Below are 71,613 nucleotides of genomic sequence, written 5' to 3' on the forward strand. Positions count from 1 at the left end.
CAAGCTCCTTTAAAGCACTTTAAACTTTAAATCAAAGCGTTTCGTTTTTTCATATAAAATAAATACATTTCTATGCATTTTAGAAGTTTTGGGGATGTCCCTTTTTTTGGCGCCTGCACTGCTGAAATCGGGGTGTCCATTATTTCTATTTCTGAAAGGTGGCACCCCTAACTACAGTGGCAGCGGTGGATGTATGGAATAAGTTGGAGAGGGATTTGAATCAAGTAGAACCTTAACCTTATTTTTTTTTAAAACATTGAAAAGAAGATGATTTCTCTATACCAAAGTAATGAGTGGTGATGCTTACTATGTTTGATTTGAGTATTCATTTAATTGGTGATTTAATTTGATTATTCAAGGATGAAGGAAACATGTAGACTGCACCTTTTTTTTTCTTTCTTATTTTTTGAGGAATCTTTACAATGCACTTCATTACTTTCAATATTTTATTATGAAGTATTCACAAAATATTCATAATACATTCAGATCAAATAGCATATTTTGTAATCGAGTTTATTACATTAGTAATTACAAACGTTCGTCCACGTAATTTGTAACTAGTTCATTGGGGCGGCAGTAGCTCAGGTGGCAGAGCGGGTCGTCCAATGATCGGAAGGTCGGCGGTTCGAATCCCGCTCTGTCCCAGTTTGCTGTCGTAGTGTCCTTGGGCAAGACACCTTACCCACCTTGCCCCGTGTGAATGTGTATGAATGTTGGTGGTGGTCGGAGGGGCCGTTTGGCGCGATATGGCAGCCACGCTTCCGTCAGTCTGCCCCAGGGCAGCTGTGGCTACAAATTGTAGCTTACCACCACCAGTGAGGATGTGTATGAATGAATAATGATTTCTGTGAAGCGCTTTGGGTGCCTTGAAGGGTGCTATATAAATCCAAGTCATTATTATTATTATAACTTAATTCTAATAAAGTAATCTGTGCATTAAATCATGAGCATTTAAAAAGATATGCGGGATAAGAAATACAGGATTGCAATAGAAATAAATAAAGTATTTATCAAGACTGCACATTGTTGACATGGTGTCTTTAGCTCAGCAATAGAAAGTAGAACTTCCAAATGAATAGATGGGCAAATGTTTGGTCTTAATTTTACAGGTATAAGTCTAAATTGTTTAGCTTTTCTTTTTTGTCACTTATCAAAGGTGTGCAAAAATTAGCATAAAATTGTGGAGAATGTACATATTAGTCTCTGAAACTGGCTTCAACACATTTCTTTTGGATTGCTCTCTTTTCTAGCAACCCAGTTAGAGCAGCAGAGACTTCATAAAGAAGCGTGGTGCACCAACCTGAAGTCTGCTGCTCAGACAGCCCAGAGGCACCCAGCTGACAAAAAAGCTGCTCATAAGTCTCTGTTGTCTGAGAGACCAGCAGTAATCTAATCTACTAAAAGGCATTTGTCTTGTCAGCTCTCATCTGTCCTCACCCGAAGCAACAAACCAACAGGTCTGTTCAGCTGAAAAGCAGGCATGAACACCCCTAGTCTCATCTGATATATCATAAATAAAACAGCTGGTAAGGTAATAAAGAGGGAAAAATCATGAATAGAGTTGTATTGTAGGCTTATTGAACTCACCATGAAAGAAAACTAAAGGAGAAGGAAACATATTGCACACATGTTAATTCCAACAACGTAACAAATACCCTCCTCCTGACCAAACTAGGTTATTAATATCTCTAAATATAACACAACCTTTGCTCAGAAGTTGGATCAGCAAAGACTTGATCACATTACCAATAACATATATTTACTTAAGGATATATACTTAAAGATATATGATAGGTAAACATTTTTCATGGAAGGATGACTACAGTGACATTTTAAAGTGCAATTCACAGCTAGTGCTCTGTGATCCTTTGCTCTGGTCTGTCGAGACGCTGGACCTACACTCACAAGCGAGCGCAGAGGGCCAGTGTCTGGCTCCCCCTGCTGGCCGCAAGCACGAATAGCATCTTCAGTGCAAAACGAGCCTTTGTTGTGTTATGCTCCATATTTTGTCGAATTTTTTACTCAACGATAACAAAACACTGCAGAGTTTTACAGCACGGGGAGTTTATTGTTCATGACACAAGTCTTACTGGTAGGAATGACACTGTTAGAAATATCTGTAATTTGATAATGACCAGTGAAGGAGACGCCTACAGGCCAAAAATATACAACTGCTTTGCAGTTCCATATATCACATGAAAGCACACGATTTACATGCATTTCCATTAACATCCATCCATTCATCAATCAATTTTCCATACCTGCATGTACTTATTCAGGGTCGCGAGGATCTGCTGGAGACTATCTCAGCTCTCCTTGGGCACAATAGTGGACATTAGTAGGCTATTTGAAAATATGTGTTAAATTGGGTTAAATGGAAGGGAGAAAAGTGGTAGAGGTTGCATGATTTCTTTCGTAAATTGTAGATCCTCTGTTGCCTACAATGATTATGATGAATATTGTTGTAATCATTTGCCCCTTTTATATATAATCTTGATGTATGGTGAATGTATTTTTTTATGTCAAGCAAGCATGATTTCATTTCTCCATTCGCGTTTTTAGTTTATTTTACTTTCCGTTATTTTAATTTGTTGGTGACTGGTAAAATTGGCTTTCATTTTTGTTACTTTTATCCTTCAGTTGGTATAATTTTCTCACAGTATCATATCGGTCTCTTCTTATATAGGCCTGCTCACAGTAGTAACGGACAATAACAATATGATGTGCAACATCTCCCTTTATACACATCCTACTTGCTTTTGGGCACTGTTTCTCTTTCTTTCCCGTACTGCACTACTTTTATTTTCATTCCAATGTATATACCGTTTATATTTTGTAATCATTTTTTTTCTTTTTTCACCCTTTCGTTGCATGTGTGTGTTGTGTGTACTGTTACTGCACAAAGCGAATTTCCCCATTGAGGGAGGAATAAAGGACAATCTAATCTAATCCAATTTTGAATAGTTTACTTTTCTTTTGTGATTGTCTTATATAATGATACAACTCCAACTACTACTACTAATAATAATTCTAAACAGCACTCTTTATGGCGGCATTAAAGTTTGTGTATTTGGCATGAAATGGTGTCACGACTGGTGTGGTGAGGACCCAGATGAAGGAGAGCGAGAGGCAGGAGTTCAACAAAAAAGGGTTTATTTTACTAAAGCCAAAAAACAAAGCACTGCTTAGCAGGATCAAAAACACACGGAAACAGGGATCAAAAAAACTAGAGCAAAAAACTTGGCAGGACACATGGAGGAAAGCACAGTACGGAACCACAAGGCGCAAGGGAATGACAAGACCAGATATACACAGGGGATAACGAGACACAGGTGCAGACAGTCAGGGCAGATGGGACACAGGCGGGGCAAAACAGAAACAAACTGGGGGAAATGTCAACCACTGACAAATGGGGCCCATTGAGTATATTGTATAGTATAAGATAAGATAAGATAAGATATCCTTTATTTTCTCCCTCAGTGGGGAAACTTATTTTTGTTGTCAGCAGTACACTTAGCACACACATGCAGGGGAGGGGTAAAAATACTGAAAAGTCAGAAATAAAAAATATATAAAAAATACAAAAAATATATACAAAATATGTATAATCACAGAATATGAACAGTATATACAGTTGGTTGAAAGAAGAAACGGTGCAGAAGAAGCAGGTGGAGTGTTGTGAGGTAGACTGGCAGATTGGCAGATATTGCACATGTTATATTATTGCACATCTTATTGTCATATTTGTCCACTGGCTACTGAGAGCAGGCCTGGTTATACAGTCTGATGGCAGCGGGGAGATATATTTATATATATTATATATTTGTATAGTTTACTTTTCTTTTGTGATTGTCTGATATAATGATACAACTCCTCCTCCTCCTGAATATGAATATATGAATAATAAAAATGTTAATGATAATAATAATTATAATAGCCTAATAGTAATAATAATAATAATAATAATGCAACTTATTCTACTACTAAAATTAATAATATCACTTTTGCCTTATACTGTGTATCAAATTTTGTGTCTAAGATAACATCTTAGAAACACCATATATTGGCATGAAATGGGGCCCATTGAGTATATTGTATAGTATATTTGTATAGTTTACTTTTCTTTTGTGATTGTCTGATATGATGATACAACTCCTCCTCCTGAATATGAATATATGAATAATAAAAATGTTAATGATAATAATAATTATAATAATAGTGGTAGTAATAATAATAATAATAATAATAATGCAGCTCCTTCTACTACTAAAAGTAATAACATCACTTTGCCTTATACTGTGTATCAAATTTTGTGTCTAAGATAATATTTTAGAAACACTATATATCATATGGTAAATTTAGGATCAAACTCAATCCCCTAACGACTGACTGCATAGGTTAATTTAGTTTATTTTCACGGTTTTATTGTGAAAGCGCCCCGGCGGCCGGAAGTGTTATTGTTGTTCCCGGGCGGAGCGGAACACCGCGCCATCGCCATTTTCTGCATCGGCGAGGCGAACCGTAGCGTGATTTAGTGCTCGAGGGCAACGCGTTCGCTATTGTTAAGCGATGCCGGTTACATGGTCGTTTTATGAAGATTTGCCATCTCCGCATTAATCGGCCGTTAAAGCAGCGAACAGCGCATTATTCCCGCAGATCGTCGTCCAGCCATGTCGACGGAGGCAGCAGCCGACCAGGTAGCTACAGCACTTATTCAAACAGGACAGCCAGATAGCTGCACGGAGCCCGGTCATTTTAACACACTCGGTCCATCCAAGTGTTTCATGTTTTTGTGATTAGTATAAACTGGCCTTGGCCGTGGTATTTGTACATGCTCGGGGTGTTTGCACGCCTTATTTATGCCAACAAGGCGAAGCTAAGTGTTAACTCCTGAGCTAACTTTAGATCACGTGTCCGCAGCAGACTATTAACCAGCCAGTGGGCGCTAGGAACTGCTTTTTTATCCTTAATCTGCTGGTTTGTACTCAGTTTTACCAGCTTGAATAGGGTCAGTAGCTAGTTAGGAGAAACAGAGTTCTGTTTTGCTTGTTTTTAAATACTTGTGGTCGTTATTGCACTGCAAACACTCAAAATCTTACCAGGAATATTTGTCTTATTTCTAGTTAAAATGTCTAATTTTTAGTCAAAAAACTCTTAAAACAAGTCATTACCAGAAAAATAACTTATTTGACCATTTTCACCTGTTTCAAGTAAATTTTCACTAGAAATAAGTAGAAAAATCTGCCAGTGGGACAAGATTTATCTTCTCATTACAAGCAAAGAAAAATCTTGTTCCACTGGCAGATTTTTCTACTTATTTTAAGTGAAAATCTACTTGAAACGGGTGAAAATTGTTGTTTTTTCCAGTGATGAGTCTTGTTTTAAGTGTAATGATATTTTGTTTGACTAAAAATTAGACATTTTAACTAGAAATAAGGCAAGTTTATTTATATAGCACAATTCAACAGAAGGTAATTCAAAGTGCTTTACATTGACATTAAAAGCGACAAGACATAATTAGACAGTGAATAACAAATAAGATGATAAGAAAAGAAGTAAAATAATAAAAAGCACAAGCTGTTAAAAATAAGGGCAGTAAAGTCCAGCAGGTAAGTATTTAATTTAAGAGTACGCTTCTGTAAACGGTAATGTTTTTAGTCCTGATTTGAAGGAGCTGACAGTTGGAGCAGACCTCAGGTCTACAGGAAATAAGTAGAAAAATCTGCCAGTGGGACAAGATTTATCTTCTCATTACAAGCAAAAAAAAAATCTTGTTCCCCTGGCAGATTTTTCTACTTATTTTAAGTGAAAATCTACTTGAAACAGGTGAAAATAGTTGTTTTTTTCCAGTGATGAGTCTTGTTTTAAGTGTAATGAGATTTTTTTGACTAAAAATGAGACATTTTAACTAGAAATAAGGCAAGGCAAGTTTATTTATAAAGCACAATTCAACACAAGGTAATTCAAGTGCTTTACATTGACATTAAAAGCGGCAAGACATAATTAGACAGTAAATAACAAATAAGATTGAATAAAATTATGAATAAGATGATAAGAAAAGAAGTAAAATAATAAAAAGCACAAGCTGTTAAAAATAAGTGCAGTATTAAAGCAGCAAGACACACTTAAACAGTAAATAACAAATAAAACGATCAGAAAAGAGGTAACAACAAGTTGTTTAAAAGTAAGGACAGTAGAGTTCAGCAGGTAAGTATTTAATTTAAGAGTACGCTTCATAATAAGACAAATATTCTTGTTAAGATTTTGAGTTTTTGCAGTGTGGGTCAGGACTGTTATGGGTTTCTCTTTGAATGCTATCCATAAAAGTGTTGACATGTGGAAAAATAACGCCTTGACATCAATTGAAGCCCTTTCTGTTCCCTAACCATGCTGTCTGCACATTTGTGTTTTGTCTTGTAGGCGGCGGCAGAATATATCCCCGAGAAGGTGAAGAAGGCAGAGAAGAAGTTGGAAGAAAATCCATATGACCTTGACGCTTGGAGCATTCTGATTCGAGAAGCACAGGTTTAGTGACACAGAGTTGTATTCCTGGGGTTAAGGAAACTGGGAATGGGAAGGAGGGTGGGGTCATGGGCTTAACACTGGTTAACATGCCAAACTCTATAAAGAGCTTTTCCATCACCACGTTATTGATAAGTATGCCACTTGATGTGTGAAGTAATGTGAACTGTAAATGCGTTCTCCTCCTTTAGAACCAACCCATAGATAAAGCGAGGAAGACCTATGAGCGACTTGTGTCGCAGTTTCCGAGTTCTGGCAGATTCTGGAAGCTATTCATTGAAGCTGAGGTTAATATTTTTTTTTTTCTTCAGTGTGCATGATTGGGATTTATTCTAACTTGATCAACAATGTGATTTTCACACAACCAAAATGTCTTACTTAAATGAAGTTTAAAGTCACAATTCTTCCGCCCTACTCTGTAAAGCATTCTCTGCCATCATATTGGAAAACAGTTGTCCAACCGTACTGATCTGTGCATAATTTAAATAATGAAAGACCTGGATTAAACATTGATGGGAGAATGATATAAATCAGATTCTTTTGAGGTTTTATCAGAGTTTGGAAAGAATTGTGACTTCAAATACTTAGGGGAAATCACTTCTAACCATTTCTTTTTTTTTATTCTTTATTTTTAACATAATTTCTTATGTTCCCAGGATTCAAATATATACATATATATGCGCCATATTTCAATGGGGTAAAATGCATTTGTTGCATGTTTGGTCTGCAACAATATTAAAACTATTTTAATAGTATTGGAGTGCATTAGCCTTTTATTCACTTGTTGTGTCAATTTATTGCCTCCTGTGTCATTTCTTTTGGGTGATATCTATAAAGAAAAATCCTAATTGTGTGGCCCGTTCTTTCCTTGAGACTTGTCTCCCTATTCCTCTTCAATACATGACTGGTGCCCCCCATTTCCTTTGCTGCCATCGACAGACTTTGCTCTCAAGCTATTGACCAGGTGATTCAATTTCCCTGCGAGTTTTTCTCTATGCTATCTGAAGTTAGTTTTCTGAGGCCATATGTGCCAACAGATATCTGCAATTGGTATTACACACATTGTTTGCCAATGTTAATACTGGGATATCAGAGCATTTAAGTTTAGCTCTTATTTAAAAGGGGATAGTGTGTTTGGGTTCTTTCCCTAGATGAGGCTTCCCTGTCCCAACATTTCCCCCCTCATATCTTAAGCGTAGTTCTTCACCCACTGAAATCGCAGAATCCCACATTCTTCATTCAGGCCTTCCAGAAGCAGTCCTAGGTAAACTTCTCTAGTTGCCATAGCAAGATAAAGCTTTATCAAATTCTTCACTAAAATCACATTCAACAGTGTTGACAGTAGCCCACATTATACAATCACTATTAGTGCTATAGCTGTAATTTGAACACCATAAGAAAATGCAGCAGATAGAGCAACATCTGAACAGACGGATTGATAGAAGTATTTAGTACTGTGATTAGTTTGAAGCCAGCCAGCCATGAATTTGAAAATAATGGATTGTTCTACTAACACAGGACAGGTTTTGTTTGCTTTAAATGAACCAAGGACATTTGAAAAGAAAGAAAATAAGTACAATTCCACTGGTTCGTTTAATGTAAACAAAACCGTTATGACACACACACAAAAGTGGGGGCGGGCTATGAGAGTGAGCTGTGTTTTGTGCCAGGCTGTGTGATTAACCACATTGTCCCTCAGTTTACACTGCACATTTTCAAGTTCCCTTGAATTAATCTTGAAGTTAATTTCAGTTTCCCCAAAGTTTTGACATATTTCCACTTTATTTAGCTTTATTTTCAGCGATCCCCCTTCTAGAAGTCCAGTGTTGGATGTTAGTATTATTTTTACTTTTAAAACCTTTTTTTTCCCTTTTTTTTTTTTTTTTTAAACTTTCTAAAATTATAGTTGTTATAAAATAGAAAAAAGTATAAATACTTCAAGCTCTGACAATCCAAAGATAGTACACAGTCCAATTTTTTATTTATTTATTTTTTTGTGGATAAAACAACTCATTCATAGTAAAGACACTCCTCTCTGGTAAGTATGTATGACAGCATGCAGACTCGGCTTTATTTATTTTAGAAGTCTCCAGACTTAAAGAACCCAAACTGATGTGAAACCCCAATAGTTTTTTTCTTTCCCTTGAAGTTTTATTAAATAACTTGAGTGAAACTCCTTTTCTCAGAAAATTTAGCATAAACTTTTGACAGATGTTTTATCAGCAGACAAATCTTTTTTCCTTTTTTTGTTGTATATTTTTGGTTTCCTCTCACACTTTGAGTCCATTTATAGGGTGTTTATCTCAGGGTTACCACACCCGCACGCAGTGCATTTCCTAAAATAGGAAATTGAGGATGACAGCATGCCCCCTACTGAAGATTACCAGCACATGTTGGCAAAAATAGACTGGTGTGAAAGAATTATAATTGGCTTTATAGCATTGGAAAAACAGGTTGGGTTTGTAACAGGGTTAGAAGAAGCATGTTGAAGCAAGGTTATCCCACTTTTTGGGACCTTTTTTCCCGCATGAATAGAGTTGTACTTTTAAAGCAAACAAAAAAAAAAAGTTTTTGTAAGAAATACATTTTAGTACACAAACCACAAGTTCCCTTCCCACCAAAACAGTTTCATATTCCTCTTACATGGCATGTCCCTAAACCAGGAGTCAGGTTGCATCGGCTGTGTGTGTTCACGGCTGAGTTCAGGGGTTACTGCACCTTCATGTTTAATCACAAGGAAGGTGTAGAAGGTGAACCTGGGGGAATTGGAATAATCTGTTGTAAAGAAGTTTGACTTTTTTTTTTATCTTAAAAACTAGCTCGGAAAGGGAAACCTTTACTGTAGTAGTTGTGTATATTTTTCTAATGGATGGTTTGAAAATCTGTTTATTTGCTATTTTGTTGTGGAGGCTTCAAAGTAGCTTGATAAAGTGCTTAACAGATACATACAAGTAGATGGTAGTAGTAGTGCTTTTTTTGAATACCTAGAAATGTGCTTTAGCCTACTGTATAATTGAAAAATATTTCATTAAACCACTCAACATTCAGTCTCAAGTTTGTTTCCTTATTCGATACAAAATGTTTTGAAGATTATCTTTTCAGAATGTATAGTTTTTATTTTAATGAAAACAACCTACCCAAAGATTCTAGATGTGGTAGACACTTCTAAGAAGGGAAAAATGTTAATTTCTGAAATTCTTGTTTTCATGTTTGTGGACATTTTTGGAAAAGTTAGAAGACATAACTTTTGATATTGATTCGATATTCTTATGTAATAAACAGAACCTTTCGTTACCCTTTTGTATTGACTAATTTAAAGAAAGATGGGGTCTTTTTAAGGAGCTAAATCGACTAAAGTGTAGTTGGCTTGAAGGCCGGAGTGTAAACGGGTTCGGAGTGGCTGCATTCACAGCAGTTCTATTGTGTTTCTGTCATCATGCAGCAGGAGGCGGCTTGTGCAGTGCATGTTGATCATTTTGGTCTTTTAAGTGACACTTGGCGGGATAATAGATTTCTCTGTTAACTAGCAAAGGAGAAAAAAACCACTCTGTACTTTACTGACATGGTTGGCACATCGCAGGGATAACATCTTTCTGCTGGAGGAGCTGAGGCTCATCCGCATTAGCTCCTTCACACAGCGCTGCCTCAGTATTTACCCAGAGCTTTGCTCATAGTGGCCTGTAGTATCAAATTCTGTTTCAGTTTTACAATGTCTTTTCACTAGTTTTTGTTGAAATTCTTCACTATGTGGCGCAAATGCAAAGAAAATAAACCCCTTTTCTAAAAGTAATTTGTCATTCTTGTGTGAATTTCACTCTGTTGATCTTGGAGGACCTGTGTGTGTTTGAGTGGTTGAACTTGCATGTTTCCTTGAAGGCGTAATAACATAAGAAGCACTTGAATTAACACTGCATTTACACTCTTATTTGCAGATCAAGGCAAAAAACTATGACAAGGTAGAAAAGGTAAGTGTCCATCATGTTCATGTCTGCTGCTGATGGTTTATTTTGACGTGTCATTTGATTGTAGTTGCTCAGTGTTGTATGATTCCTGTTGATGAAGGGCCAGCAAACTGCTGATTCTCTCATCTACTGACTATTTTATATTTTTTGTGGTTTACACTTCTATTGCTTTAATGTGCCTTTGAAAAATAAATGTATTTTATTACATGACTTGCTGGTACCTCTTTTGTTTTGGATTATGTAATAATTATTTAACCATATGGGGCATATTGAAGTGTTTGTGCTATTTGAATGATGCATCAGATGGTTGTATCACCCTGCCTTTTTTTCCCTCTTGATTTAAAATAAAATCTGAAAAAGTATCTTAAAATGTCTATATATTTTTTTCCTGAATATTACTTAAAAGCATCAGAATAGGTGTCCTTTAACCCTTAAACTTGCCAAGTGAAGTAAATGCTGCTTCAGAAGCCCGTCTAATGAAGCAGAGCTGAAGAGCACTGTACATGTGACACATACACACTGCAATCCAGTCAAATCTGACTACGGAGCTGCAATAAATCCCACATTACTAGCTTTTTTCTTTGTTCGGTTGATAATCCTGCCACATGGGGTAAACCGCCAGCAATATTCTTCCTCTTTAACCGGTTAAAACTTAATAATCCATGCTATCTTGTATGAAGTTTAACAGATGTGTTTCTAAGTTATATTTATAACATTTTCTTGCCCATGTAGTTGTTTCAAAGATGCCTAATGAAAGTGTTGCATATCGACCTGTGGAAATGCTACCTCTCATACGTTCGAGAGACCAAAGGAAAACTTCCCAGCTATAAGTAAGGTGTCCTATATTGTGAGCTCCAGTGTGTTGATCGACTGTCCTGCTGTAAACTTACCTGCATTACCTTCCTTATCCTCAGAGAGAAGATGGCCCAGGCGTATGATTTTGCCCTTGATAAGATTGGGATGGAGATTATGTCTTATCAGGTACGCAGATCTGTACTTTAACTAGTACTCGTGCATATGAATGTATGTTAAATGCTGTCACCTAACTTCATATTCATTCCTCTCTCAGATTTGGGTTGATTATATCAATTTCCTAAAAGGAGTGTAAGTGTTTTTTTTCTGAGGTCATATCAGACTTTCCAATGGGTTTCAGCAGCTCAGATATTGACATGTTTGTTTTGTGTTTTATCAGTGAGGCTGTGGGCTCATATGCTGAGAACCAACGAATCACTGCTGTCCGACGGGTGTATCAGAGAGGCTGCGTGAACCCCATGATCAACATCGAACAGCTGTGGAGAGATTATAGCAAATACGAAGAGGCGAGTGAATGTACATGGTTCAGTTTATACTCACAGCGGTGCTTAAAGGTTCATTGTTTACATCCGAGGACCAATATAGCTTTAAAATATCAAGTTTTACAAAAGCGTTAAAAGTTTGATGAAAGACTCCAGTTGCAAAGAAAGAAGTTGCTGCCTGCATTTCTGTGGTTTCCTGCACATCACATGAAAAGGTCAGACGGCTGTTGGAAAAAACGTTTTGTTTATAGATGGAGAAAAACACTTTTTGCTTTAACCAAAAACCTCCTGCTTGAAAACAATGAAAACAGCGTTCCAGCATAAGAACCTTTGTCATGATAGTGGCAACATGGTTTGCACAATCCCAAATTATACCAGCAAATTATAAATAAAAACGTCAGTGTTTGTACTGATTCTCAACACAAAGCTGACAATGCAAAATATAATGACACACGCACGTCATTTTATCAAAAAGTAGTTGGGAACGATCAAGACTAATGGCATTTTTAAGAAAACGTAGAGCGGACAGTTTATGTTTTGCCTTATTTATTTATTTGATTTCTCTATCTGCTTTTACTGCTTGTGTGAAAATTATACATGGTTTCAGAAAACAATAATGCAAAAGGTTAAGAAAAAGGTTTTTCAAGAAACCAAAGTACCACTGGATGTTTGCACACTTAGTTTTAGCTATTGAAAGGTGACGGTTCAGATGACAGCCAGGACTGACTTGTCTGTTTTATGAACAGGGAATAAATGTGCACCTGGCTAAAAAGATGATTGAGGACCGAAGTCGGGACTACATGAACGCCAGGAGGGTGGCGAAGGTGAGACATAAAAAAATATGCACATAGGTTTTTTTAATTATTTCTATTTTTATACATTTCTGTAAGGGCTGTCTTTGTCAACTAATGAAGGTGTTTGGTTTGCACAACGCAGGAGTATGAGACGGTGATGAAGGGGCTCGACAGAAACGCACCCTCGGTGCCGCCACAGAACTCTCCTCAGGAGGCTCAGCAGGTGGAGATGTGGAAGAAATACATCCAGTGGGAGAAGAGCAACCCGCTGCGGACAGAAGACCAGACTCTCATCACAAAGAGGGGTAACTGAGAAGTTTTATAAGATTATGATCATCAGCCATTTTTGTCCTTTTTATTTTATTAAACATGAATCAACAAATGTAACGTACATCAATATAACTCCCCTGTTAGAAATATAACCACTAGAGGGCGTAAAATGCCTATTTTTTTCCCAAACTTGGTGATGGACTGCATGAAGACAAGATTATGTTGTCATTTGATGTTTGCTTGTGTGTTGCAGTGATGTTTGCCTATGAGCAGTGCCTGCTGGTGCTGGGCCATCATCCCGACATCTGGTACGAGGCAGCACAGTATTTGGAGCAGTCCAGTAAACTGCTGGCAGAGAAAGGGGTAGGAGATCAGAATTTTAGTCTCAAGTTTAAAGTGACATTGGCTAAAAAAGCTGAATATTTGTCAGAAAGGTGTTGCATCAGGTAAAACCGTCCCTTAATTTTACCCCCCCTTTCTCTCAGGACATGAATAACTCAAAGCTGTTCAGTGATGAGGCAGCAAACATCTACGAACGTGCCATCGGGACTCTTCTAAAGAAGAACATGCTTCTCTACTTTGCATTTGCTGACTATGAAGAGGCAAGTCTGAAGAGAAATATTCGTAACAAACAAACCAAGACGGCGGGATACAGTGGGGCTTATCAAAATGTTTCTTCTGCCGCCCTCAGAGTCGCATGAAGTACGAGAAAGTCCACAGCATCTATAATAAACTGGTGGCCATTGAGGACATTGACCCCACGTTGGTCTACATCCAGTACATGAAGTTTGCCAGGAGGGCGGAGGGCATCAAATCAGGTCGCACCATCTTCAAAAAGGCCCGAGAGGATGCTCGCACGCGTCACCATGTGTACGTGTCGGCAGCGCTGATGGAATATTACTGCAGCAAAGTGAGTCACCTGTTTGGTGTGTCTGCTGAAATGGAGCACAACAATCCAACTCACTTCTTAAAATCTTGTTTCGTTTTTTTCCTCCACAGGATAAATCTGTGGCCTTTAAGATTTTTGAGCTTGGTTTGAAGAAATATGGAGACATTCCAGAGTACATACTTGCATACATTGATTACCTCTCACACCTTAACGGTATGTAACCGTGGTATTCACACCTGTTTTTCCCTTTTATCACATCTTTTGCTTTTGAAAAGTGATGTATAACCTATAAGCCTGTTTTTTGTTCTTCCCTTACCGTGTCTCTCCTCAGAGGATAACAACACTAGGGTTTTGTTTGAGCGTGTCCTCACCTCAGGAAGCTTATCAGCTGAAAAATCAGGGTACGGTGTAGCATTGGTTGACTTTTCTCTGTGCATCAGCATGGAAATGTATGATGAGGCTTGTTAACTTCGATGCATCTTTTGTCTCTCAGTGAGATCTGGTCTCGGTTCTTGGCCTTTGAGAGCAACATTGGAGACCTGGCCAGTATCCTGAAGGTAGAGCGCCGGCGCTTCACCGCCTTTAAAGACGAATACGAGGGCAAAGAAACAGCTCTGCTTGTAGATAGATACAAGTTCATGGACCTGTATCCCTGCTCGGGCAGCGAACTCAAGGCTCTTGGATACAAGGTTTTTTCCCCCACCTTTACTTTAATGGACAAAAACGGAAGTTCTTGCTGCCATAGAAAGTTAGACTGATCAACGGTTTTCTGCTGCTGTGAGCTGATGTTTGACCTCTTTCTGCTGCCTGTTTGCAGGATGTATCTCGTGCCAAATTTGCAGCACTTCTACAGGAGACGGTGGTTGCTCCCTCTGTGCCTACACTCAAGGACGAAGTGGACCGTAAGCCTGAGTACCCCAAGCCAGACACCAATCAGATGATCCCCTTTCAGCCACGTCACCTCGCACGTACGTAAAGTTTCTACACCAAAGTCTCTTCTCTAATTCAGTGACATCCCTCATATAAAATACATCTTTGTACGTTGCATCACTTTTGCAAGCATGCTAATTTCCCCTTGTGGGACATATAAAGGCTTTTCTATTCTATTCTATTGAATAATAATAATAATGACTTGGATTTATATAGCGCCCTTCTAGGCACCCAGAGCGCTTTACATAAATCATTATTCATTCATACACATCCTCACCAGTGGTGGTAAGCTACATTTGTAGCCACAGCTGCCCTGGGGCAGACTGACAGAAGCGTGGCTGCCATATCGCACCTAACGGCCCCTCCGACCACCACCAACATTCATAAACATTCACACGCATTCACACGGGGCAAGGTGGGTAAGGTGTCTTGCCCAAGGACACTACGACAGCAAACTGGGACAGAGCGGGATTCGAACCGCCGACCTTCCAATCATTGGACGACCCGCTCTACCACCTGAGCTACTGCCGCCCCGGCAATATTCTATTCTATTCTATTCTATTCTACTACCGGTGCGTCCGAAATGCCATACTAAACATTATATACTAAAAAGTACACTTAAGTTCGGCACACTTTTAGATCAAGGTCTTTTTTATTTTTCAAATATAATAAACAAAGGGGATACAATTGACACAGGAGACAGTCAAAACTAGTTCGTGTACATTCAAACAGAACATCCCCATGCCCCCCACCCACATGTACTGGACCTCAGCAAATTTCAATGCGTTCAGACATCAACACATAAAAAAAAACAAAAAACGGGTACATATATACAAGAAGTTCGGCACACTTTTGAGTAAATATCAGCAGTATGCATTAATTTGGACGTACTACTCAGAGCGCACATGTCACTTCCTGCCGTTGGGAGGAAGTGACATGTCACAGCAGCAATAGCAGCACCGCTCCGCTATTTCCCTTTTATCTTGGCCGAAACAAGATGACATTATATAATATTATTATATACGAATATTATAACATTAATATTATATAATAATATTATTATACTTATGACATATATGTATCACTTAGCAACCAAACGCCGCTGCATTGCATTGTGGGAAGTTTCTGCTCAGCTAGTGTCCATCAATCCACACTAATAAATTCCTCCGGAATGAGTATGGATAGTGCATACTATTGAGTATTTACTAATGTTTCGGACGCACTAAAAAATCTCACATACTGTTTTTGCATACTCATTAGGGTGGAAGTATGCAATTTCTTAATGCATGAAGCGATTTATTGTTGACGTTGCCTCTCTCCTCTCCTCCTGCAGCTCCAGGGCTGCACCCTGTCCCTGGCGGAGTCTTCCCAGTCCCCCCAGCTGCTGTTGTCCTAATGAAGCTGCTCCCTCCGCCTACGTGCTTTACTGTGAGTGGCCGCAGCAGCCTAATGCTATCAAGCTTGTGTACAATATACTGCCATTGAATTAAAGACACGAGCAGCAGGGCTTTTTGGTTTTTTTCTTGCTTGGATTTACAAGGCCTGTGACTGTTTCTCGCTGCAGGGCCCCTTTGTTCAAGTGGATGAGCTCATGGAAAATTTCAGGAGATGCACACTTCCTGAAAGTATGTTCATTTTGAGAGTACTTTAGATGGATCTATACCATTTGTACGCATGTGGCAGCTATGCTTCTGAAACCTCTGTCAGCCTATGCCGTTAAACCGGTCACTAATGCAATATTTGTCTTCTGTGAAGCTGTCGATGCTGCTGTCGAGCTCATCACTGGCAGGCAGCCCGACGCCGGCGGAGAGGGCAACGGAGCTATGGAGAACCACACAGTCGCCAAGTCCCTGAAAAGGCCTAACGCCGATTCGGACGAGGAGGACGACAAGGGGGCCGTGGCCCCGCCCATTCACGACATCTACCGCGCACGGCAACAGAAGAGGATTCGATAAACTAGAACACAGTGAACCTTGAAGAATGTAATCTTAACAGGAGGATATACAGATAAACGCATACATCTGCTGATCTATGTACAGACGTATCTCACACATACAAACACGCATACAGTATGCACATCTGAGTGTTTCTGTGGCTTTTGTTTTGTCAACAGTTTTCCTTTTTTAAAGTTGGCCCTTATACTGTATAAAATTTTTAATTCAGTGTTGATCTTGTCACACAGCTCAGTTTTGGCCTTGTTATGTTCGAGGGACGGCAAAGTGAAAGCAAGCTTCCTTTCTTCCTTTTTTTTTTTTTTTTTTTTTAGATAACTGGAGGAAACAGTTCCTGTCAATAAAAGTGGAAAAGAATTTCAATTATAGTTGCTTTTTTTGTGGTTTTTACTTTCAATCACATTTTTTTTTTAATTCGTCTGAGGCCTCACTGTCGCGTCTAGATCTTAAGGACTGTATTTGATCGCATTTCTGTGATTTAGTTGCAGAGTATAAAATCACCAGCATCGTTTGACGTTGACATTCAGCCGCTGACTCAAAAGTCTGTGGATTTCTCTTGCAATAATCCTTTTTTTATTCTCACTGGGAGACAGTTGAGTTTTACATTTGTTCCCTGTATTTTCATTTTAGCTATTTTGAATTTAACAGTTAACATGACAACAGCAGCATTAGTTGTCGTAATCATTTCTTCTGTTGGGATAAACTCAACAGAATAAATGAACACACACAAAGGTTTAAGTCATATTGTCTTCAATTTCTCATCAGTTTTTAAGTTTGTAAAGAACAGCTTTAATGTTACATCATTATGTCAGTGTTGAATGGGGAAAATGAAGAACCTGAAGTCTTTTTTTTGTGGGTATATTTGATACCTTGTGTGTGATAAATGTTTACACGTATCTCTCATCAGTGCCTGCTGTAGTTTCAAGTAACTGATGATGGCTCGAGCACAATCAAAGCCGAGGAAGAGTTCTGTAGTTTTGTTTTTTTGCTTCAAAAGGATTTAAAACGTCAATCACAAACCAAAAAACAAGCTCTTGAAAAAAACTCCAAACTTCTCTTTTATTTGAGAGAAACACATTCAAAGGGTTTATTGGTACTTCAAAAGCATATAAAAGCACAGTTCACAATTATAAGTCCCTTCAGAAGGAGATAACTTCAAATGTGTTTGGAAATAAGTGAAATGGAAGTCATTAAAAAATAGACAAAAAGTTACTTGACATACCAGATGTCATCCGACTGTCATACATAAAAAAAGAGAGCTTTTGTCTTTGAAACCGTTTTAATTTTATCGCAGATCTGCCAAAACACAAAGAAGATGTTTGTGGTTTTCAACCTGAAAGAGATCTGGAAGTAATTTCCTCAGTTGATTAGAAAGATTATCTGAACCTCATTTGAAAACCAACCTCAAAGATACTACTAAAACGCAGCTAAAGGTTTTTCAGTCGACCCCCCACACCCCCATTCCAAACATCTGCTCTGTTGATCTGCTGCAACCAACACAAAGCCCCAGAGGGCTGAGCTTCATGAAAGTCTCTCACTGTTTACAGCACAAAATCAGACTTTCAAATTCCCTGCTTGATATTTCCGTTTGAGGGTTCCTCACAGAGCCTCGCTCCGCGTCACAGTGTGCCAGACAGGTCACACTGTACGCTTTGACATTAACACTGACGCTACTGCACATGCACAAGGAAAACATGCGTTCACAATCGACATGCCGCCCCGTCCCTGCTGGCTACACATCCTCTCTGGCATCCAGAGAGAGAGCATAAAAAGAGAAGTGTATTTTGAAGACATCATTCATATCCAAAACTGACTTTACATTTCATATTAATGTTTACATTTCATATTAGTGTCCCGCACCAAACAAAATAAGTTCTTAAATATTGTAGCTTACATAAAGACTTAGGCAGTTAAGTCGAGCTCAGTAGTCTAAGCTTTTATCAAATAGTATAATAAAAAAAAAAGTAATTCACTCCACTGTGAATCCTTCTGTTCTTATGTCTTTCTTAATTTACAGAGCTAAATACTACTGAAGCACCATGTTAATACTAGATAATCTATTACCAAAGTACTGAACAAAAATCTCTGGATGGGCTTTATAAAACTGTCCCAGCAGTCGCCTCTTCTCTTTGGTGGACAGCTTATCGTTCTCGTGGACGGTCCGCAGTAAGGACAGGAGTTCCTCTTTAGTGGTTTTTTGTGTGTTTTCTGAATAAGCCTTGGGGCTTAATCTTGTCGTGTATGTCGACCCTGCAGTAAAGAAACGTGAAAAAGGGGGAGAAGAAACTGCTTTAGTGAAGCAAGATAAATCTTAATGCACAAGAGATATCTACAACCGTCTTTTGTTAAACCAGCAATCAAGTGGAGAAAAGACATCATCTCCAAACCTGTTATGCCATCTGGATCCTTCCCATTTACAATATTCTTTAGCTTGTCACAAACCATCTTGTGTAGAGAGACAGGTGTCTGTTGATGGAAAGGAGAAAAGGTGGTTAAAGTCACAATAATGTCCTGATTGCTGAGTTTATGGCTGTTTGAGTCACAGTCTGATCTGTTTTGGACACAAACAAGTTACTGTAGGAGCACTCACTTTGAAGAGATCACAGTGGTTGTCCATCATGAACAGAACCATTAAGTCCACCTTTCCTTTGGAGAGCTTTCTGCTGTAAACAATAGCGCTTGAAAAAGACCGCTTCACCGCCATTCTGTTCTCGATCTGTAAAATACATTTACTGGTCAGTGACGTTCAAACGCAGGCAATCCCGCCTCGCGCAAACAAAACACACAAGAACTGACCTCTTTGTGCAGTTTCACCTCTTGAGGTTTGGCTGCAATGGCCATGAATCTCAGAAGCTTACGTAGCTCCTCTCGGCTGCGAGTGTCCTGCAGCCTCAGACTCAGCTGCAGCGCCTCCAAAGCTTGCTCCAGCTTCCCATTCACTGAGAATAAACCAAATCAGAGAGAAAATCACTCTTGAAATGTTCATTCAGACTAAAATCATTAGAAATGTGTTTAAAGTGGACTTATTATTTGATCATTTCCAGCCATCGTATATCTTATTTTAATATTTGGTACTTTTGGAATAGCACTGCACCCAATACAACTCCAAAAGGCCATCATTATTTCAGACTGACAAAGACAAAGCAATACTTAGGAAAATTAGAGAATTCTGCCACAGATAAAATCACCTGGGTTAAATATCCTCTTACTGATAATACTTTTGTAGGAACTGCTCTGCTTGAAGGCCATGAGCTTATAATGAAATTCTGCTCTATGTTATGTAGGAAAGAGCCAGTGATACTGCATTGTTCTCACAATTTAAGGTGCAAATCTGCAAATCCCGTCTCTTGCATGCTCTGCTATGACATACAGGACTGTGTCAGAAAATTAGAATATTGTGATAAAGTCCTTTATTTTCTGTAATGCAAAAATGTCATACATTCTGGATTCATTACAAATCAACTGAAATATTGCAAGCCTTTTATTATTTTAATATTGCTGATCATGGATTACAGTTTAAGAAAACTCAAATATCCTATCTCAAAAAATTTGAATATTCTGTGAATCTTAATCTTAAACTGTAAACTGTAAGCCAAAGAACTTTATCACCATATTCAAATTTTCTGAGACAGTCCTGTACACCTCATCTTTTGAGCTTGTTACCAAAACACCATAGATAAGTCAGAAAAACACAGAAGAGGGAAATTATAGCCCCTTAAAATAAACAATAGAAGCATCTTAGAATTTGATTTTACTGCAAATTTGACCAAGTATACAAGAAGATTCAGCCGTTTCTCTCCTTACCCAATAGTTCTGAGATCCCCGAATGGATATCAAAAACGTGGTTGGTGAGCAGAGGTGGCTGTTGTGTGCGTCCATAATGTTTGGCCAAGACTTGGTACAGATGCCCTTTACACCGGGGTAGGTCGTCTGCACAGGCAGCCAGGCCCCGACTGACCTCCACAACCAGCTCATCGGGCAAAAACTCCAGACAGTCCACCGCCCCAGACATCCACTCATCAGCCCTGAGGGAGGCGGAAGTGAAACCACTGTTTTAGATATGCAAATGATGAAAGAGGTCCAAATGGCTGGGAATTACAACAATGGATACTTAAGTTCTGAGGAATTCCCCTCAAATCTACTTAACTCAGTGATTTAAATTCAATCGAAAGTCAACATGACGATGGATCAGTTAGAAACCAAGCATTTTATTATGCTTATTAACTTAAGTAGAACCCTGATTGCCATCATCAAGTTAGAGATCATGATTAAAAAATCCAGTCGAGCAAATGAAGGCAAAATAGTAGCAAGTACGCGAAGTCCTGAAACTCCTGGATTATAGTAACTACAGGTTATTATTGGATGCATGCATTGGGTCAAATGAATGGTGAAATAGACACTACGATTGGTAACAGACTTTTTAGTTTAATTTTTGGGGAATTTCACTAAAATTTGGGATGAATCCTATTCTGATCAGTATGTATGTCTTTGAGGTTGATTTATTTAAAAAAAAGTTTGTCACCATTAAAACAATGTATTAATACCCTTTGTCACTTGCTTGTAAAATTTTCTTTAAAAAAAATAACCTTTAATCAGGTGAAAATAGACTGAAATTCAATATTTTGTATGTGTGTGAATGATTTTCCGTCATTTATGTCCATATGCTCTTTAAAAGCAGATTAACACAGATTTATGTAATGAAATCAGAGTACTAGAGGACTCACTGGGCTTCACTGAAGGCCTTAAGAACCTCTCTGTCCAGGTAACTTGACGTGAACAACAGATCTGGCTCACTGTCCACGTCACGCAGGGTTGAGCGCGACGCCTCCTCAGCTTCTAACAACGTCTCCAGCAGGGGAAGCTCTATGAGCTGCAGCAACCTGGACACGGCCTGCTGGTGCCACACCTCATACAAAACTGTGAAACACAGAAGAGTTACAACCAGACATTTACTGCACGAAAACATTCAGTCTGGGTCGTAAGAAAGCAACTCACGCTCTCGCGAGAGGCCGAGGCTGATCATCTGAGGACTGATGGTGGAGCTGAGGTTCAGGTTTCCCAATATGTCTTCTAGTAGTTTGAGTTTTTTTACAGGGGAGTGGGTGGTATATGTTGGAAAAGCTTGCCTGAAAAGAAGCATAATGAGACCAATCAATGGAGATGTTTGACGGAAACAAAGATTACACATTTTCCCAATATGTGCAATATTTAACACAAAAAAACACTCTGATGTGAGTTTGTATTTACCATATGTCTAAAACTTTATAACAATTTTTGTTTTGTGTTTTGATCATTATTAAATATAACAAAAAGTAGTTTTTTTTGTTTTTTTTTTATAGTGACAGACATCACCATAAAATCCCAAATAGTCACGCTGTACATAAAACAATCAATACTTGGACATGGATTCTGAAAAACGTTTGGTATCCCTCAGATCCCATTTGGAGGTCATAATAACACCAGATCAGAAAGATAATTTAAAAAAACAGTTAAAGGACACTCGAAAGAAGCTAATGCAAGTTAGTTTAGTTTAGCTTAGCAGAACTACAGGACCCTTATATGCACCTCAGAAGCTATCGGATAAAACTGACATGAAAAATGTTGCACCTATAAATACACACACACACATATATATATATATATATATATATATATATATATATATATATATATATATATATATATATATATATATATATATATATATATATATATATATATATATATATAGTTCAGATGGGGAAAAAAAGAAAAAAATATGATTTTGTTTTTGCCTTTTCCGATTCAATTTTGAAATCCCTAAATGTCGTACGTTTTTACTTCCCCTCTTGTCTCGTTGGGTTTTCTGCCTCGCCTTTGTCCACTTTGCTCAGTTTAAAAAAACATGCAACCTGCTTTTGCAATTTTCCAGCTGCCAGTTTTTTCCTCTCACAGTTTGAGAGAATAATTCCATATTTTTCTTACTTTACATCTCACAGTAAGGTAAAAAAAAAAAAAAGGGAGAGATACAGAGGTGTTGTTTTATTTCCATTCAAGTTAATAAACATGGAGTGCCCACGCCTGTCGGAGTGAACCAAGGGGTTGTTTATGAGAAGGACAGGTGGTGTCTTTGCATCATGCCACCAGCCCAGCCAAAGAGAAATGAAAATAAAGCCGGTCAAGTGTTAAGCTAGAAAAGGACCCTGCATTCATTTTCAAGGTGAAGGTTGTTTTCATAGCCATCCTCAACAGACATGGTTGGTATATTTTTTTTATCATTGCTGTCCCTCCCTCTAACAACTTTATACTCTGGATCAAACATTTATGGCTGGATTTCAAGACCGGTCATTGTTAAAAAGAGGAGTGATCTTTCAGTTTTGCTGCTCAGTTTGAAGCTGTGTTCTGTTTCTGTCTATGCTCAACTGAGCTATTTGTGCATAATATTCAGTCCAGTTTTCCCAGTGATGAAGATACTGAGACTTTCTGTGAGATGCTATCATGTGGTGACTGTGGGAAGAAGCTGAATCAGAACTGTGCTAGATTAAATGGAGACTCTCAGCTATTAATGACTGATAATTAGCACATGCAAATCAACCCAGTCTAAAGTTTGTGACTCCGACTGTGTCTGTCTCCGATGTTCTATGCAACTTAAGTCTAATTTTTTGTTTATTTTGCATCTAACAATGGTTGTTTGGTGTCTCTTTAAAGTCATTTTGGCATATTTGTGTTTGCTTGTATTTGATTTTGTTCATTTTACATGTCGTTGCAACTTTAATGCATCTAATTGTGGTCACTTTTTTTGGGGGGGGGGGGGTGTATTGTTTGGTTGTATTTCTTATTGATGTCAAATTTTGAACCTTTTCTGTCTCATCTCATCTCTGTTTGTTTATAGTTATTTTTCTTATCTTGCTGCTGTTAATGCCTCTTATATATTGGCTGCACTGTGTCTCTTCTGTTTAAGGTCATTTCCATCTCTTTTGAATTTAATTTTGTTTGGCTTTGTGTCTTTCTGACATCAGACCAGGAACTCCCCTGGCCTGATGCATTGGGCCGCATATCGGGTTCCCTGTAGGTGCTTTCCCTCCATCACCTACGTATGTTTTATCCGTCCTTTTTTTCGCACACTGGGAAAATAATTTAGCTAAGAAATGATCAGTTGAAACCGAAAATGGTCCTGAAATATTTCATTTTATGCCTCATTAAAGCAGCAAATCTAAAGCCATGCTGGATTTAGGATTAGCTCCAGCTATCAAGAAAAGGGAGAACAAAGCACATCCAGACTAAGATCAGAGGATGTCGTGGCACCGGTCTTTTACCTTTCACATGAAACGGCGTTGCTCCGGTTCATGCTGGGTGAGTCGTAGCCGCTCTCAATGGTACTGGTGGAATGAGAGTTGGTGGTAATCAGTATCGTTGAGGTGCTGGTGTTTGGATTCAAGAACCTGTACAAGCTGCAACTGCTGTCCTCAAACGCCTCTCTCTTCTTTTCCTTCCCAAATACCTTGACCCCCACTGGCTCAAAAACCTTTGAGTCCATGAGAGCCTGACAGAGGCGGACAGCCTTGTAGCGGGGCACCGCTTCATCACCGAAGAAGCGGTTAAGGGTGATGTGTGTCAACACCACATCCACTGCGTCTGATCCCAGGAAACAGTCATCGTAGGACTTCAGGTTGTGGCGCCGGCGCTTTACCTCTACATGAGTGTGAAGATTGGAAATGATGCTGGTCCAGATATAGGTGGCCCGGAAAGGTTTTCCAGCCATGCCTTGGTCTGATGGATGGACAGGACAAAAGAGAGACATTCTGAGATGTAGAGGTGGTAAACTTTGTGTTCCATTAAGAAAGGAAGTGTAAAAAAAAACACACAAAAAACACCAACTTGGTCACATTTTTTGAAACACTAATTCCTCTGAAATCCATTTTTTGAAGACAGTCAACCCTAACCCTAACCGTAACCCTAAACCTTATGTAAAACCTGGCAATGGGCCAAAATTAACCTGTTACTTCTCCTACACCTTGGTTTAGTACATAACCCTAGTAAAACTCTTGTTACTTCCACAACTTTAAAGGAGCTTGAGGCAGGATTTATGAAAAAAATGTGTATACGTTTTAAGTTTTCTAGTAATAATGTCAGATGAAGCGTTCCAAACCAAAAAGAATGAGCCCTCTAGTGTATCTCTCCTTTGCCTTGAACAGGCTGTGTGCTGCAAAATGTGCTGCAATTCCGGGCCCGAATTTCCCGCGCTGGGCTGCGGATGTGACGTCAAATGACGCTGCATGCACGTTCTCTCGTGCCGGCTTCGCTGTTGGCTGCAGTACCCCCGACGGCCGTCGTGGCGAAGGGTGGCGCTAGAGAGTCTCATTTCTTAGAGGAGCCTCATGCTCCTTTAAGGGAGGTTCCCATATTTTTACAACCATTCCTTCGTAGTGCATAGGGCGCATTGCCTTTGTTCCCCTTTAACTGCCCAGTTGTCGGATGAGGCAGGGGGTTCATCCAGATATCTTCATTCACCTAACTCTAACCCTTTTGAAACACTAACTCTTCTGAAATCCATTTTTTCAAGACACGCCACCCTAACCCTATCCCTAAACCTAACATTAACCCAAACCCTAACCGTTGACCGTCTCAGTTTAATCTATTGTTTGAACAGTTTTCCAGAAAAATCAAGTAACTGCACTCCCTTTTCTCTTTACCACCCACCCACAAACACACACATTCACACAAATGTAGACACACACACACACACACACTCCTTGTCCTTTTGTCCTTTGTGTAATGCCTCGTAAGCAGACTTTGTGTTGAAGTTACATTAGTGCCCAGAATCAAGGCAGGTTAAGTCACTTTAACAAAAAAGCAACAAAGAAAAGTAAAATCAATTCTAACTCACGGATGATTAACACTGAAGACTGAAATATATAAGTCAGACTATAAGAAAGAATGTGAAGCTGAGAGCAATCCTTCCACACAGCCCACTACACTCAATCAGAAATGCAGGAAACGGAGACAATCATCACATTGTAAGCGCCGTCTCACAAGAGACACTGGTAGATCCTTCTGCTGCGGTGCTGTTAACATATGCTCACAAATCAGTGATCCAACACTGGCTTGTTCAACATCCAATCATGCCTTTTAGCAACACATGTTTGATGGCTCTGTACAGATGGAAGAAGACTTATGTCATCCACCTCAAACCAGACCGAGTGGGACTCGACTAAAGAAATAATAGCCGGCATCAGTGAGATGCTCTTGTGGCTTTCATCTCACAACAGGAAGCATTTAAAGCCCGCTGAGCAAATGTTGGGAGAGGACCTGAAAGCCAGGGACCATAAATCAGCATCTGACAAAAGCAGCCAGACTCCATGTTATCATAAACGCAACATGACAAACGCAATTACGTACCCATCTGTAACACTTCAAGACAACAAAAAAGCATCCTGAAATAGTGCAGCCCCAAGGAGATGCTCCCTTCAAACGCTACAACGGCTCACTGAGAACAGAAGAAGGTGATCAGGGTTGATCTGTTGATTAATGAGATAAATCTATCTGCGTGTGACTTCAGGCGAGTAGAATCTGCCCTGAGATGTGGATTTGCATATTAGGAAAGACCAACTGGGCTTTGGCAGCTGTTCAAGGAAGAACAATCTGCAGTTTGCATGTATGACAGGGATCCTGGGAAATATCATTTTAATAATCTTATTATGCAATGAATAGCATTTAGGTTGGAAAAACAATTTGAAGCAACTATGAAAAGTGCTAAACAGTATTTAAAACTATGGTTAGAACAACCAGATAAGGAAAAACTACATTATCAAAATGAGATACTTAATTTACAGTTAATCCAGACCATCTGGAGAATCCCTACAGGGGTCTGGATTACCAGACAGATTATAAATCCGGATCCGATCAGTACCCATTAACTCTTGTTAAATAGGATGTGAAAAAAAGAGGGAAAAGGGAGGGAGAGTCAGGTGTGGGTCAAAACAATCCTGGGAACCCGGCTCTGCTCTGTCACCTCTTGTTGCTTGCGCCAGACTGAGACTTGAGTCCAGTTTGCATAGCTGAGGCCAGTTTTTCCTCCCCTGGTGTGACTAAAGTGCAAGAGTCGAAGAAGAAAAAGGAAAAAAAAGAAGTGCAAATGGCAAATGGCAAATGGCAAATGCCAGGGGACCTGCGAGGCCCGACCGGAGCGCCGGGTGTTTGCACACACAGACACAGCCGCAGGTAAATAATCTCTCAGGGAACTGAACTCGAGGGGATCGTCCCCTCATGAGCGCGGATTCCTCTTAACACACACACAACTCTCACATTGTGACCTTCAGCTACTGGCAGTGCTTTAAAACAGGAAAGACCACAACGACTTTCTTTGGCATGTAACAAGCCAATAAATCCAGGTGGTGAAGACGCAGCAACAGCAGGTTGATATCCTCATTCCTGCAGCAAGCTGAAACCAGCTTTATTAACCGACCTGGCCACAGGGTAAAAACACGAGCCTCTGTGGGTTATTATGTGAATTTGAATCAACACATCCCGTAGTGTATAGCCTAGTGTGAGCAAACACAATCACTCCTGTTTTCATACAAACACTGGAGAAATACTGCTGAGTCTGCACTCAGCAAATGTCATATTACCTGTGCTGAAAGGGGGAAAAATGTGTTTCTATGTTTTCCTTTTTGATTAAATGTCTATAACTGTCTGTAAATTACAAATTAACCATACATACATCTTGGAATCATTACAACCCATTTCCAGAGACAGTTGTCCCTCCATATTATTATTATTATTTTTCTTTATTCTTTATTTCATTCATTGATAAAATAAAACAACAAACTATTTAATATAAACACAAACGTTCCTAAATTGTGAATGAAAGGGAACAGAAAGAAGAAGAATCTTATTTAATCTGCCTCTTTTTCCCAAGAAATCAATTTACAAAGAACGTAAATTAGATGCTGCAAACATTGTCATATGGGGAAAGGGATATGGACGTGTTTGTTATGTTTGCCTCAAATTAGTAGTTTCAATTTCCAGTCACCGAGATTATTTGTCTGAAATAGTGATCGGCAACATGTGATGTGCGTAAAAATGAACCAACAGTCCCTATACAAAGTCTTAAAAGGCTCATCACACACAAGAATCACAAGAAATACACAAGGCAGGGTAAAGTTGATCAGATCACAGAGAATATATAAATATATTTGTTTTTACCTCGTGTTTGATGCATGGTTTGAAGCCTCCAGGAGTGGCCGTGAGGACAGCCATCCACACCATGTCCTCTCTTCTGTTCAAACCGTGACGCACGCAGCGCCTCAATGCAGCGGAGCCGAAACCTTCCTGATCCCTCCCCACATTCATTATTCACGTCCCAGTCACCGCCCAGCCTCAGTCACTACTAACACCTACCAACTTCCTTCAGTCTGGTGCATCTTCCTGGGGTGAAACTAAAACTGAGGAGAGATGATTGATCACACTTTACAATGGCACCATAACAACCAGCTTAAATAGTTGGACTAGTGCAAAAGCAAATTGTAATGTACTCATTGTGCTTTTGCTTTTTTATTTTGCTTTTTTTTTGTACTCACTTTGCTTTTGTATATTCTTGAATATTTATAGCTGCCAGTAAACATTAGATGAAGGGTATTGATTTGATTTTTTGATTTGATTTCTATTTTTTTACATGTAAAAAACACTTCAAGAGATGAAAACAAAACAACAAAACAAAGAATTTCCTCCTTTAACACTTGATATCTTTGATTGATTTGATTGATTGATTGAATTGTTTATTTCGAACACATAAGGGAAAAAAATATAAAATTTTAAAACAAATTCAAAACGTACAGAAAAAAAGCAACCACAACAAAAACGTTATACAAACAGGGAAAAAAGAAAACAGTGTCCGAAAAGGAGCAGGTAGAAGTCAAACTTAACTGCCCCTTTGTTACCTCTGTTATAAATTAAACATACATATTAATAATAAATAGCTGCTAATTTACCTATTAGGCTACTGATTTTCCCATTGGTTGTGCACCTAACCAGCTAACAAACACAAACTTTTCTTAACATAACTCCTCAATCAAATTACTTGCCAGATCTTAGTTTACATGTGCAGAAAAGTAGTAGGAAGAAGTGTAAACTTATTTAATACTACCCCCATTCACTAATCATTTAACCCGTATTTATAAATACTCACACACTGAACTCACACTGCTAAATAACAGTATGAGTTTGAACTAAAAGGAAACGCTATAAAATCCAGGAACATAACTCTCACAAAGTCCCACCCTCAAGTCTACACTGAAGTAAACTGGTCGAGCCTTTTTACATTAGATAGGGGTGTATGAGAGAAGATAAGGCCGTATGACAGATTGTGATTGAGCTGATAACAATGCAAAAAAAAAAGAAAAAGCGAATGAGGATGTTTTGGAAAAGCCTTTTCCTTCGGCCTTCAGTCAAAACAACAACAGACGTCAGGGGATGGAAAGGAAACATGTGAATGCAGGTGCCTGGGGTGTTATGCTCTGCCACCTTGCTTTGGATCGTCTACATGGATTAGGGTTAAAGTTTGCTGACAAATGTCCGTGTCTCGTAAACACACATACACACCCAGAGGAAACACACTAGTGCAGTGTAGCAGGGGCAGACTTCATGAACTGAGGCTCTAACCTGATTCGTTCTTTCCTCAGGTGTAATGGGACAGTGGAAAAGCAGTAAGATGACACTGCAAAGTCAATGTCGGTCACTTGCTTAAAGAGAGAGTAAACAGTAGACTCCTACTATCATGAGACACACGTTTGGAGTAAAGGGTGAGGCATTCAACTGGGTTAAACCGGTTTGACTACAGTCTTTTGGACACATTTCATGGTATGTTTATATGTTAGTAATGACAGCAGGGCGAATGGCCAGAGCAAGGTCTGGGTATAACAGATTCATTCACATAATGATTTAATAAAGTTGATTTTGTCCATGGCTTTACAATTTAATTTGCTTCTCGTCAAACAAGAATATTTAGGTTTTTTTTTTAAATACTTGAAATGCTTCGGCGATTACTTCATCATGCTGTTGTGCGTCGCCCATGTGAAATCTGGACTTATAAATGTATGAATATTTTGTGATTTTGAGGACTTGTAAAACCAGACTTTGCCCCTTCTTCCTGAAGTCCTGCGACCCCCTGCTGCTAACTCCTGGTTATCTCGGCCTGGGTCGAGATAGTCCGTTTACGACCCCACTGCATGGCTGGAGATCAAAACAAGGACCCAGCAGGGTTTCTGCCAGGGAAAACAGACTTCCTTGGGGGTTTTATGACACCTAAGCAGGGGTCGGGATGCAGCGGAGCCAAAACCAGACCTCAAAATGGTACTGCTTCTTTGAACCCCCCCTTTTCCGCTTTAATGTGCCTCATAAAATGGCGCTGTTGCCTGAACTACAACCCCCAGCATGCCTTGCGGGGGGGGTGGCGCCTACAAGCGGCGTTCATCCAATCGCAATGAGGCACCGATGACGTCACCGCAGCGCGCGTAGGATCAAAACCCCTGCCGCTGCTCCTCTTCGCTCTCTCTTCCGACCAACCTTCCGTCCTGAGCAGCTGGACCTTTGGCTGTGGGCCAAAGATCACATCTCCTCCCCCCACCCTGGGAGGGGGGAGAGAAGATCCAGCGGAGCGTTGCTCCACGGCCGGCCCATGCTCTGCATGCCCTTGCCCCAGCTTGGCCTGGAGATCCGCTGCGGTCACGGAGCGAGGCAGCGCTCCGGCCCTCCTGCTCCTTTTCGCCCCTCTTCCGATCACCCTCTCATCCGAACTGGATCGTTTGGCTCTGGGCCAAGATCCCATCTCCCTTTCTCCCCCCGGCTGGGGGGAGGTGTAAGGCCCCATCGGGCCGCTCCGTTGGACCTGCAGCCCGTTGAAGCCGCGGTCCCCCGGGAGGCTCCGATTTCTCACTAAACTCTGTTCCTCTTTAAGTTCACAGATCCAAGCTTCCGACGCCCACGCGCTCCCGGCAACCGGATCGGGACACAGCTGCGATTGAGTTCTCTGACTGAACCCCCCCTCCCCGCTCCGAGCCCCTGTCTGCGAACCGGCGCAGGGATCGGGGACGGACGGCCGGCGTCTCGCCCGGCGTGAGCTCTCCCGGGGCCCGGACGGCCGCGCGTCGGCGACCGGCGCAGAGAGGGAAGCACGGCAAGGAGATACCGGTCCCCCCGCCGCGCCTAGGAATGCGTGTGAGCCTCCGTTTTGGTCCGGAACCACGGCCCGGCACGAGGCGGCCCCGCCGCTGTCTAACCCGTTTCAGGGGAAGGGACGGGACGCGATAGCCTGACTGCGAAACCCCAGCAGGACCGCGAACCCAGTCGGCAAACCCGCAGGCACCCGATTCCGGATCCCAGAGGAGACGTGAGCCCGCGTAGCAGTGATCAGTAGGATTTAAGAGTGTTCAGAACTGTGTGTGAGATTTTGAGACCTGGGTGTATGAGTTTAACTGGGAGTGTTACAGAGCTAAATCTGTGTTCAGAGCTGAGATTACACCACCATCATTATAAGGACTGTTTTCATTAATTGGTAGTCACTACTTTCTGCTAGTCATTCATGTTTTAAAGCGCTGTTTTCTGCAGTTGATCACGGTTTAACACCGGGATCACCATCCGTTCTAATTGCACGTGGCCAAGAGGGCGCGTCCATCTTTAAAAGACCACAGGAGCCCCGTTTGAACTGTAGATGTTCTGTATCTTCGTTATTATTGCTTGATTTCTTTTCTTTTTCATTCCATGCATTTAACGTTTATGTTTCATTTTATTGATTGTTGTTTTTCTAGTTAATTAATTGTTTTATGGATACTTAAGCCATTTCTGCCATCAGATTTATTTGGGTGTTGCGTTTATCATCTTTTGACACCCGTATGTAAATAAATTCTGATTGATTTCTTTATGAGTGGTTGTGTTATTTCATGCAAGATTTGGTCACAAATTGATTTGTTTAAGCAGAGCCTAGTGTTCGGATATCACGCCTTCACTGTTATTCTGTAAGATTTGCTGTTCTGCAGGATAATTCAAATCATAATGAGACTGATTTTCTGCTGTTAGTTATCGAATTCCACCGGAAGTAAGGCCCCGGCGGTGGTGCCCCTACGAGAATTATCATTTTTGATAATACAATTTGATAAATAGTCAACTTTATTAATTATTAATAATTCTTTAATAGAATTATCATTAGCCTTGATAACTGGACAGCCAAGCTACCTTGAGTTGCACAACATAAATGGTGCCCCGTGTGAGGCTCTCTCGAAACGATATTTGTGACCAGTTTGTATGAAATAACAGAACATTAATTTTGATCGGGAAAGAAAATATTTTTATTTTTCTTCCCCCCTCATTATCTGATTCCTACGGTTATTTTAAAACATCACTGTTCTAATGGCAACCTCGCCTCACTAAAGGGTGATTGCTTTGTTAAGTTCTTTAATTTTATTAATTTGAACTTTTATTTTTCATCACACGATTATTAATCTTGTGATTGATTTCCTCTGCAACCTTACTTCACTGAAGGTAATGGTTGGGTTTGCTTTAAGTTCTGTTAATTTTATTAACCTGAACTTTTTCTATCACTCAATTTTGTGAATCTGTTTGAGTAATTTCCTCTTGCAACCAGGTTCCATGGAAACTAATGGTTGGCTCGCTGTAAGTTCCTGATTTTTATTAATCTGAACTTTTATTGATGGATCACTATTTTATTAATCTCTGATTAATCCCCTTTTGCAACCATACTTAACTGAAGGTAATGGTTGACTTAATTTCTTTAATTCTATTAATTGAACTGTTGCTGATTACCCCATGTGAGTTATTAATCTTCTCAGATTAATCTCTACTGTGTTTTAAGTTGAATCTTTAATTTAAAGTTATTTAAAGATTCCTCCCTTTTTATTCACTTTATTAATTCCTTTCAGTTGGTTCTTGCTTCTAAGGTTATAACCAATACCCCAGTCTCTCAGGGTTTGTTATCGGTTTAATTTCTTCTAATCTGGGTGATAACGTGAGCTGACTTCGTTAATAAGTGTAATCTCTTGCCAGAATCCCAAGCGAAGCGCTGGGGCCTGGACCATGAGCTGAGGTGTGGTTATTAATGGCAGAGAGCTCATCGCAGTGGACAGAGAACCAGCAGAGGTGACCAGGCTGATGGAGATGCACCGACAGGCAAGTCTGTTCTTAGGCTGGACCCAAAAAGGTGGCGAGCCCGGTCATCTCATCCCCTGAGCCCCCTGGTCAGACGCCACTATGAGTAAGCCGATAAATTAATTACCCGAAAGGAGCTGCGGCCCTTCCCAGTTTTCACTGTTACTGACGCTGAAGAAGCAGCTCAGCGTCTTCTTAAAGTAAACCAGAGGAGAACAGATCACGATTAACAACCAAGGCGCAGACGCCGTACCTTAGAGCGAGGGTGGTCCCACGTTTGACCTTTTTTAGCCAAAGAACACTGAACAGCTGCATTACCTTGTATGCAGCGGCCCCCTCACAATTTTTCTGACCCAGAAGTGGAAGTCCGCTCCACACCTGGAAAGGGGGGTAGGATACCTTGTGGCGTTAAAGAAAAATTCACGCCTACACACAACTTTCAGGCTTCCACAGCCAAACATAAGTTAATGTGTGTTTTTGTCGCCTAGCAATTAATCAAAGAGTGGTTAAATTGTTGGCTTTTGATTTTAGGTACAGTGTACATCCTGAAACCTAACTAACCCCTCCTTTTATCTTTCATCTACCGCACTTTAAGAGTGATATCACTGTGTTAGGTAAATGAATGATGTTATTGCTTCAAATATGTTGTTCTTTTCGTATTTTTGTGCATTGCTCGCCTAGTGGACTAACCAGGCCAGCTCACGCCCTCAGAGTTTGATGATCACATGGACTTGGACCGTTTGTTTTAGCTCCGACGCGGACCCTGCAGTCCTTCATCGAATCTTAAAGGGGGGATGTTGTGCGTCGCCCATGTGAAATCTGGACTTATAAATGTATGAATATTTTGTGATTTTGAGGACTTGTAAAACCAGACTTTGCCCCTTCTTCCTGAAGTCCTGCGACCCCCTGCTGCTAACTCCTGGTTATCTCGGCCTGGGTCGAGATAGTCCGTTTACGACCCCACTGCATGGCTGGAGATCAAAACAAGGACCCAGCAGGGTTTCTGCCAGGGAAAACAGACTTCCTTGGGGGTTTTATGACACCTAAGCAGGGGTCGGGATGCAGCGGAGCCAAAACCAGACCTCAAAATGGTACTGCTTCTTTGAACCCCCCCTTTTCCGCTTTAATGTGCCTCATAAAATGGCGCTGTTGCCTGAACTACAACCCCCAGCATGCCTTGCGGGGGGGGTGGCGCCTACAAGCGGCGTTCATCCAATCGCAATGAGGCACCGATGACGTCACCGCAGCGCGCGTAGGATCAAAACCCCTGCCGCTGCTCCTCTTCGCTCTCTCTTCCGACCAACCTTCCGTCCTGAGCAGCTGGACCTTTGGCTGTGGGCCAAAGATCACATCTCCTCCCCCCACCCTGGGAGGGGGGAGAGAAGATCCAGCGGAGCGTTGCTCCACGGCCGGCCCATGCTCTGCATGCCCTTGCCCCAGCTTGGCCTGGAGATCCGCTGCGGTCACGGAGCGAGGCAGCGCTCCGGCCCTCCTGCTCCTTTTCGCCCCTCTTCCGATCACCCTCTCATCCGAACTGGATCGTTTGGCTCTGGGCCAAGATCCCATCTCCCTTTCTCCCCCCGGCTGGGGGGAGGTGTAAGGCCCCATCGGGCCGCTCCGTTGGACCTGCAGCCCGTTGAAGCCGCGGTCCCCCGGGAGGCTCCGATTTCTCACTAAACTCTGTTCCTCTTTAAGTTCACAGATCCAAGCTTCCGACGCCCACGCGCTCCCGGCAACCGGATCGGGACACAGCTGCGATTGAGTTCTCTGACTGAACCCCCCCTCCCCGCTCCGAGCCCCTGTCTGCGAACCGGCGCAGGGATCGGGGACGGACGGCCGGCGTCTCGCCCGGCGTGAGCTCTCCCGGGGCCCGGACGGCCGCGCGTCGGCGACCGGCGCAGAGAGGGAAGCACGGCAAGGAGATACCGGTCCCCCCGCCGCGCCTAGGAATGCGTGTGAGCCTCCGTTTTGGTCCGGAACCACGGCCCGGCACGAGGCGGCCCCGCCGCTGTCTAACCCGTTTCAGGGGAAGGGACGGGACGCGATAGCCTGACTGCGAAACCCCAGCAGGACCGCGAACCCAGTCGGCAAACCCGCAGGCACCCGATTCCGGATCCCAGAGGAGACGTGAGCCCGCGTAGCAGTGATCAGTAGGATTTAAGAGTGTTCAGAACTGTGTGTGAGATTTTGAGACCTGGGTGTATGAGTTTAACTGGGAGTGTTACAGAGCTAAATCTGTGTTCAGAGCTGAGATTACACCACCATCATTATAAGGACTGTTTTCATTAATTGGTAGTCACTACTTTCTGCTAGTCATTCATGTTTTAAAGCGCTGTTTTCTGCAGTTGATCACGGTTTAACACCGGGATCACCATCCGTTCTAATTGCACGTGGCCAAGAGGGCGCGTCCATCTTTAAAAGACCACAGGAGCCCCGTTTGAACTGTAGATGTTCTGTATCTTCGTTATTATTGCTTGATTTCTTTTCTTTTTCATTCCATGCATTTAACGTTTATGTTTCATTTTATTGATTGTTGTTTTTCTAGTTAATTAATTGTTTTATGGATACTTAAGCCATTTCTGCCATCAGATTTATTTGGGTGTTGCGTTTATCATCTTTTGACACCCGTATGTAAATAAATTCTGATTGATTTCTTTATGAGTGGTTGTGTTATTTCATGCAAGATTTGGTCACAAATTGATTTGTTTAAGCAGAGCCTAGTGTTCGGATATCACGCCTTCACTGTTATTCTGTAAGATTTGCTGTTCTGCAGGATAATTCAAATCATAATGAGACTGATTTTCTGCTGTTAGTTATCGAATTCCACCGGAAGTAAGGCCCCGGCGGTGGTGCCCCTACGAGAATTATCATTTTTGATAATACAATTTGATAAATAGTCAACTTTATTAATTATTAATAATTCTTTAATAGAATTATCATTAGCCTTGATAACTGGACAGCCAAGCTACCTTGAGTTGCACAACAATGCTCATCATCAGTCACCCATGGTTGGTGACTGATGAAAGTGGAAGTAATTGACGAAACATGTCAGGTATTTATAAACAAACCAACTAAATATTCTTGTCCGGCGTAAGGAATCAGCAAATTAGTTTCATTCACATTTGTTTATCACAAGCTAGCTGTATGAGGAAAAATTGCAAGCAGATGGCTGTTATCTTGAAATCCTGCGTAAAGTATGCTGGGAAATGTGTTTTGAAGACTACAAGCATTGTAAGAAAACACGTCTAAAGAGAAAAAAGTGGTCCCGCTGGTCTCGGTCTAAAAGATCCCGTTAACAAGTAGTTTGGATTTTCAAGGTACTGTGACATCACAGACCCAGATCAGAGCAGAATTATCCGGATTTCTCATGTTTATATCTACTCAACTTCACGTCACGCTGCATTTGCTGTACCTCAGAAGTAGGTAGTACAAAGCTGTAATTATACTTTCAAAGAAGTACACTCCACAGAAGAGGTGTCAAGTAACGAAGTACAAATACTTTGTTACCTTACTTAAGTAGAAATTTTGGTTATCTATACTTCACTGGAGTAATTATTTTTCAGACGACTTTTTACTTTTACTCCTTACATTTTCACGCAATTATCTGTACTTTTTACTCCTTACATTTTAAAAACAGCCTCGTTACTCTATTTCATTTCGGCCTTTATAAAAAAACTATCCAGTTAAATTGCTCCATCCGGATTGAGTGAATTTGGTTGTGGTTGTGGCACAGATGTTCTTGTCCAGTTTTGTTCTTACATCCGCTTTTGTCCTTAATGGCTTTTTTCTCCCTTACATTACTTTTACTTTTATACTTTAAGTAGTTTTGAAACCAGTACTTTTATACTTTTACTTGAGTAAAAAACTTGAGTTGATACATTTTTATTTTTAAACTCTAGTATCTATACTTCTACCTGAGTAATGAATGTGAATACTTTTGACACCTCTGCTCCACAGAAGAGGGGGCAGAGTGGACTCAAGTGGCCGACTCCACCCCCCAAAACCAGCTGCTATGAACCGAGCTACAAAGGTGTGTCCCTAAAGGGAACTTTTTAGTGTCCGGACTGAAGAATAAAACAGATGTTTAATATTAACCTCTAGAAATTGTGTCAGAAAAGTTTGTGTGTCATTTTCACATGAATCATAACTTTGTTGTTCATATTTATTTTGGGAGTGTACATGCATAAATTGCAACGCTTTAAACCTTGAAAAGACATTTGGACGAATCCATTTCCGCTGCATATGTTAACTATATCTTATAATTCAAGTATATCTTGTAAGTTGACTTTATCATGGCGTCTCTGCCCCTGACTTGTATTTGTACCCTGTAAGAAAATAAATCAGTGATGCCACTGGGGCTTACGGGTAAACTGTTAGCATTGAAAGACCAAACCTGGAGTTCAAATGGTTCAAGAACAGGAGCTTCTGAATTAATTATCAGTAATTGGAAGATTTGTATTGGAAGGGATGAGAATGAATACATGAAAATAATGAAATCTTACTCACAGTCAAACGTTCTTCTAGTGAAATTGTTTTCTGGATAAAGTACCTTCAATTGCAAAAAAATAAATACTTGACATTTTCAAAGAATAACAAGACATGCTAAGTTTTATAGATTTCTGCAGCTTGAGTTTTGTAGATTTATATACAAAGGGCACTTCCTGCTTGAAGGAAACTATATATAATCCAGACAAGAAAAGAAACCACTGGCTGAGGGTTAAACTGGTTTTACGACTCTTCAAGAGAATGTATTGCAGTCTGACACGCTGGTATTTTGTAAACTTGTCTCAAAGCCTCCTCAGCACTCCAGAGTGCCATGTTTCACACCAACACACAGAGGAAAAAGTAATTGATAAGGTCAGACCAATACTTACTCCAGTGCCATTTCATGTTTGCAGAAAACCTCACCTACTCCTCTCTTTCTCCACCACACTTATCAGTCATGAACTGTTAAACAAGTTTTCATTCCAGTTATGATGATGACAAATAACCTGAGGAATTTTCCCCAGAAAAAAAGAAACTACAAGTGAAGCGTTCATCCTTCTCAAGAAAAGTTCATGTCATAAGTAAGAAATGTATTGTAATAATGGATTGCAACTATTGATGTCTATCAGCTCAGCTGGAGTCTGCTGTGTAACCTGCATAACTGATGAGATATAAAACTAAGTCATCATCAGACAGGAGACATTTCACAAGCCAACACACAATCAATGCTTTGCAGTCTTAAGCAATACCTTGTGCCACCCGCTTCTGTGCCCTTTTCACATTCCCATGCAGCGTGGCGGGTCCTCTCATCCCGTCTCCCACATATGGAACAATGCAGTTCATTACAAATTCATATGGTTTTCATGTGGAGAGCAGACGCTCAAGTGTCTGTCCCGACCAGTTGTGCCTCTGCTGGAATCCCGAACGCCTGGCAGAGCGATCTGTCCTCCACCCCCGAGCCTCCCGAGCTCTAAAGGACAGAGGACAGTGGCTTTCCTCACAGCGACGTCGCTCCACCACAGAGACACTTTTGTTTTTTGGTGCTTGCCTTTTTTTTTTTTCTTTGCATTGTGGCTGGTCAATCATATTTTATTCATCAGCTCCGAGATGCTTTCAGACGGCATAAAGTCAACCTCCCAGACACAGTGAATAGTTGGGGGATGAGAGTATGGCAGCTCAGCATCACCACTGATTTCCTCTTTGTCCTACTGAAGCACGTGAGCAAATATTAACTGCGCAGCACACGCAAGCAGTGGAAGTTTAACTTTAACAAACTATTTAAAGGATAAATAAACAGAAGAAAGAGAAAGAAAAGCAGATTGTTGGCACTGATTCAGACCAGGAGCAGTATTGAGACTCTTCCGGACCTCCACTTTCATCTGCTTCTTTTAAAAAATAAAATCCGTGATTGTTTCCTGGTTTACTCCGGGTGTTAAGAGCACAGCGAGGAATTTCAGGCACCGTCAATTCAGTAAAAATATCAATACAAACATCTAATACATGTGCAATTTTATTTACAAACTGTGTTTTTATAGAACAAGATTTTTTTTTTGACATCATAAAACTTGTAACTGACTCAAAGAGTCAACTGTAGAGAACTGTGAAAAGAAAAGACAATTTAAATTGTAATGAACATCGTATAACAATATTTACTTCTGAGGAAAATATAGATTTGTCATAAAATGTGGGCTATGTAGATAAAACAATATAAAGACAACTTTGATTCATTTCATGTCACCCCAAGACATTTCAAAGTAGTGATTTCTGATCGGCGGGAGTGAAACCAGAACCAGAACAGCACCCAGTCCATCAAAATGCATCCCGACGAGCAAAGGAGTGTTTGATGCACAAAAGTAAAACCACGACATCACCAAAGTTCGCAGTTGCTCAGTTCCACAGCAGAACTGCAGCAGTTCCCACCTTCCATCTGTTTTATACAAAATGTACATTACATATATATAAGACTTGGCACTCCATTATAAAATGGATATCTCAGAAACAGTATGCAGCTAGCTGAATAGACTCTCTTTGTACAGTAAATCAGCTCCGTGTGTGAGCGTACTTGAATGATTTATCATGAAGACTTGTTTAAAGCAGTAGGCAAGAAGGTTTCTGTGTTTTCATCTGCCATGCTCTACCTTCTATGCAGACTGCTTTCTACCTAGTGCATACTCATGTGTTATAACGTGACATTCAAAGGAAAAAGATTATTAAAAAAAGCCAATATAAATCTATGAAAAGGCCCATAAAAAGCAGGCTTTTAAAACTACAAAAAAAAAAAAACAATGACTAGGAGATGCACCATTTGAAAGTCTTCCAAATTTCTCACCCAAACAAAAATCAATGTACTGCGTTGCGCAAATTTCTGCTTTCCACTAGGATGCAGCGGTGGAGAGGATACATTTCCACAGCTCTCCTGCTGCATCTTTTACACCTCAAATCTCCCGGTAGGATTGATCCACTTCCCCCTCCGCTACCGCTTGGACCTGGAGGCATCCTCTCGTCTTCAAGCACAGACCTCTTTCTTTTTCTCCTTTTTTCACTCAGTGTCCCGAGGAGGAATCATCTGCAGACCTGCTGCACTTGACTGATTAGCTCTCCAAAGCGATCAAAGAGCCCCTCCACCCAAGGTCCGTTCTGCAGACACTTCTGCACAGTCTCCACCTGCCCAAGGTCCCCGGCCTGAACACGCAGAGATGCAATCTGGAGGAAACCACCACAAAAAATCATTTTCAATGACATCAAGAAACGTTTCACTGGGAAAATTTGTATCTGATGCTAAATCTGCTAAATACAAGTGACGGCAGTATCCTACCTCATCCCTACACATGAGGTATGTGTGGTATTTGTAATGCTGTAAAGAGTGGTACAGAGAGAACCACTGAGTTTTCTGCTGGTCCACCGTATACTCCTAGAAGAGAGAAAAAGTAGAGCCAGTTACATCCAGGATATGGTGTAATTTGTTACTGATATTACAAGGAAATGGCATGAGAGGAAAGGGGGGAATGGTGGCTTAACGGTGCACGGGAAACAAAGAAGACAAGCGGTGACACTGCGCCCCCTCCTGGACAGAAAGAGAATAATGTCCATGACTGACCTGGGGCAATTTGTTGGGCATCTTGTAGGGCTTCATAGTCTTCTTGTTGTAGGCCTTTCCACTGAGACGTACCTTAAAGGCCGGGGTTTCTCCATCCTTCTTCAGCTCAGTCACCACTGAGATCTCTGGGAAGCTGTCTAGAGATGTCTGCAAAAGGACATTTCGGTCACAAAGTGGAATGAAGATTTCATATTTATTCTTAAATTTCATTTCCCCCTCCTTCTCATCTGCCATCAAATGTTTGCATGTTTAGTTAACTTTACGTGCAACAGTTTCATACTCAAACTCACCTTCAGGACATGTCCTATGTGCAGTTTGTGAAGCAGACGTTTCCTGTTCTCCGTGATCATCCCATCTACCTTTTTCATATGTGGCAGCAGCAGTTCATCTGAAACGAGAACAAATAAATATGTACAATACTAATAAGCCACTCTAATATTAGTTCATATGTTAGAAATAAAATAATCCCTGACCATTTGCTCTCTCAAGTGCTGCCATCACGTCTTCGTCCAGGGCGACGCTGATGAGCAGCTCCACAAAGCTCTTGAACGTCTCCTTCATGGTCCGTGTGTTGAGGAACCGTGAAGCAAACGGCGGGTTTAACTCTGAGAGAGCTTATCAGGGAGACACAACATCCAGAGGGCGTCAAAGGGGAGGAAGGTAGAAATTTAGATCAAGGCCATCACATTTTTTCAACTATCTGTGACGAAGATGAAGGAAAAGGCTTTTTCACCATCATCTTCACCCCCTTCGTCTGGAGATGATCCCGAAGCGATTTGGGAAAACTCTTCTTTCCACTTCCTCCTCTTCTTGGGCGGCGGCTCCGCCCTTGGCTTCACTTGTTTGGGTTTGGGCTTTTGGCTCTGGGGAAGTGAAGAAGGCGGAGCTGTCAATCCCAGCAAAGTTTTCACCTGGACGCTCCTGTAAGGCAGAACACGGACAGTTACACCTGAGACCAGCCATTTTCACTAAAGTGATTCAACAGTCGGTGCTCCGCGTTTACCTGAGAGAGTTCATCGGCTTGCAGCGCGGCTTCCGACTACAAACGCGCACATACTCCCTTTTGTTAACAGTGTCCAGGAATTTCACATACACTCTCTGGTACATGGTCTTGGCGTCACCAAAGTATCCAAGGTACTACGTACACAAATGGCAAAAATGTTAAATGTTTTAGGGGGGGGGGGGGGGGACAGACAGAATTAGTTTGAACTATCAAATCCATCTTTAACTTACACTGTTTGTAGCAGAGAAAACTCTCCTTCCGTCTCTCAGCTCAGGCACAAATTTCTGCAGCAGAGCCTTCTGGACCTTCCAGATAGCCGGAGGTTCACTGCCCGCCCTCATCATCACCTGGACACATGCAAGCAACAGTAACAGGAGACTCAGTATTTGGTATTTAAGCACTTACAGATAAATTCATCTGGGGATACTAAAACATGAGGATATGGATGATCTACAAAGTTCAGGTATGTCATTTGAAATGACAAGTGCATTGAAATGAATACACTCCACTGCAAAACCGCTCTGCAGAGTAGCTCTGATTCAACCTTTCTGGCAAACTCTGCTTTAAAAGAGCATGCACCATGTTTTCAGTGTCTTTCTCAAGAGGGAAAAAGGTGGAAAAAAAGCCCAAAAGAACTTGAGACAACAGATGCAAAGCTCCTATTTGAGATGTTTTACATTTGTACATTTGTAACTCATCTGTGTTTTCTTATTCTCTTATGTATTTTTAAGCAGAAGAACATTTTCTTGCGATCATTTTCTTTCAAATAATCAGCATTTGTGATGTAAAATGGAGTAATTGTCGACTGTTTAGAAGCACTTAGGAGCTTGTTAAAGAAAAACAAAAGAAAAGAGAACTACAAGGTGTAAAAGTCAAGTTTCAGGTACCTTCAGGGTTTCGATATCCTCGTTCCTGACAACAAACTCGTCTCTTTCGCGGTACATTCCCTCCCCCCCGCTGTCAGACAGCTCCTCGTCGGTCAGTCCCTCCATGGCCACGTTCAGTAACTGTGCAGCTAGCTGGTCTGACGGCGTGTCCTTATACTCTTCTTTGGTCACGTATGCCGTCCTGCCCGGGGCTGGGGGTGTCGGTGGGGCAGGGGGGGCTACCTGCGGCAGGCAGGCCTGCATGGGAGTGTGTGACACAGCGGGCTCTTGGTCTGGTTTCATCAGCAAACCGTGAATTTGGTTATCTGGAAAATATATGAAAAAGGGTTGCAAATATATGAAAAAATGGAAAACCCACTGCCCACTGGATTTCTAACTTTAGGAATACATTTAGATTTCAGATAGTAGTATAGTCATGAATTATAGAAATGCACCAACTGAACTTTTTTCCACAAATGCATTTATTGTCACAGAATATATATATATATATACCGTATTTTCTGGACTATAAGCCGCACCTGTATATAAGCCGCACCCGCTCTATTTAAAAAAAAAAAAGATATGCAAGCCGCAGATATTTATGTTGTTAGATTAGATATTTAATACATGTACAGAACCATTTTGAACTGTAAATGATGTACATGTTTGTACCTAAATAGATCCTTTCCTAACAGTGTCTTTTAACACGGCAGCAACTTTGCTGATTAAAACGGGACAGAACCAAGAGAAAATAACCGGTATTTATTTATCTATTTATCTGTTTGAAATCTGCTTCTACCTACTTCTATCTGCTAAAGAAGAAGTAGCGTATTCTTCTTTGCATTTATTTTGTCTTAGTTTTTATTCTAATTCCGGTTAGCACTCCCCTTAGCGGTGGAAGAAAAATCCACAGAATAGCCGCACCTTTGTATAAGCCGCATGGTTCAAAACCTATGAAAAAAGTAGCGGCTTATAGTCCAGAAAATACGGTATATATGTATATATATATATATATATATATATATATATATATATATATATATATATATATATATATATATATATATACGCCTGATATCCAAAGACAGAGCTGAGTATTGACTCCTATCAATGCTGTGGTAACAATAACAGCGTTTGTATTTGAATCAGTGTGATTCTTTCAGTTCTTTCAAAGCTACTCATATTCAGAGGTGGATAATCCAGGTGCCATAAAGTAAAAACGCTGCCATGTTTCTGGAGCAGCCTGTACATTTAGACCAGCTAGCTGCAGAGGAGCTGGTCTAGTGATTTTTACTTCATGGCACCAGGATTCTCCACCACCATCCTAGTGCAGGTTTTGATGAGCTTCTGCAGGATACTGTTACCTGTTCTTGATTTCCGATCGGAGGATTCATCCAGAGACGACAGCGCCGAGCTGATGCTGTTCCTCAGAGCCTGGTTCTTGCCGGTGCTCTCCTCTTCGTCTGAGCTGAACGACGGCAAGGTCTCCAAGTTCTTTTGCAGATCTTCGTCCAGACGTTTCTGCTGAGAGCTCACTGCCGGAGACTCTTGGGGCAGAAAGGGTCTGGGCAGAGCTTGCACTTTGAGAGGCAAAGCAGGCAACACGCACAGTTTGGATGAAGTGGAGGGTTTTCTCTGCCGATTAATCGTCCGTGTTGGGCTTGGGGAGTATTGCTGTTTGGGGCCAGATTTGATAAAGTCCAGGAAGGAGCCAATGAAGCCCGTTTTGACCTCTGGCTGTTTCTCTTCCACCTCACGAATCTTCTGCCTGATCCTCTCTTGTTGTGGACAGCTATCGTACACGCTGTGTGAAGCAGACGGCGAGCCCACTTCACTCCCTTTGGAGGTTGGCCGCTTTGCTTGCCCGCTGCGTTTGGCCGTTTTTGTAAGTCCGCCATCATCCTCCGGACCTCCGGGTTTGGTCAAGGACTTGGAGCGAGTCTTCTTTTTGGGAGAATCCCCACCACCGTCGGGACTGTCTGCATCTGCACATTTAGCATTCCCTTTGACGCTATTCTGGACCCCTGCGGGGTCAAACGCCTGTCCGGCCGAGTGGTAGCCGCTCTCAGAGCCCCTTCCATTTCCGTTTGTGACCAGCTCGGTCGGGCTATCGTGGTGAGTCTGACCCTGGCAACCTGTAGCCTTCTGAGCTTCATTTAGTGTCATACTGATGGTGTGGCATTTGGTGTTCGTCATGACTGGATTTTGTGCGGAAGAAAAGCTTGGCGATGCGTGTCTCATATCCACAGTCTGAAGGTGACCTCTGGAATCAACTGGACTTGCCATCCCCCCCATTTCAGCCTCAGCATTGGATGCAGATTTAACAAAGTCTTGTGGCGTGACGCCACAGGCTGCCACGGTGGCAGCCAGGATGTCGTCTACATTTGACAAGATATTTCTTTCATCTGCCATCAGTATAGAGTCGGGGAAACAAATGGAGTTGAGAGCAAAGTGGTTCTTGGCATCAACTGTGTGGCTGTAGTGGTGTTTAGAGGAAGAGGAGCTTTCTGCGTTTGCTTCGGACACTACCGTGCCTTGCTGAGTCTGGGTTTCAGGCCCACTGGGGCCCAGGAGGTCTTGATCAGTCTGAAGGTACTGGACGTGACCTGCAGCAACACTCTGAGGGGGTTGGATACCTTGCACTGACACCAGCTTTGACGTATTCTGACTGCTGTGGACCAGAGGCTGCTGGACCAGAATCATTTGGTTGGGCTCCAGTAGAACCTGACCGCTGGGGACTGTGATGAACTGGGTGTGCGCTGTTGGGGCCTGGCTCTGCGACTGACTATGGCTCTGGTGGTTCTGTTGGTGGGACTCAGGAGAGCAGATCTGAAGATGGTGCGGCTTGGGCTGCTCCGAGCACAGCGCTACATGGGAGGGCACGATAATGGAGTTTGTAGTTTTCGTATTGGCCGTTTTATGAGAATTGGTACTGCTTGAATTGATCTGGTGCTGGCTCACAGAACCCATCTGTTCATCCTTCACTTGTGCTGAACCTGCATGACCTAGTCCCATGGGCTGCTCATCAGAACGTGAATTGCTTCGGATAACACTTTGCGGTTTGTGATCGTCCATTTTTGAAACAACATAAATGACATTGTTCTGACAGGCCACGCTGTTGTCGGCTGCAGAGACCATGGATGCCTGCCGAAGACCATCCATGTCCTGGAGAGGAAGCTCTACGAGTTTTCCTTTGTCATACGTTGGTTTTATGTCCTGTATCGACGACGCTATGCTATTTTGCAACACTTGAGAAGCCGAAGAGTAGGTGGACATTGGTAAGGATAAAACATTGTGGGACTGCGTCTGCTGATGGGAGAGAGTATTGTGTGTTTTATCTCCTTCCGAGTTCTGCATCTGAGCGTAGTTCACGGTTGAATTTGATGTGGCAAGAGTCTGTACACATGTGGGTGGGTACGAAGAGTTAAGGGATTGTCCCGTGGCATAGCTTTGAGAACGAGTTCCCAGAGCTTGTTCCTGTGATTGAGATGTGAAAGTCAAATTCAGGGCCCCCTGAGAGTGGGATGTAGAGTAACTCTCAGAGGGATTTCCCGGGCATAAGCTCTGAACCTGCGCTCCATACTGGATCTCCTGCTCTTGGTTTAGCTGAGGGGCCGGCGAGTAGACAAGAGTTTGGCTTACAGATGCCACACTATCAGAGTGGCTTGAGAGCGAAGGCAAAGTCGTGTAGAGGGAAGAGAGTTTGTCTGAGGTGGAATGGGAGGCCTGTGACTGTGAGAGTGGTGTGATATAGGTTTGAGCGAAACTGCTGGACATTAGGTTAGATAGCTGGACTGCCTGCTGATTTGCAATCACCAAGTGCTCCTTCTGAGCAGGGGAGGGGAAGCGCTCAGGAGACCCTGTCGTCAGGGTCTGAGAGTGGATCTCTTCATCCCTGGCAGAGTGCGGAGCTAGCTTGGAAGGGCAGTCTTTATCTTTCAGCAGGGAAGTGGATGAGTAAGCCTGTGTTACGCAATCCGTTTTGGGTTGTGGAGAACCACTGATACCATGGCTGGAGTCTGCTGTTGTGGAGGGGCTGGAGGACACTGGAGTGTGACAGGAGGAATCCTGCTGGTAGGATGCATCTGCTTCACTGCCAGAGCCAAAGTACCCCTGTAAGGAGTGATCTGAATTTGGCAACTGCTCTGAGGCAATGTGGTTTCCTGAAGGCCTTTGATGGTGTTTGATCACACTACATTCGCGCTGAAGAGCTCTTTCAATAGAACCGGAGAAAATCGTAGCCCCATAGGGTTGTGGGGCACTATGAGGCGTCGGCAGAGCAGAGGGAAGGAGGCTGAACTGCGGCTGTAAGAGGTGGGGGGCCGACTCCTGGGCCGAGCGGTAAGTGGAGGACTGCACGGGAAGAGCTGTGCCCAGAGATGGGGCAGAGAGATGATTGAAGGCCAGGGCAGTGGGAAGCACAGTTTGGCTCGATTTGAGATGTACCAGAGAATCGTGGTGAGAAAACAGGCCACTGGTGGAAGTGCTGAAGGCTGGATCCTGGAGAGCCAGAGAGGAGTTGGTAGCGTAACTCCTCGAAGGGTAGGCACCTGTGTGCTGATAGGATGACAGAACAGCAGGAGGGGGGAAAGTGGCTGTGGAAGGGAGGGCACCAGTCAAGTACAGCTCTGTAGTAGAGGTGTTGGTACCTAAAAGGAAGATGTTCAAAGGTAAAAATACAGGAGCTGCTAAATTAACAATTAACTGCTAAATAAAAATACAATTTGCACTTAAATAATACAAACATTATTTAACCACAAACAAGACAAAATGTGGAAATGGCCAATGTGATTGTATAAGGATTCTGCATTTACTTTGAATTTTTTATATATTTTTTTTCTTGTCAACTTCATTTTATAGGTTAAAATACACATTTTTATTGGCACTGTATTATCATTGCATTTCAGAGCTGCATAAGGTGCCCAAAAATGTTGGGACGGTAAAGCTTTTACCACTTTGTAATGCAGTCATTCTCTTCACAATACTTTAAAAAGGTGTTATTTTGTCCCATTGTTCCTAGGAATACATCTTAAAGCTAGGGTCTACGATCTTGAGTTTTTAAAAAAGAAGACACCTACTCCCCACACAAACTCCCTCCCCCCTGTGCTCTGCCTCACATGAAGCTCCCGCCTCCGACACACCCCCTCTGGTACGGGAGCCAGGACGACGTGTTGCTGTACTTTGGGCGGCAGGGAGTAGGTGAGGACTGTCCAATCATTGACATTCAAGCAGATTGACCAATAGGCGCCGTTCGGGCCGAATGGCGCCTATCGGTTGACTTCTTTGCAGGATTACAGCAGATAGAAGAAATATTTTCTTTTGGTTCTTTTTGCTAATCACATTTCATAGGTAACACTATTGGGCCATAACAACCTTACAAATGATTTTGATAAAAATGTACAATATGTAAAATCGTAGACCCTAGCTTTAAGGTTTGCAGATCAAACTTCTCCACATATTGTTTTGGGGTCAGGGCTGCAGGCAGGCCACTCCAGTACCCGTGCCACCTCCTCCCTTACCCTGGATTCACAGTGAAAACGTCACGGCATCCGGCCGCCATTCATTTTCTATGAAAGCGTGCGTCGAGAGGCATCGGAGGCGTCGGGAGCAGCGCGTCCAGAGCGTCAATTTGAAGTTGAAAAATCTCAACTTTATGCAAATGAGCAGCGGCGACGCCGAGGCAGCGTCCAATCACAGACCGGGATTCCCGAATGCAGATTGTACTTTCATGTACACACAAACATACACTCATTCACATGCGTACATGAGCATAGCTGTGCACTTACAAACTTATTTTATCAGGAATTAATATATTTCATCCAGCAAACTGACATTTTTGCTGATTTGACTGCCGTTTTTACCTGAACTGCTCAAGTGAAACACGTAACTGATGGTTGAGGGGCTGTATGGTCCAAACGATTTTATTTGCTACATCGATCCAGTTTAAACAATATGACCAAATCCGCTCCGACCCAGTGTGTCAGTGTTCACCGCAGACAGACGGAAATAACGCTAAAATATAAAGAAGGCTTCCCAAAGTGTGATCCATGGTGAAATAGGAAATTGAACATGTGCACGCTATGTATATATATAGATATATGCGACTATATGCACTTTGTTCCCTCCACTTCTGCAGCACAGCTTTAGCCCCGCCCACCGCAGGCGTCGACAGACTATAGTGTGAATCTACCAAGCAGCGCGATGCAGGCGTCAGGAGATTTTTGACGCTTTCAGTGTGAATCCAGCATTAGAAATGTCTTGTGTGCAGAATTTGGTTTTGCATTGTTTTGTTGATGAGTGCATGGCCGTTCAAGGAAAAGATGTGGCTTTGAAAGCAGCTTATGTTATTCAGATCACAGTGTACTGCTGTCATAGTAAAATAATGTATATTTGCCAGGGGTTCTGATACAACTCCATACCATCACTGAAGCCTGACTTTTAGTTTTGTTATCAACAACATCCGGATGATCCTTTTGTCTTTAGTCTGGAGCACACAGGAACAATACTCGTTCCATTCTCTGGTGGTCCATGTCAGATACCCCCGAGCCTAAGGGACTGTATGATACCTCTGGACAAGGTTAACTGTCCTTTGTGCCTGTAGCTCTGCATTGCAGTGCTTGACAAAGATTTTCCACAATAATCCTGTGTGACTGCATCAGCTAGTGATGAATAACTGTTCTTGATGCAGTTCACAGACATTCCTCTTAGGTTTAATGTCCTGCCTATAATCCTGAATGTTTAAATATCATAATATAAAAGAAAAAATATGCAAATCCCTACCAGTGCCTTACATTTTACTTACACAGACTCAGCTTCGCAAGGACACTGCCTTTAAACCAACTCATGATTATCATCGCCCGTTTAGTATAACATCATTATTTTAACTTCATTATTAGCCCTACATAGTCCTTGTCCCAATTTTTAAGAATTGCATTGCAGGCCTGAATTTGCAAAAAATTTAATTAAGTTGACAAGAAAAAAGCATTAAATAGGAGTTCCAGTGTGTGTGGGTTTTTTTTAAACTTTTTTCTTTTTCTTTCTTTATCTAAACTGGTGTTGTACAACTTGTAATAAAGCATAAAGGCTTGATTTGGTTCATATGATTTGAGTGTACTCATGTAACCAAGTTGATGTGTTCTTACCAGTGGGCCAAGATGGGGGTCTAAAAGGAGGAAGCAGCGAGGCACTAACAGGACCAGCCTGGAGACTTCTCGACTCCATGGCTGATAGGAAGCTCATTATTGAGGTCACGGGAGTATTACTGCGTGATTCAAGTGTTCCTGAAAGTTCAAATAAGGAAGGACGGATCATAATAGAAAGCATCAATGAACACTGAAAACCAAACACATCTAATAACATCTGTTTATTAGCTAAAAGTGATCTCTTCATAACTAAATGCTTGGCATCCGTAACTCACCTGCTGCAGCAGGAATGTGTGTTGTAGTATAGGTGGGAAGCTGGTTTGTGGAAGTGTAGTTTTGCTGCTGGAGGAGCTCGCCATCAAGCAGTCCGGCACCATAACTGGGACTGTTTGCACAAATAAACATGTAGTTCTCATAAGCACTCTCATCTTTACAAGCAACAGTGAGCCAGCCATTTAAGCCTGAGAAAATGAAGGGGATTGAGGAATTCAATCTACTAGCATTTTCAGTCATGTGAAAAAGAGAAAGTACTCCGTCTTTCATTTGCAAGGTTTAACATATCAGGACATTACTAAATATGTCTAATAATAATGTCTAATGTTTAACGAGTGTCTTTACTAATGTTGCAAAGGTTCATCCTATTATTGGTTTCACAGCCGGTCAGAAACTCCATCATTAATATTAATTAAACATTGTTCCCCAAGTAGTTGGAGACGTCTTTCCAAACCAAAGCTTTTCTCTTTATGTCACAATATCTCTTCAAACTCGTACCATGCAGCTCAGTAAGATGGGACATCACCAAAACTAGTCTTTGTGGCCTTTCAGATTCTCTGCAATTTTGGCGCTGCAGGGTCTCCCCTGCACAGGTCCCAAAAAAAAGCAAGAAGAAAGAAAGAAAGAAAGAAAGAAAGAAAGAAAGAAAGAAAGAAAGAAAGAAAGAAAGAAAGAAAGAAAGAAAGAAAGAAAGAAAGAAAGAAAGAAAAAATCCCATTGATGAGGTTCTTGTGTAACAAACATGGCGGATCTGAGTCATTACAGGTGTGCAGAACAGGTAGACTCATTTAATTGGTTTTTATCAATTCAATTTAATTGGTGTAGTTTAGAAGTATTTAATATTATTTTAGAGCAGTGATTTGGGGGCTCCAAAGACTGAATGTGGTGATAGATTTATAGTTACAAAGGTGGAGTTGAATTGGTATTTTTTTTATCGTCATTTTTATCGTTATCGGGATAAATGGCAGAAATTATCGTGATACATTTTTTAGTTCATACCGCCCATCCCTAGTCCACACCACATATAGAGAAGCTCATCCATCCCTTATCCTCCAGCAGAGCTGGCTACTGTAAACAGCCTGCTGTCAGGCCTTCCCAAAAAGATGACTGGACAGCCTAAGCTCACCGAGATCACTGCTGCCAGAATCCTAACGAGAACTAGAAAAACCCGAGTATGTCACCCCTCTCCTCAAATCTTCACACTGGCTCTTGAATCACAGCACAGACGGTGCATAACTGAGGCGTAACACTGGGCTCAATGATTGGATCAATTACACTGTGCAGCAGCATTCAGCAACAAATCCCAATATTATGGCCCATCAGCATCGGCACCTTGAACAGACATTGACGCACCATTTTAGCCGGTCATATTTAAGTGCAAGAGAACACCTGAACCTGTGGTAGATAATGATAGTGATAGATACTGAAAATCTCTGATTGTCACGTAGAGCATACACCAAGTAGTGCACTGAGATCTATTAGGCAGTCAGCTGGCAGAATCTCAAGTCAGAACCAAGCACGGTGAGCTGCATTCAGAAGATGGAATAAACTTACTGTTGATATTACATTTTCCCAAATTCTAAGTTTTATGGTTCAACAGAAAAGTTAGCTGTTTTCCTGTTCCCATCACTTTATCAGTTTACTGCTGCACCCACTATTGCATTATGTTGTTGTTACATAGTAATCTGTTTCTTTTTCTCCATATATCTTACATTTTCATTTATTAGTGTTATTTTGATCTGATTTTCTTTTTCTTAAATGTGTTTACTGCTCCCAGATTTTTGACTCGTTCCTTTGACTTTGTGGAGCACTGTGAATTAAGGATGCACCAATCACACTTTTTCAGTCTCGATACCGATAACGGTAGCTGGGGTTTGTGTATCCATCAATACCTCACATCACTGGTGAATTAAGGACAATCCACATTCGCTCACCAGCATTCAAATTCCAAATGAAATCCAATCAAATGTAAATTTAATAAAACGTAGCAGCTGAGACTGAACATACAAGAAACAAGGTCCCTTTATGCGTCATACATCAGCAACAAATTTAAAGTGAACAGATCAGCACATGGATTGGTATCATTTCTGACAACAGAGCTACACATTTTATCAATATATCCGATCCCAATATCAGATGGATGCAATACTGCTTTGAATTGCCTCTGTGCTTGAAATGTGCTGTAATATAACAACAATAATAATACATTTTACTTATAGGCACCTTTCTGTATGTTTAAAGCTGCCTTACTTTTCCAAGATCATTTAGCTAAGTTTTGTTTTAATAATATTGTATATATTTTGTTTGCCTGAAGTTGGACTGACAACCTGCCCGTTGTCCAAAGGGAGTGGATATAGTGGATATAAATGGTTAACTGGATATAAATAATGGATGGATATGTTTCTATCCTAAAATGTTGTTTGTGTGAAGCACTTTGTATCCGAAGTGAATCACCATAATAAAGAGATCAATACGTTTGACTTCCAAAAGTTATTTAAAAAAAGTTAGAAGAGTGGAAACTTGATACTTATTCTTGATATCTGACAAATGAGTTCATAATCCCTTCTTGGTGAAAATTCTCAGGAAAATGGAAAAACGTCAGATGTAATCAGATGCAGTCGGTCTAATCTGAAGTGCTGACTTTCTGCCAGAAGGTAAACATCAGCGGATGGACAGAACAAAGCTGAAAGGGAGTCATTCTGACTTTTTACGTCCCTTTTATGAGCCAAGCACACCAGATATCCATCACATGCAGCTATTACTTGTTAACTAACCTAAAAGGTATTTAAATGAATAAAATGGATACACCACATATGAAAAGATAAAAAAATAAATAAAAAAGTCAGATGATAACTGAGTTTCCAGAGAGTCTAAGTGAAATACCACTGCTCACTAGCAGCCACATGCCTTTAACATTTATGGGACACTGAGGTAATTAAAACAGTTTCACTATAATAAACTTTACTTAACACGCATCTGTAACCTGCTTATTCAAAAAAGAAAAAAAGACAAAGTTGTCAGCAAGGATCATCCCTCCTCCTATAATATGTTTGCCATGAAAATATGTTTGCCATGAAGATGGCAAACAAATGAGTTTAAGTTTGATGTGTCCAACTTTGGAAAGTTTTCCTGGCTGGTTAATACTGGCTAATAAAACATTAATAAGTGGCAGTAGGATGGTGTGTTATTTAGAGAAATGGACAGTAATCTGTCATGCCACATCTGTCACATAATGTGGCAGCATTAGTGACTAGTTGTGGTTTCAGAGAGCAGGTATAGGTCAGAGATTTAACCACAACTCAAGAAAGGTACAGAAAACACTATTTTTCCTCCATTATTCAGAGTTCATAAACACGTTGGAGAGACATTGCAGGTAGTGACACATGGAGAAATGTCTCCAGAAAATACAAACAATGTCACTATAATAAACTCCTATAGGAGAAAAGAAGACAATTTTGTCAGCGAGGATCCTCCCTCCTCCTATAATATGTTTGCCATGAAAATATGCTTGCCATGAAGATGGTAAACAAATGAGTTTAAGTTTGAAGTGTCCAACTTTGGAAAGTTTTCCTGGCTGGTTAATACTGGATAATAAAACATTAATAAGTGACAGTAAGATGCTGAGTATCTAGAGAAATGGACACTAATCTGTCATGCCACATCTGTCACATAATGTGGCAGCATTAGTGACTAGTTGTGGTTTCAGAGAGCAGGTATAGGTCACAGATTTAACCACAACTCAAGAAACGTACAGAAAACACTATTTTTCCTCCATTATTCAGAGTTCATAACCACGTTGGAGAGACATTGCAGGTAGTGACACATTGAGAAATGTCTCCAGAAAACAATACAAACAATTTCACTATAATAAACTTTACTTAACACGCATCTGTGACCTGGTTATTTAAAAAAGACAAAAGAAAAAAAGACAATTTTGTCAGCAAGGATCACCCCTCCTCCTATAATATGTTTGCCATGAAGATGGCAAACAAATGAGTTTAAGTTTGATGTGTCCAACTTTGGAAAGTTTTCCTGACTGGTTAATACTGGATAATAAAACATTAATAAGTGGCAGTAGGATGCTGAGTATTTAGAGAAATGGACACTAATCTGTCACATAATGTGGCAGCATTAGTGACTAGTTGTGGTTTCAGAGAGCAGGTATAGGTCAGAGATTTAACCACAGCTGTTCAACTCAAGAAACGTACAGAAAACACAATTTTTCCTCCATTATTCAGAGTTCATAAACACCTTGGAGAGACATTGCAGGTAGTGACACATTGAGAAATGTCTCCAGAAAACAATACAAACAATTTCACTATAATAAACTTTACTTAACACGCATCTGCAACCTGCTTATTTAAAAAAGAAGACAGTTTTGTCAGCAAGGATCCTCCCTCCTCCTATAATATGTTTGCCATGAAGATGGCAAACAAATGAGTTTAAGTTTGATGTGTCCAACTTTGGAAAGTTTTCCTGGCTGGTTAATACTGGATAATAAAACATTAATAAATGGCAGTAGGACGCTGAGTATTTAGAGAAATAGACACAGTAATCTGTCATGCCACATCTGTCACATAATGTGGCAGCATTAGTGACAAGTTGTGGTTTCAGAGAGCAGGTATAGGTCAGAGATTTAACCACAGCTGTTCAACTCAAGAAACGTACAGAAAACACTATTTTTCCTCCATTATTCAGAGTTCATTAACACGTTGGAGCAACATTGCTGTGGTGACACATGGAGAAATGTCTCTCTAATATTCCCGGGAGCAGAAGGAGCTGCTCTCTTCCCTCCAAAGACCGAGGCTAAAGGCCCGTCCATCCCCGGCGTTTCCTTGGGAAGGTGACCCGCCCTCTGCTGCGTTTACCTGGGTTTGATGGCCGCCGAGCCGCGGTCGTAGGCCCACGAAGCCGCGGTGTGGGCTGGTGCAGCCAGCGGGTCCGCGAAGCTGGAGCTCGGGTAGTCTCCGTCCATCATCCGGCCAGAGCGTCACGTCCCCGGCGGAGCTCGGAGCAGCAGCGCATCGTCGCAGCGCCGGGTCGGATCCGACCACCGGTTCTGTCCCGGGGAGGAGGAAAAACAAGCCCGTCTTGAAAAAAACAAAAAAAAATGTGTAAAAAAAAAAAAAAATAGAAGCGGCCGCCAAGCTGCTGATCACCTTTCCCCTCGGCGTGATTTGCTTATTTTTCGCTCATTTCCAGTCATGTAAGAAGTTAGTTTGGAGACTTCTGCATGTGAGGCAGGCAGGGGACACTGGACTGCAGCTGAAACTTTCCGCAAATATGATAGTGTTAACTCTGCAGACACGCCACAAATGTCTTTACACTATCGACTTTTAAAGGGAGAAACTATCGAGGGAATAGGTTCTCAATCTGTTTCGCCACGCTTTAAAAAAAAAAAAAAAAAAAAAAAAAAATCACGTGACCACACCAAAGAAAATCCCATGCTGTTTAAAGAGGCGTGGCGCTGATTTTGAATTGATCTATTATATATCTATACATTTACCTAACTGTCGCTCTATTATTTTTAATGAAAATGTATGGATGGTGCTTTTTATTACGGAAGAGTATTAGGAGAAAAATAAAAAATTATTATTTTAGAGGAGGAAGATTTTTTTTTTAATTGTGCACTTCGAGAAAAGTCGGAATGTCGAGAAAAAAGTCGAAATGTCTAGATCAGGGGTCGGCAACCCAAAATGTTGAAAGAGCCATATTGGACCAAAAACACAAAAAACAAATACCGTACTATGTCTGGAGCCGCAAAAAATGAAAAGTCTTGCAAAAGCCTTAGAATGAAGGCAAATGGCGAAAGGTCAAGAAAAAAGTAAACATTTCGAGAAAAAAGTCAAAATGTTGAGGAAATAGTCAAAATTTCGAGAAAAAAGTCAAAATGTCGAGCAAAAAGTCAAAATGTCAAGATTAATGTTGAAGTACAATCTCGAGAAAAAAGTCGAAATGTTGAGAAAAAAGTCGAAATGTTGAGAAAAAAAGTCGAAATGTCGAGAAAAAAGTCGAAATGTCAAGATTAAAAAGGAAAGGAAAAAGGAAGAAAAATAGGGAAAAAAAAGAAAAAAAAGAAAAAAGAGGAAAAAGAAGGAAAAAAAAGGTCAAACATTTTTGAAAAAGCTCCAGGAGCCACTAGGGCGGCGCTAAAGAGTAGTGGCTCTAGAGCCGCGGGTTGCCGACCCCTGGTCTAGATTAATACGGAGCCCCTAAAGGGACACAGATTTTTTTTTTTTCATAATGAGTTTTACGCGCGCGCGAAACCTTTAAGTGAGCACGTAAAGTTGTTTACTTGCAAGCAAAGTGGTAATGTCCTTATAATGGAGTCCCACGTTAAAATATAGCTCAGCTAAATCCTGTAATGTCATTTCCATTCATAAACAGAGCAGGGCGCAACTAGATGGTCTCCTGTTCCAGCAATACTCCCATGTACTTGTTTTTACGCGCTCACGTAGAACAACTTTTAGGCGCTCACTTATAAGTTTTGCGAGAGCGCGTGAAACTTTTTAATGAGTGCATAAACGTTTTACATGCTCACGTAAACAACTTTACGTGCTCACTTAAACGCGCGTAAAACTCATTATATTAAAAAAAAAAATCCGTATCCCTTTAGGGGCTCAGTAGATTAATGTTGAAGTACAATTTCGAGAAAAAAGTCTAAATGTTGAGAGAAAAGTCGAAATGTCGTGAATAAAGTTGAAATGTTGAGAAAAAAGACTAAATTTCGACTTTATTAACGAAATTTTTACTTTATTCTTGAAATTTTATTTCAACATTAAAGGGGACCTATTATGAAAAACACTTTTTTTCTTGCTTTAACATGTATAAAGTGGTTTCCCCGCAGCCTGCCAACTCAGAGAAGGAGGAAAGCAACCAAATTCTGCAGTGTCTGTACAGCCGCTCGGATGAATCTTTCAGTGTCATGTGACTTTTACGAGCCGTTCAGATTCTGCTCCCGTGAGTCACGACGGGAGCGATTTCCATATGTTGGCCTCCGCTGCGTGAAACCACGCCCACAACTAACTCCGCCGGGACAAGAACTCCGCCATTGTTTCGAAGCGTATAATGGCCCTTTTCCACTAGTATCTACTCAGCTCGCTTCTACTCGCCACACCCCCGTCTTGCGCTTTTCCACTACGGGCTGAGGTGGGTGGAGCCGTGCCAAGCAGATACTTTTTCTGTAACCATTCTGCTGAGGTTCTAACCGGGCTGAGCCGGCACTATATCTGACGTCCTCACCCTCCACGCCACTGATTGGTCGGGGGGCCGTCAGACGTTTGAATCAGGAAACGGGAATCAGCGCGAGAGTGACTCGCAGCTCGCAGCGATTTTATTATAGAGCGCAAACGTCTGTTTGGTGATCCAACTCTGAGGTGCAGATGTTCATAAACCTGGGGGCTGACAAGAGAATTAAAAAAGGGATGTAGACGGGCGATAAGGAACGATCAGATCCACAGGCACTCTGTTTTCTTCTCAGCTGCTCGCGGCTACAGCTGATTTCTCATCAGCGCCGACACAAACAAAGGGATTGCGCAATCGAGTACGTCACAGCAGCTTCACCCCAACCCGCCCACTTCTCACCTGGCTGTGGAAAAACAAACGAGGACAAAACGGGTGGAGCCGGGATGAGCCGCGGCGAGGCGAGTCGGGCTGAGTAGGTGCTAGTGGAAAAGCGCCATAAGTGTATCGTGTGGCTGTTTCAACAACGAGGGACAGTAAAAATTAGGTTTTGCATCGACACTTATCCTCATAAAAGGATCAGTACCAACAGTACGGGACCCGGCAACTGCACACGAGTCAGCGGTAAGTGACGTTAATTTTTTATGTTATTTATATTTGTCTACGGGTAACACCGGAGCTCCGGTGAGTAGCTCCGGTGGCTCCAGTGTTACCTAACGGAGCCACTCACTCGTTAGGTAACACCGGAGCTCTATTAGTAATACATTTTTTTCTGTCGATGGTTTCAGATCTTCCAAGCACCTGAAGCTGTTCAACGACACCTTGAGAAGAAATGCACGGCCCTTCCTTGAGCCAGCAATAGTGCATAAATGTTATTTATACACAACTTGGTGTATATAAACAGTGTATGGTGTATATAAGTGGTGTATATAATGTGTACAAATGTTTTTTTATTTTATTTTATTTTTTTTAACAATAAAGTTGGCATTTGTGAACATTCAGTGTTGTGATTTCTTTACAGTTAACATGATTCATTTGTCTTGTAACATAAGAAATGAAATGATGAGGAATCTGAGTAAATAACTGTGGTGTACCTGTTTAGAATTCAATTAAATCTTCCTGTGTGAATTAGTGTGAAGACGAGGTGACCGTTCCCTCTTCAGGGAACTAAAGGCTGATTTATGGTTCCGCGTTACACCAACACAGAGCCTACGGCGTAGGGTACGCGTTGATTTAACGCAGAACCGTAATTCATCCCAGGGAGTCGTTCACACCGTTTCATAAATGCAAGCGAGAGTCTGACTATCGGGTCGAGCTGCGTGACATCGGACGCTCTCTGTCCACACTGAAACCGGAGCCTATCCCAGCTAATTTCAGGTGAGAGGCAGGGGTTACAACCTGGACAGGTCGCCAGTCTATCGCAGGGCCACACAGATAAACAGCCAACCAGACACACTCACACTCACACCTACGGGCAATTTAGAATCATCAATTAACCTAATACGCATGTTTTTGGACTGTGGGATGAAGCCGGAGTAACCGGAGGGAACCCGCGCAAGCACGGGGAGAACATGCAAACTCCACACAGAAAGACCCTGCCGGACCAGGGAGTCAAACCGAGAACCTTCTTGCTGTGAGGCAACAGTGCTAAGCACTAAGCCACCATCCTGCCCCATTAGAACATCGTTCTTGAATTTCTTTAATACCACAATACCATAATCATTATTATTACTATTACTATCATTATTATTACATGCATGGGCCATGTTCATTATATAAATATTCTTTTAATCTTGAGCTACTGTGCAATTCCATTTCAATAACAGGGCCGTTTCTATTTTTTTTTGGGGTGGCCATGTAATGTGGGAATTCAAGCCCTAAGATGATCAGTCAGAACGCATTATTCTGGACTCACACAGCAGCTTTGTATGGAACGCCAACAAGGCCACAACTCCTTAACACGACCTGGGTCCATAACACATGCATCAACCAATCAAACTGTGGCTACACAGCTGGAGCCTAGCCAATGAACTCTTACACAGAAGCAGCTCAAAGGGGAAAGCAGGTTATGAACACAGCAGCAACTATCTAACTTTACTATCTAACTTCAATATTGAGGCTCTGGCTGAACTAAGATTTTATTGTAGTTCCTCAACTCCCTGATAGAGGCCGACTCCAAAAGCAAGTAAATAGCCATTGACGCCCATGTTAAAATATCAAACTTCTGAGCAGAAATAAACATACATCCTGGTTCAAAATGTTTTGGCTCAATGGTTTGATTTCACACCCATGACAGTTCTGAGGAGAGTGAATTGATATAAAGCAATAAATGTATTTCTAATACGATTAACAGTTGGCTCAACCGATGGCTAGGCACTATCACTTCCTCCTCCTAATCATCATGCTACCGTGTTTAGGGAAGCATCCACACCTGGGTACTAACCCAGCGTTGGCTAAACTAGGCTGAGCAAGCGTCCTCTTTTCCCCGGACATGTCCACTTTTTACATCCTGTCCGGGGCCTCCGGGGGGGTTTTATAAATTGATGATAATGTCCGGTTTTCCTTGTGTGTGTATACGTGTGTGCGCCCCGGGCTTACCGGGCACACGCTCCCAAGATGCCAAGATGCCGAAGCGAAAATGCAGCTTCTCAGATGCACTGAAAACAAAAACCGGTCGGGACATATGGGAGGCTGAGTGCACCGTGTGCAAAGCTGGCACTTCTGTATCTGTGTTCAATAAAGGTGCCGGGGACATGCAGCTCACATCGACACAGAAAAACATAAGAAGGCAGTGCGAGGTGAGAGTAGCTCATCAAAGTTCACCGAGTTCTTAGACCCGGAAAAACAGAGGATGCTGTAAATGCAGCGGAGGGTGCATTGGCATTTCATACTGTGAAACACCACCACAACAGTTACTGTAACCAGTAATGGAGCTGAGGGGGGATGAGGGGTGGCATCCTCCCTGAAATAAAAACGGTCCAAATCATCCCCCCCTGTAAAACTGCCATCCCCCCTTTCCATCCCTTATGTCATTTCATCAATGAATGTGGTTTTACTGCTATTTCAACATTTAGAGTCATCACAAGAAAAGATAACACCAGAAAAATAGCTTATTTGACCATTTTCACCTGTCTCAAATAAACTTTAACAAGATTTATCTTCTTATTACAAGCAAAGAAATCTTGTTCCACTGGCAGATTTTTCTACTTATTTTAAGTGAAAATCTACTTGAAACAGGTGAAAATTGTTGTTTTTTCCAGTGATGAGTCTTGTTTTAACTGTAATGACATTTTTTTTTTACTAAAATGAGACATTTTAACCAGAAATAAGACAAATATTCTTGTTAAGATTTTGAGTTTTTGCAGTGATCCATTTTACTTATCCTGTGAAGGACAGAGGGATATTGATAAGTTCAGAAAACTGTTTTTTATTTTTGTGTTTTGATGTATTTGATGTAAGCCCAGTGGATATTTAAAGCTTACAGAAGGCTGCATTTAACTGCTGCTATGTCATTCCTGCAGTATTTCTGCAGGTGTTTTGGTCAGTGCTATTATTTGTAATATATTATATTATTTGTAATCAGCACAAATGATCTGTCCCCATATGATAAAATCCACCATCCCCCCTGATTTTTTTCTACAATTCGAGTACTGACTGTAACTGTTATTATTTTAGACATAATAAAAAAGTTGAGTAACTTCTGAGAAGCCGTCTGAATTTCCGTCTTTGAGAGATATTATTTTGTAATATAACTGAATATTATATCCATACATATAAACTTTAAATATATTAAAATTATAAGGAATCTTTGAGTAAACTGCGAGTATCATTTAAATAGGCTATCTCGTGGCCGGGTGGAGTGTCCTCTTTTTTGAAAATCAAAATATGGTCAGCCTAGGCTAAACTCGACAGTATTTTTGATTTTGCTGTTGAGTCAATATGTCAAATGCTATTCTGCTGTAAAGGTCTTCTGGCAGATCACAGCACAGATGGCTCGTCTCTACTGAGCGGTTCGGTACTGTTCAGTATCGTTTAGAATAGTCCAGTCAATTCAGGTAGTCGTTTCCACTGCAAGTCGGACCGCTACGGCACATGCCAAGATCAAATGCCTCGCGTGGCTTCATAGTAGTGCAATGACAACAAACATGAAGCTACCATAGTGAGGCTACCGACATCAGCAATGTAGTTCATCCAGTAGCTTGTTTTTGTTAAGCTTGGCTTTTGGTACTTTGGATGTACAATCAATGCCACCTTGTTTGAGAGAAGATTGCGGGTTGCGAAGAGTGTTTTTAAATTCTTGAGCTAGTTTCGCACTTGCTTTCATCGTGGGGTAGTGATGTTTTCTGTCCACCAATCAACGAATTGTATTGTCTGACACCAGTAGCTCTGCCCTTACTGTAACATGAGATTTGTATATGGACCTAAAAACAGGGGCCAAAAAATGGTACGGTGTGGTTCGGTTTAATGGGAATGTTTTATAATGGAAACACAAAATACCAAACCAGACCGGACCACTCAGTGGAAATGGACCAGTGGTGTATTATTGAAATATGATACCTGGCCACATCCTGATAAAATTATGGTTGCTGCATTTAGCAACTAGAAAATAGTCTTGATTTTGGCTCAAGATCACAGTATTATGACTTATAAATCAGCATGAGCACCTTGATGAGACACCACTTTAATTGATACAACCACATTTCATTTTAATGCTTCATAATTGTGTGCATATTAAGACCTGGTTCTGTAGACGATCCTGACAGTTGAAAGGTTGTCAAGTAACAAGGCTGACATTTAGAAAAAAAATATATATATATATATTTTTTTGGCACTAGTGGTCTTTATTGGGATAGTAAGTAGACATGAAACAGAGAGAGGGGGGAAGAGACAGAGAAGAGCGACAGGCACCACTTGCACGATGGCTACAGCCTCCCTAAATGGCCCCCGCTTAACCCACTGAGCTGTCCAGGGCGTTGAGACTTTTTAACTTCAGAATACTAAACAAACTATTTTGCAGTTTAAAAAAAAATTATAATTTGTGAGTTTAAAAATCTATTTTTTTAAATCTTGTAAATGTAATCTCAGAAACTGAGTTATTATTGTCATTTATTACATCCGCAATTGCCTTTATTGTGCTAGACCCGACCCATCCCGTGATAAACATATCAATGTCCTTGCAATGGCATAGCAATGTCCCGATTTTGAGTCCAACTTTTTAAATTATTTTTAACATGAAACATGAGTGGTACTGGGGTTATTTGAACTTCTGAATGAGAAAATGTGTATCTTATTACGCCAGCCTGGCAAGAGGCTATGCACTGAACAAGAACATCGTTAATACACAATCCCCAACCCTAATTAAAAAAAAAAAGCTCAGATACACGAATTAACAATAATTTATTTCTACAAAACATAAGAAAAAATCTTCAATTTATTAGTAATAATATTTGTCGATACCCTCCCTTCATTTATGCTACTGGACATGTTAGCATCTTCTGACAGTATTTGTGTAAAACGGCAAATAGTGTCATCAGTGTAGAATCAACAGACATTGTGCTGTTTGCTAGGATCAGTGCTGGCTCTGCAGTTTAGTGCCGAACACACTATGTTATTTTTATGAAGACAAAGTCCACGAGGATCCAAAAATACTGTTCATCTGTCAGTAAATAAACCAGAGTGGTGAGAGGTCAGAAAATGGCAGAGTGAGATATAGTTTACAAAATAGGCTCAATAACATAACCATCCATTAATCACAGTCTACACTGGGACATTAATCTGATCATCTGAATATATTCAGTCATAACCTCCTACACTTGAAGCATTTTAGCAAAAACAGATACATTCAGCTTCAGTGATTAAATCCACAACGTTCATTAACTGCAGTTCAACCAAAAATGATAATAGCTTAAAAAGCTACAGATTGTTAATTGGTGACCTGTAGTATATAAATTTGCAGCTGAGGGGAATATGGGGGAAAAAAAAAAAAAAAAAAAAAAGAGTAGAACTAATAATATATGAAGTCCACTTCGACTAGGACGTGGCTACACTCACAATTCAGCACAAATTGCACAAACAAAAAAAAGAAGACAAGAATAATCAAAATATTTTTTTATTTAAGGCTATGTAGTTTGTCACAAAAAATTACAGCTTAAGATCAGCTCCCAAAACACCAACCCCTGAATAAAATCAGTCTCATAAGCTCCTTTTAAAAACATAATTCTTGGTTACACGACACAACTCAGTTTGATAATTTACAGACACAATAACTTATTTATTTCTACATTTCCATAATGACAATGAGATTCTCACTTAAACTACAGCCTTTGGTTCAGCAGAGCTTGTGCCTCCATCCATTTAATGGCTTATCACAGTGTAGACGCTGAAGGGAACATAACTTCATGTGAGAAGAGCACTCCAAGTAGTTCAAAACATGCATATAGTGCTTCTTCATCACAAAGCAGCAAGAAAATCTATACATTATAACAAAAAAAATAAAAACTAAACCTTGTCAACATGAAAATACAGTGAAATATGCAAAGCCAGCCGTAAATCCAGGGACACTTGTGGCATTTCCCTTCCAGCAGTATTTACTGTCAAGAAAGGAATGCAGTTTAGCTGTATGACAACCTGTCTGGGTGTCTCCGTCATAACTAGAATCGACTGCTGCATGAAATGTAATCCTCAACAATCCTTCAATCTTACTTGACATACCATGTCTAAAGCAATTGCTCTGGCATGGGGTCACAAGTATGACAGTTTCTGAAAGCCCGTCTTCAAACACATTAGGGTTTCTTCATTTTCATTTAGACAAAAAGCAGCAAACTTGGACAAACATACTGGAAAGCTGAACCAGGAGGGGTTTGCAGAAACAATAGAGACAGATAGTGGCACATTAACAATGAGAAAAAATATTTAAGATGGCATTCTTAAAATGGTAAAATATACTTCAGCAGAGGGAAAAAAAGCTTAATACAGTTTGGTCAACGATGATTAAAAGTTTGGTTTAGACCATTAAGTTTCCTTCTCGTGGGAAATTAAGCAAGTGAGAAATGGTGATAATGCCATGTTATGTTTGAGATGTCAATTATAAGTTCAAATTTGTGTTTTATTTTAATGAAAAACGCCAAGTCCAAAAACGTGACTTTACTCAGTTGGACCTGCAATTGTCTTTGGCAACAATCACCAGGTTGTTAAGTTCAAAAGGCTTCATTGCCATCCCTCTGGTTTTTAGTCTCCTTTGTGCATCTTCAGTGGGATGCAGGTCTTGGCCATTACAAAGCTCTGATACCATTTTCCATTTAGCATTAAGTGAGAATTTGGTCTTTGTTTTGGGTTCCTATCATTTGAAAAAAAAAAACAAAAGGAAAATCATTGAGAGACATTAGGGAAATATAAAAAGGGTACATTAAGATTCTGGAGGAAAACATTAGGTAACCTGCTTTAAAAAAAACCCCAAAACAAAACAAAACAAAAAAAACATACTTGTGGCGCTGGACTTTCCAACATGATAATCCAGAGCATACGTCTTCTAACAGGACAGTCTATCACATGCAGCCAAAGCTGTCAACAAACGGGCCAGATCCTAATACTATCCAGACTCTCCGACGGGAACTAAAGAGTGATGGCAAAGAAGCGCTCTGGCCTCACAGACATGGAGATCAGTGCGGAATCTCAATGTCAGTAATAATGACAACAGTCTGATGGCGGTAAGTATGTTGCAGATTATTTAGAAACGGTCTATGAATACTTATGCACATAGCATTTTTTTCATACAACGCAGAAAGTTTGAACATAGTTCATCCATAAATTATGCAACCTTCTTGTGAAATAGAAGATCAATATTCAGAAAAAATATAATGTATAACTTTTGAATCTTATGCAAGTAGAAAAAAGAGCTTAGTCAGGGCAATAAAGAAAAGAAACCATTTTGAACCTTGAAATGGTATAAATTACATTCACTGGCTGCAAATTGTCCATTTAATGTTGACAGTCATGGACATTTATTTGTCCTGAAGATGTTATCGTTGGATACTCCCAGGTCTTGAGCTACAACCAGAAGGAAAAACAGAAAGCCTATATCATCAAGTTATGTGTACATTATCTCTGCATGACGTATATTATGAAAAATCACTAACCAAGTAATTAAAAATAAGAATACATATGCAAGTTACCCAGGATATGGGGGAGGTGGGGCATCATGCTGGCCAACTCTTGAGACTGCCTGTTCATATGACGGTAGACCCGGGGGGTCCAGTTCCTCTTCAGGGACTGGGGCTGGTGGAAGATGCTCAGGCTGCAGAGAGACCTCCTCCAACCTTCGCATTATTAAAGGGGCGTTACTCCTCCTGGGGCGCGTCCGACTAGAACTGTCAGAGGAGTTGTAGTGTTAAGGTCACATAATTCCCTTCTGGGCTTATTACTGTATATTTGGATCACATTTTCCGTTGATGTACGACGCAAACAAGGAAATACATGTGGGATTTCTTCACTTGGTTCGTAAACAGCAAATGATGTGAAAAGAAGCATCAACATACCAATATTACTGCTGCAGAGATTTAGCAACGTGATCTCAACTTACAGAAACGGAGAAACGTACCTTTACTTATTTCTGCATTTCCACATTAAAATACTAAATCGTCCCAGATTCTTAAATGTGATTATTTAAATAACTTCTTTAACACGTACATACATTTGGAAAGATTTCAGAACTGAATAACTGAAAGATGCTACATTATGTTGTGATATTAACTCCAATCATCTATTGTACTCAGCTATTTATTTATTTATTTAAAAAAAAAAAAAAAAAGCTATCCACTTGTGGAGCACAATGAGGCCTAGTAGGTAATTTAAAGCAAATGTTTAAACGTATATTTTTTATCCATACAAGAAATGTGAAAATATCTCAAATATTCCAGATCATTTGTTTTTTTTTTCTTAACTGGCCCCCAAACAAACAAACAAAAACACATACTGGGACCTGACTCACTATGCAAGACAGATACAAACTAATTACATGAATTTCTATAAAGAAATGTTTTAGGTTTTATTTACATTACTGGATTCCTTGTGAGAATCCATTTTTTTCTGGTAACCACACCACAAAGATAAAATTGGGAATGTTTTGTATGTGCTGATCTTATTGTCTATTTTATTGCAACATTTATGCAGATGTTTTTTTAAATAGATGTGAAACGGGGTGTATGTCTGGTCGCTGCTGCCTTCACCAGTAGGGGTCTGATGTATAGGGGAGTGCACATAAAACCCTGCTAATGTATTTTCCAGTTTGTGTAGAAAAAATGTATGAACATTCCAGTTCTCGGAAAACAGGACCCATAGCTCGTCTAACCGTAACTGCAAAGCATCTTTGGTGGTATATATATATATATATATATATATATATATATATAACATATATACAGCAAGTCTGGAGAAGTTACATCATGAGTAGTTAATTGAGCAAACTGGTCAAAAGAGTTGATTTCTGGTTCAGGTAGATTCAGTTAAATGACCAAATTCAGAAAATAAATTCAGTGTTTAAATGCAGTGATTAACCTTTAAGATGATGGTTGAATTGCTGAATTTCTGTCAGTCACTTGACATTCTGGCATGTATTCAACATTCATTACATCTGCCTGATCAAATTTAATTGGCATCTCTGCGTGGCTTGATCTGAGATGTGATCACAAAATTAAATCAGGGAGAGATTTTATAGACAATTTAATCTAAAGATGCCACGGTGATTTGGCAAGCTAAAAGAAGGCCATTGTTGTGTCACTGGAGATCCTGGCTTTAGATTTAGCAAACCTTGCTAACCCACTTATCCTGCTCCACGGGACACTCCTTCGGTACAAACAACGGATGAGCAGACTTCTACCGTCAAGTGTAACCGAATGTTTTATGCGCAGACTTAAGCAAGGTTTCATATTTCTGGACCCTGATGTATGATGTTCATCATAATGCTTGTAGTTTATCCATAGAAAAGCCTGGAATTTGACTGCTGTATAGATGTACAACCAGACATTTATGACATTATATTAAGTGACATCCAGAAGTATTTGGACAAATACCAAGTTTTATGATCTTTGCAATTATAAAAAATAGATTTGAAAAAAAAAAAACAGTTATAAATATGTAGACTTTCAGCTTTAAGAGGTTTCAATAGAACTATTGTATTTGCCATGAAGGAATTACATCCATTTTAAGAGGTTCTGGACAGAGTGACATGATAGTAAATATATCCATCGTTTTTAACACTTTTTGGGGGTTTTCTGCCTTCAGTTACTGAAAAGCTGCTCTATTTTGTTCAGATCACAGGACTTACTTGGCCATTAAAGATTATTTAATACCACTGCCTATCAGAAGAAAAAAAGTCCTGAGTTTCTTTACCAGTACGTTTAATATCATAATCCATCTGCATTCGGAGGTTTGCATCAAATCCACTTTTGTAGCATTTGGCTGAATGTGAACAGAGAGTGAAGCCCTTTAAACACAAGAACTCATCTTGATATTTCTGAAAAGCAAGCCCACACTCGTGGACATGCTCTTCCAAACAGACAAACTTAGCGGAATATGGGCGGACAGGATTCTGTGATCATCAACTCTAGTCGTCTTCTGTGGCCTTCAGGGCCTTTTGATATTGTTGATTCACCAGCACTCTCTTTATTTTGAAGAACATACCAACCTGTTGGGTTGGCCGTATCTAAGGTTTTTACGGTTTACGGTTTCTCCAGCCCAATGATGGCCTCCCGTACTTGCATTGATAACTCCAGATCTTGCATTTGCTTCATTTGTCTTTAAGTAATGAGGGAATTGTCCCTTAAAATTGATGCAATTGCTTAATAGTAAATGCCATATTTTTGAGAAATATCGTTAAAAATAAACCTGAAAGTCTGCACTTAAAATCACACCGTGATCATTTTTCTAATCTAAACGTGTATAAAGGAAACACTGTCAATTTCTAAGTACCCGGTATTTCTGGACAAGTGATATTCCACTTGGTATAGAAGTCTGTCTTTGTCAATACTGTTCTGCGACACACACACACACACAAGCAAATATATACGCTTGTAAAGTTAATGTGTCCAGTGACTGGAGACCTCTTTTCGTTTTTCTCCCCGTGGTACAGCATACTTATGGAAGCAACTCTGCACCATAAGTCAAATTAAAATGGATTAGCAAAAATGCTTTTATTTTCAGAATAAAGCTGCATTTTTTAACAAATAAATCAAATTAATAATAACTTATCCAAACTGCATTATCATTTTTCTTCTTCATCATTGCTCACTCTGTGACTTAATTAAAGTGATAAAGGAAAGACATTAAAGATTTGATTTTGAAAAAAATATTTTGCAGAACAGTTACAAATTTCAATTTGAAATGCCAAATTTGAAAATGAAAATGTATAAGCATAAATGCTTTTTCATTTCCAAAATAAAGCTGCATTTTTGACTCAAATAAAATAAATGATTCTTCCAAACAGCATTTTAATGTTCTTCTTTACTACTTCTCATTCCGTGACATAATTAACATGAAAGAGAATATGAAATTGCTTCTTCATTTTCATGCCTGCAAAAAGTAACATAAATCAAATTGTGTGGGCAATCCCAAGTGACTTTGCTATATTATTAAATCTTTTAATATTTACAAGGCACTTCTGCCATTTTATTCTGAAAATAAAAAAGAATTTTTGCTAATCCATTTTTAATTTGAATTATGGTGCAGAATTGCTTCCTTACATACTGACCATGTGTGGCGCTGTTAGAGAAATGATTCTGACAGAAGATCACAGGGATTTATCAAGATAGATAGAAACTCAAATGTTTTAGAAGCTGCAGGGAAGGTTAGATGCTTCCTAACATCTACCTGTGTCCTTTTGGTGTAATATAACATTTTAATTACAGATTTTGTTTACTTACATCTGCAAACAACATTATTTTGTATTTAAATCGATCCTTCACTGTAGTCAAACAGGTCTGAGTTTAAAGCTAAAAAGGTGTGCGCGTCTCAAAACCTGATCATCAAGAAACGTCTGTCATTCTGTTTTATCTTTATTGTTGTATAAAAATTTGAGCCTAATAAACATTTGTATTAATGTTCAAATAACTGATGATAAAAATACATGTTGGCAGGAGCTCTGAACAGGTAAAAACAACAACCCCCCCCCCCCAAAAAATGCATTTATGTTCAGGTTCAACGTATCTACATTCATTTTTCTCCATTTCAGCTGAGCTCTACTAGTCTTTGTGGTCTTCCAGAGATCTGCCCTGAAGTCCCAGTGTGCAGGGATAAGCTCGTCCCACTCACTCACCTTCCACGGCTGAAGTTGTCTTTTGACCGGCATCGACAAGAATACCAGATCAAGACGCCAATGATAACAAGGCCCACTGATCCAGAAATCACTCCCACCAAAACAGATATCACATCGACTCCAGAGTGGCGCTTGTTCTTTTCTGTGGATCATCACAAACCACAAAAATTAACTGGACAGTGTCTAGCCTGTTCCCTGACTGCAACAAATCTCGGTGTACAAGCCGTGCAGTAAAGATCCTTAACACAGAATGCGTCATCTTTTTCATGTGCTCTGAGCAGAACCGCAGTGTAGTTTGGTCCTTTACCAGTCATCTCTGACGAAGACAGTGAAACCAGCTTGTGCTGACACACGATGGAGCTTTACATGACTGATCCACCACATGATGGCAATGCTTTCACAGAAAATCACACTGTACCAAAACCTTATGTGGCATGACATTGACTTTTTGCTCCTTTAGGAAATCCCTGTGACTAACAGAGTCCCTTCACTGGATTCCTGTTCAATATCGCATCGATTTTAAAATTGTATTTCTGACTTTTAAGACCCTAAATAACCAAGCCCCCAGTTATTTTAAAGAACTTTTAACCCCCTACCTGCTAGGGTGCTCTCTCAGATCAGCAAGTAGAGGCCCTCTGATCATTATCAGGGCCCGACTTGTGACCAAAGGTGATCAAGCTTTTGCAGTCCGGGCCCCCAAACTTTGGAACTCTTTACCTGCTGAGATCAGGTCAGCTAAATCCCCCACTGCTTTGAAATCTTTACTAAAAACATTCGTTTTTAGAAAAGCTTTTATTGTGGTGTGAATATTGTTATTCATTTTAGACTTGGTTATTGCTGTCTTATGTTCTTATCCACTATGCACTGTATTTTTATCTTGATGTATTTTATTGTTCTTGGGAAGCACTTTGTAACTTTGTTAAGAAAGGTGCTATATAAATCAAGTTTATTAATTATTATTATTATTATTATTATTATTATTATTAGGTACTTTGAGACATTAACTGCAGAATTGTATAAGCACTGTTACTGCAGTATACATCTTAAGGTACTATATCCTACATACTATGGTCCTGCTTTACACATATTGTGGTCAAAATACATACAATAATCTTGTGATGTACCACCAACTATGCTTTGATGGCACTTTGCTTTAGAACTGCACAAGTTATGTAACTTTACCAGACATTGTCTAGTAATATTACACATGCAACGGTTAGTCCCATTAGCACAGTACTCCAAGAGTTACGGTAAATGGTATTTAGGGACAATGAAATAATAAATAAAATTAATTAATAAAAGTACTTAACCACACAGAGTTGTAGCTATTATACAAAAAACAACAACAAAACATGAGAAAGTAGCAGTCCTGAAATCAAAGACCACCTAGGTTACTTTCTCTAAAATCATGCTCATACTTCTCACCTACCCGGCACGTTCACGTTGGCCCCATCTGGATTAAAAGTGGGCTACTTGGGCTCGAAATGGGAAACTGAATGTCAGCTAAATATATGGGGTCCATGAGGGACACGAGTGTACGAAATGAGCATGGGCTAAGGAAGAGCCACATTGTGTGGGTACCATATGTTTTCAGTAACATAGACCCCACATGAACAAATTAACCAGTTGAATCCCACCTAAAATCCATGGAGATCCCACTCAGACTACAAACAAAAGGTCACTATGGAGGATCCTGCGGAGAAAACCCGGTGGGACCCATTTTGCAGCCCACTTTTAGCTCATACGAGACCTACAAAAATATATGCATTTATTTTAGTAGTTTTCATTTGTTAAAAATGAAATCTACTAAAAAACTAAAAACTACTGTGGAAGTTAAACATTTTTTTTTAACTTCCACATTTGATCATAATTTATTTTCACCTTTAACAATAAGCATTATGCACCTTACCTTCTGTGTATTTCTTCCAAAATGTATTCTAAAGAAACAGATGGAAAGGATCATCAGTATACTGAGTAGTGGTGAGAATGTATTTTCTGTTTTTTTTTTTAAATGACAAAATGTCAATGAACTCAACTGTATCTGGGACGTTTTCAAAGACCTCCCTTGCTTCCTCGTAACTGCAGATTTCTTCGTAGCACTCCCTCTCCAGGTTACCCGGGACGAACATCTCAAAGTCGAACCGGTTGAACAGCAGGTGTCGACCCAGGAACAAATTTGCCTTTCCTTCATCTACAAACACTGTCAACAAAAACAAACAGACCCTGTATGTGTGTGTCGATGGGATTACTAGGAATGAAAGCCATTCATCGAGCAAATGCATAAAATGAAATGAAATGAAAGACAATACTTGACTATCCTTGAATGTAAAGAAATCTAATTTAATAATTTTTAGTGGCAAAAAAAAAAATCATACCCTAAGGATTCATGCAAAATTACTATTGAGTCTGTTAATATGCCTCAGGTGTCAACTACAAGATTCCTGGGTATTATTGTTGATGAGAGTTTGAGTTGGAGAGAACAAATTGACTGGGTTACAAAAAAAAAA

At 40.5% G+C, this 71,613-nt stretch overlaps 4 protein-coding genes across 4 annotated transcripts in view; 1 reads left to right on the forward strand and 3 right to left on the reverse strand.

The window, feature by feature from the left end:
- Window positions 1-4,473: 4,473 nt before the first annotated feature.
- Window positions 4,474-16,977, forward strand: cstf3 (cleavage stimulation factor, 3' pre-RNA, subunit 3). The gene is made up of 20 exons (XM_061744439.1): window positions 4,474-4,697; window positions 6,421-6,525; window positions 6,714-6,809; window positions 10,455-10,487; window positions 11,217-11,314; window positions 11,399-11,465; window positions 11,554-11,588; window positions 11,677-11,803; window positions 12,526-12,603; window positions 12,716-12,878; window positions 13,097-13,206; window positions 13,329-13,445; window positions 13,535-13,753; window positions 13,843-13,945; window positions 14,064-14,133; window positions 14,226-14,421; window positions 14,550-14,700; window positions 15,996-16,090; window positions 16,227-16,287; window positions 16,418-16,977. The coding sequence occupies exons 1-20, from the start codon at window positions 4,671-4,673 to the stop codon at window positions 16,615-16,617; spliced, it is 2,151 nt and encodes a 716-aa protein (XP_061600423.1). The 5' UTR covers window positions 4,474-4,670; the 3' UTR covers window positions 16,618-16,977.
- A 726-nt stretch (window positions 16,978-17,703) lies between these two features.
- Window positions 17,704-27,880, reverse strand: depdc7a (DEP domain containing 7, paralog a). The gene is made up of 9 exons (XM_061710855.1): window positions 27,799-27,880; window positions 23,910-24,363; window positions 21,610-21,740; window positions 21,339-21,531; window positions 20,419-20,639; window positions 19,411-19,553; window positions 19,205-19,330; window positions 19,002-19,080; window positions 17,704-18,864 (listed from the first exon to the last, which is right to left on the reverse strand). Exons 1-9 carry the CDS (start codon window positions 27,812-27,814, stop codon window positions 18,641-18,643), a joined length of 1,587 nt encoding a protein of 528 aa, XP_061566839.1. The 5' UTR covers window positions 27,815-27,880; the 3' UTR covers window positions 17,704-18,640.
- Window positions 27,881-38,743: 10,863 nt separating this feature from the next.
- Window positions 38,744-54,985, reverse strand: qser1 (glutamine and serine rich 1). Its single transcript, XM_061744452.1, has 13 exons — window positions 54,486-54,985; window positions 49,620-49,729; window positions 49,345-49,482; window positions 43,567-46,851; window positions 42,224-42,528; window positions 41,567-41,683; window positions 41,337-41,470; window positions 41,067-41,254; window positions 40,807-40,947; window positions 40,624-40,721; window positions 40,334-40,480; window positions 40,052-40,147; window positions 38,744-39,939 (listed from the first exon to the last, which is right to left on the reverse strand). Exons 1-13 carry the CDS (start codon window positions 54,593-54,595, stop codon window positions 39,799-39,801), a joined length of 5,010 nt encoding a protein of 1,669 aa, XP_061600436.1. The 5' UTR covers window positions 54,596-54,985; the 3' UTR covers window positions 38,744-39,798.
- Window positions 54,986-64,708: 9,723 nt separating this feature from the next.
- prrg4 (proline rich Gla (G-carboxyglutamic acid) 4 (transmembrane)) overlaps window positions 64,709-71,613 on the reverse strand; it is an 8,870-nt gene continuing 1,965 nt past the window's right edge. The window contains exons 3-7 of the mRNA XM_061710857.1: window positions 71,143-71,306; window positions 71,016-71,043; window positions 69,107-69,248; window positions 64,971-65,165; window positions 64,709-64,845 (exon numbers count right to left, since the gene is read on the reverse strand). Of these exons, the coding sequence (XP_061566841.1) occupies window positions 64,818-64,845; window positions 64,971-65,165; window positions 69,107-69,248; window positions 71,016-71,043; window positions 71,143-71,306 (557 nt within the window). The 3' untranslated portion in view covers window positions 64,709-64,817. The remainder of the gene's footprint in view (window positions 64,846-64,970; window positions 65,166-69,106; window positions 69,249-71,015; window positions 71,044-71,142; window positions 71,307-71,613) is intronic.

The sequence above is a fragment of the Cololabis saira genome, chromosome 2 (assembly GCF_033807715.1).
Source record: "Cololabis saira isolate AMF1-May2022 chromosome 2, fColSai1.1, whole genome shotgun sequence".
Taxonomy (NCBI): domain Eukaryota; kingdom Metazoa; phylum Chordata; class Actinopteri; order Beloniformes; family Belonidae; genus Cololabis; species Cololabis saira.

Bases quoted from the DNA above. Each gene is read 5' to 3' on its own strand.
- cstf3 (XM_061744439.1), top strand. From the start codon at position 4,671: ATGTCGACGGAGGCAGCAGCCGACCAG. The intron at 11,466-11,553 runs GTACGCAGATCT...TTCCTCTCTCAG, and splicing joins TGGAGATTATGTCTTATCAG to ATTTGGGTTGATTATATCAA. The intron at 12,604-12,715 runs GTGAGACATAAA...TGCACAACGCAG, and splicing joins ACGCCAGGAGGGTGGCGAAG to GAGTATGAGACGGTGATGAA.
- depdc7a (XM_061710855.1), bottom strand. The intron at 21,532-21,609 runs GTGAGTTGCTTT...TGTGTTTCACAG, and splicing joins CCTCGGCCTCTCGCGAGAGC to TTTTGTATGAGGTGTGGCAC. The intron at 19,554-20,418 runs GTAAGGAGAGAA...GTTTATTCTCAG, and splicing joins GGGGATCTCAGAACTATTGG to TGAATGGGAAGCTGGAGCAA.
- qser1 (XM_061744452.1), bottom strand. From the start codon at position 54,595: ATGATGGACGGAGACTACCCGAGCTCCAGCTTCGCGGACCCGCTGGCT. The intron at 49,483-49,619 runs GTGAGTTACGGA...TTGAACTTTCAG, and splicing joins ACACATTCCTGCTGCAGCAG to GAACACTTGAATCACGCAGT. The intron at 41,471-41,566 runs GTAAGTTAAAGA...TTGTGTACGTAG, and splicing joins TTTTCTCTGCTACAAACAGT to TACCTTGGATACTTTGGTGA.